Source organism: Triticum aestivum, chromosome 7B, assembly GCF_018294505.1.
Source record: "Triticum aestivum cultivar Chinese Spring chromosome 7B, IWGSC CS RefSeq v2.1, whole genome shotgun sequence".
Taxonomy (NCBI): domain Eukaryota; kingdom Viridiplantae; phylum Streptophyta; class Magnoliopsida; order Poales; family Poaceae; genus Triticum; species Triticum aestivum.
Window position 1 is genome coordinate 194,962,822 of NC_057813.1, and position 72,089 is coordinate 195,034,910.

Below are 72,089 nucleotides of genomic sequence, written 5' to 3' on the forward strand. Positions count from 1 at the left end.
TGATAAGTTCAGACCTTACATTGTTGATTCTAAAGTTACTATTCACACTGATCATGCTGCTATTAAATATCTTATGGAAAAGAAAGATCCTAAACCTAGACTTATTAGATGGTTCTCTTGCTCCAAGAATTTGATTTGCATATTATTGATAGAAAGGGAGCTGACAACCCCGTTGCAGACAACTTGTCTAGGCTAGAGAATGTTCTTGATGACCCACTACCTATTGATGATAGCTTTACTGATGAACAATTAGCAGTCATTAATGCTTCTCGTACTGCTCCATGGTATGCTGATTATGCTAATTACATTGTTGCTAAATTTATACCACCTAGTTTCACATACCAGCAAAAGAAAAAGTTATTTTATGATTTAAGACATTACTTCTGGGATGACCCACACCTTTATAAAGAAGGAGTAGATGGTGTTATTATACGTTGTGTACATGAGCATGAACAGGAACAGATCCTACGCAAGTGTCACTCCGAACCATATGGAGAACACCACGCTGGAGACAGAACTGCACATAAGGTATTACAATCCGGTTTTTATTGGCCTACGCTCTTCAAAGATGCTCGTAAGTTTGTCTTGTCTTATGATGAATGTCAAAGAATTGGTAATATTAGTAGACGTCAAGAAATGCCTATGAATTATTCTCTTGTTATTGAACCATTTGATGTTTGGGGCTTTGATTATATGGGACCTTTTCCTGCCTCTAATGTATATACACATATTTTAGTTGTTGTTGATTATGTTACTAAGTGGGTAGAAGCTATTCCAACTAGTAGTGCTGATCATAACACCTCTATTAAGATGCTTAAAGAAGTTGTTTTTCTGAGTTTTGGAGTCCCTAGATATCTCATGACTGATGGTGGTTCACATTTTATTCATGGTGCTTTCCGTAAAATGCTTGCTAAGTATGATGTTAATCATAGAATTGCATCTCCTTATCACCCACAGTCTAGTGGTCAAGTGGAGTTGAGCAATAGAGAGCTCAAATTAATTTTGCAAAATACTGTTAATAGGTCTAGAAAGAATTGGTCCAAGAAACTTGATGATGCATTATGGGCCTATAGAACTGCATATAAAAACCCTATGGGTATGTCTCCGTATAAGATGGTTTATGGAAAAGCATGTCACTTACCTCTTGAACTTGAACATAAAGAATATTGGGCTATTAAAGAGCTCAACTATGACTTCAAACTTGCCGGTGAGAAGAGATTATTTGATATTAGCTCACTCGATGAATGGAGAACCTAGTCCTACAAGAATGCCAAGCTTTTCAAGGAAAAAGTTAAAAGATGGCATGACAAAAGGATACAAAAGCGAGAATTTAACGTAGGTGATTATGTGTTGCTATTCAACTCTCGTTTAAGATTTTTTGCAGGAAAACTTCTCTCTAAATGGGAAGGTCCTTACGTTATCGAGGAAGTCTATCGTTCCGGTGCCATAAAAATCAACAACTTCGAAGGCACAAGTCCGAGGGTGGTGAACGGTCAAAGAATCAAACATTATATCTCAGGTAACCCTATTAATGTTGAAACCAATATTATTGAAACCGTAACCCCGGAGGAATACATAAGGGACACTTTCCAGAACGTCCGAGACTCTGAAAAGGAATAGGTATATTGTATGGTAAGTAAACTAACTCCAAAACAGTTCTAATGGCAATTTTTCTCCATTTTGGAATATTTAAGAATTTTTGAAAGCAAGAAGTAATCCGGGAAGGACACGAGGCCTCCACGAGGGTGGAGGGCGCCCCCCCCCTACTGGGCGCACCCCCTGTCTCATGGGCACCTTGTAGTCCTTTCGATAAGTAAGAGTGTCGAACCCAATGAGGAGCAGAAGGAAATGACAAGCAGTTTTCAGTAAGGTATTCTTTGCAAGCATTGAAATTATAGGTAACAGATAGTTTTGTGATAAGATAATTTGTAATGGGTAACAAGCAATAAAGGTAAATAAGGTGCAGCAAGATGGCCCAATCCTTTTTGTAGCAAAGGACAAGCCTGGACAAGTTCTTATATGAGAAAAGTGCTCCCGAGGACACATGGGAATTATCGTCAAGCTAGTTTTCATCATGTTCATATGATTCGCGTTCGTTACTTTGATAATTTGGTATGTGGGTGGACCGGTGCTTGGGTACTGCCCTTTCTTGGACAAGCATCCCACTTATGATTAACCCCTATTGCAAGCATCTGCAACTACAAAAGAAGTATTAAGGTAAACCTAACCATAGCATGAAACATATGGATCCAAATCAGCCCCTTACGAAGCAACGCATAAACTAGGGTTTAAGCTTCTGTCACTCTAGCAACCCATCATCTACTTATTACTTCCCAATGCCTTCCTCTAGGCCCAAACAATGGTGAAGTGTCATGTAGTCGACGTTCACATAACACCACTAGAGGAGAGACAACATACATCTCATCAAAATATCGAACAAATACCAAATTCACATGACTGCTTATAGCAAGACTTCTCCCATGTCCCCAGGAACAAATGTTACTACTCACAAAGCATATTCATGTTCATAATCAGAGGGGTATTAATATGCATTAAGGATCTGAACATATGATCTTCCACCAAATAAACCAACTAGCATCAACTACAAGGAGTAATCAACACTACTAGCAACCCACAGGTACCAATCTGAGCTTTTGTTACAAGGATTGGATACAAGAGATGAACTAGGGTTTGAGAGGAGATGGTGCTGGTGAAGATGTTGATGAGGATTGAACCTCTCCCAATGAGAGGATCGTTGGTGATGACGATGGTGATCATTTCTGATACGTCCATTTTGCATCATGCTTTTATATCAATATTTATTGCATTATGGGCTGTTATTACACATTATGTCACAATACTTATGGTTATTCTCTCTTATTTTACAAGGTTTATCATAAAGAGGGAGAATGCCGGCAGCAGGGATTCTGGCTGAAAGAGGAGCAAATATTGGAAACCTATTCTGCACAGCTCCAAAAGTCCGGAAACTCCATGAAAGTCATTTTTGGAATTAATAGGAATTAATGAGCAAATAAAGTACCAGAGGGGGGCCACACCCTGGCCAGGAGGGTGGGGGGTGCCCCCCCCCCTACTGGGCACGCCCCCTATCTTCTGGGCCCCCTGGTGGCCCTCCGGTGCCCATCTTCTGCTACATGAAGTCTCTTATCCTAGAAAAAATCATAGGCAAGCTTACGGGACGAAACTCCGCCGCCACGAGGCGGAACCTTGGCGGAACCAATCTAGGGCTCCGGCGGAGCTGTTGTGCCGGGGAAACTTCCCTCTGGGAGGGGGAAATCATCACCGACGATCCTCTCATCGGGAGGGGGTCAATCTCCATCAACATATTCAGCAGCACCATCCCCTCTCAAAACCCTAGTTCATCTCTTGTAACCAATCTTGTATCGAAACCACAAACTGGTACCTGTGGGTTGCTAGTAGTGTTGATTACTCCTTGTAGTTGATGCTAGTTGGTTTATTCGGTGGAAGATCATATGTTCAGATCCTTAATGCATATTAATACTCCTTTGTGACTAGTTACGTTCATTCCTGAGGACATGGATGAAGTCTTTCTATTAGTAGTTATGTGAATTTGGTATTCGTTCGATATTTTGATGAGATGTATGTTGTCTCTCCTCTAGTGGTATTAAGTGAACGTCGACTACATGACACTTCACCATTATTTGGGCCTAGAGGAAGGCATTGGGAAGTAATAAGTAGATGATGGGTTGCTAGAGTGATAGAAGCTTAAACCATAGTTTATGTGTTGCTTCGTAAGGGGCTGATTTGGATCCATATGTTTCATGCTATGGTTAGGTTTATCTTAATACTTCTTTTGTAGTTGTGGATGCTTGCAATAGGGGTTAATCATAAGTGGGATGCTTGTCCAAGTAAGGGCAGTACCCAAGCACCGGTCCACCCACATATCAAACTATCAAAGTACCGAACGTGAATCATATGAGCGTGATGAAAACTAGCTTGACGATAATTCCCATGTGTCCTCGGGAGCGCTTTTCTCATTATAAGAAATTGTCCAGGCTTGTCCTTTGCTACAAAAAGGATTGGGCCACCTTGCTACACTTTATTTACTTTCATTGCTTGTTACTCGTTACAAATTATCTTATCGCAAAACTATCTGTTACTTACAATTTCAGTGCTTGCAGAGAATACCTTACTGAAAACCGCTTGTCATTTCATTCTGCTACTCGTTGGGTTCGACACTCTTACTTATCGAAGGGACTATGATAGATCCCCTATACTTGTGGGTCATCAATTTCCCCCTCCCGGAGGGAAGTTTCCCCGGCAGAATAGCTCCGCCGGAGCCCTAGATTGGTTCCGCCAAGGTTTCGCCTCGTGGCAGCGAAGTTTCGTCCCGTAAGCTTGCTTATTATTTTTTCTAGGGTAAAAGACTTCATATAGCAGAAGATGGCCACCGGAGGGCTATTAGGGGGCCCACAGGGCAGGGGGGCGCGCCCTAGGGGACGCCCCAACCCTCGTGGACAGGGTGTGGGCCCCCTTACGCTGATTCTTTCGCCAATATTTTTTATTAATTCCAAAAATGACTTTCATGGAGTTTCAGGACTTTTGGAGCTGTGCAAAATAGGTCTCTAATATTTGCTCCTTTTCCAGCCCAGAATCACAGCTGTCGGCATTCTCCCTCTTCATGTAAACCTTGTAAAATAAGAGAGGATAGGCATAAGTATTGTGATGTATCATGTAGTAACAGCCCATAATGCAATGAATATCAATATAAAAGCATGATGCAAAATGGACGTATCAACTCCCCCAAGCTTAGACCTCGCTTGTCCTCAAGCGGAAGCCGATATCAAAAAATATGTCCACATGTTTAGAGATAAAGGTGTCGATAAAATAAAATACAAACATGAGGGCATCATGATCATTCTTATAATAACAACATATATATATTTCGTCGTATGATTTCTTATGCTCAATTAACAATCTATTCAACATGTCAAGTATGAATCATAAACTTCATTCAAAACTAACAAACTATAATCTTTGTCATTGAAGCAATTGCAATTTATCATAACATCAGAAAGAGTCAATAAGAGCTTTTCAGCAAGTCCACATACTCAACTATCATTTAGTCTTTCATAATTGCTAACACTCACGCAATACTTATGGATATGAAGTTTTAAATCGGACACAGAGAAAGATAGGGGCTTATAGTGTTGCCTCCCAACCTTTTATCTCAAGAGTAATGTCAACAATTATAGTTCATGCTAACTTACATCCAATTGGATATATATCAGGATCTCTCCAACACAAGGTGCTTGAAAAAGGATAAAATATAAAAGGGAAAGGTGAAGATCACCATGACTCCTGCATAATGTATAAGACAAAAATAGAAGATAGGCCCTTCGTAAAGGGAAGCAGAGGTTGTCATGTGCTTTTATGGTTGGGTGCACGAAATCTTAATGCAAAAGAACGTCACTTTATATTCCCACTTGTGATAAAGACCTTTATTATGCAGTCTGTCTCTTTTATTACTTCCATATCACAAGATCGTATAAAGCTTATTTTCTCCACACTAATAAGTCATACATATTTAGAGAGCAATTTTTATTGCATACAACATGACAACTTACTTGAAGGATCTTACTCAATCCATAGGTAGATATGGTGGACTCTCATGGCAAAACTGGTTTAAGGGTATTTCGGAAGCACAAGTAATTTCTACTTGGTGCAATGAATTTGGCTAGCATGAGAGGGAAAGGCAAGCTCAACATGTTGGATGATCCATGACAAATACTTTATTTCGGATATAAGAAAACATAAACCATTACGTTGTCTTCCTTGTCCAACGTCAACTCTTTAGCATGTCATATTTTAATGAGTGCTCACAATCATAAAAGATGTCCAAGATAGTATATTTGTATGTGAGAACCTCTCTTTCTTTATTACTTCCTATTAATTGCAACCATGAACAAAACTATGTTTGCCAACTCTCAACAACTTTTATTCATCATACTCTTTATGTGTGAAGCCATTACTCTCCATAAGATCAGTATGATCTCTTTATTTCTTTTTATTATTCCTTTTTCTTTTTATTCCCTCAAGATCATAACATAACAGCAAAGCCCTTTGACTCAACACTAATCTTTATTATATATAGCTCACGGACTCGATTACATAGAAGGATCATAAGGCAAAACTCAAAACTAAATCATACCAAAACTTTATTCTACTAGATCAAGATATTACTAAAAGGATTGAACTAAGTAAAACTGTAAAGATAGGAGTGTGATGGTGATATGATACCGGGGCACCTCCCCCAAGCTTGGCAGTTGCCAAGGGGAGTGCCCATACCCATGTGATTATGTCTCCCTTGCTAGTGAAGAGGGTGGTGATGGATAGTCGCACATCGAGCGTAGGAGCTCTTCCAACTTGCGGATAATGCCCTTGAGTGCGATGATATGATCCTTCAACAAAATATTTTTCACGTGTGAGATACTTGTTCTGTATGCGAGCTAACTCAATCATCTTGAAAGCTTCAATCTCAGTTGGGGTAAAGAGGTCAGGAAGAGGTTGGATGTCTTCTTCTCCCGCCGGAGCTTGATCCTCCGTAACCTTCTTGATCCTACCCTCCTTGTTGATCTCCCCGGGTTCTTCTCTCTTCAGCTCCATCTTCATCAGCCAAGCATCATTTCCTTCATTGTTGGAGGAGGGTGATGACATGATGCCTGGCCTTGACAAATCTGACAGAAAACAGCGCGAAACAAAGACAGAGGATATTTGCGTGACACGGTGGTCAAAACCTTCGGGAGGTTATATAATGAATTTTTACCGACCAAAAGAAGTATCGTGCAAGAAAACGGAGTCCGGAGAGCACACGAGGTGCCCACGAGGCAGGGGGCGTGCCCAGGGGGGTAGGGCGCGTCCTCCACCCTCGTGGATGCCTTGTGTCCTTCCCGGACTACTTCTTATTTTCATATTTTCTTAAATATTCCAAAACAGAGAAATACTGCTGTTAGAATTGATTTGGAGTCGGTTTACTTACCGTTCCACGTACCTATTCCTTTTCGGAGTCTGGAACGTTCTGGAAAGTGTCCCTTATGTATTCCTCCGGGGTTACGTTTCAATATCATTAGTTTTAACATTTATTGGGTTACCAGAGATATAACGTTTGATTCTTTGACCGTTCACCACCTTCTGATTTGTGCCTTCGAAGTTGTTGATTTTTATGGCACCGGAACGATAGACTTCCTCGATAACGTAAGGGCCTTCCCATTTAGAGAGAAGTTTTCCTGCAAAAAATCTTAAATGAGAGTTGAAGAGCAACACATAGTCACCTACATTAAACTCACGCTTTTGTATCATTTTGTCATGCCATCTTTTAACTTTTTCCTTAAACAGTTTGGCATTTTCATAAGCTTGGGTTCTCCATTCATCAAGTGAGCTAATGTCAAATAACTTCTTCTCACCGGCAAGTTTGAAATCATAATTGAGCTCCTTAATAGCCCAATATGCCTTATGTTCTAGTTCAAGAGGTAAATGACATGCTTTTCCGTAAACCATTTTATATGGAGATATACCCATAGGATTTTTATATGCAGTTCTGTAAGCCCATAATGCATCATCAAGTTTCTTGGACCAATTCTTTCTAGATCTGTTAACAGTCTTTTGCAAAATTAATTTAAGCTCTCTGTTACTCATCTCTACTTGGCCACTAGACTGTGGGTCATAAGGAGATGCAATTCTATGATTAACATCATACTTCGCAAGCATTTTACGAAAAGCACCATGAATAAAATGTGAACCACCATCAGTCATTAAGTATCTAGGGACTCCAAACCTCAGGAAAATAACTTCTTTAAGCATCTTAATAGAGGTGTTATGATCAGCACTACTAGTTGGAATAGCTTCTACCCACTTAGTAACGTAATCAACAGCAACTAAAATATGTGTATACCCATTAGAGGCAGGAAAAGGTCCCATATAATCAAAGCCCCAAACATCAAATGGCTCAATAACAAGAGAATAGTTCATAGGCATTTCTTGATGTCTACTAATGTTACCAATTCTTTGACATTCATCACAAGACAAGACAAACTTACGAGCATCCTTGAAGAGGGTAGGCCAATAAAAACCATATTACAATACCTTATGTGCAGTTCTATCTCCAGCGTGGTGTCCTCCATATGCCTTGGAGTGATACTTGCGTAGGATCTGTCCTTGTTCATGCTTAGGTACACAACGTCTAATAACACCATCTACTCCTTCTTTATAAAGGTGTGGGTCATCCCAGAAGTAATGTCTTAAATCATAGAAAACCTTTTTCTTTTGTTGGTATGTAAAACTAGGTGGTATGAATTTAGCAACAATGTAATTAGCATAATCAGCATACCATGGAGTAGTACGAGAAGCATTTATGACAGCTAATTGTTCATCAGGAAAGCTATCATCAATAGGTAGTGGGTCATCAAGAATATTCTCTAACCTAGACAAGTTGTCTGCAGTGGGGTTCTCAACTCCCTTTCTATCAATAATATGTAAATCAAATTCTTGTAGCAAAAGAACCCATTTAATAAGTCTAGGTTTAGCATCTTTCTTTTCCATAAGATATTTAATAGCAGCATTATCAGTGTGAATAGTTACTTTAGAATCAACAATATAAGGTCTGAACTTATCACAAGCAAATACAACTGCTAAAAATTCTTTTTCAGTAGTAGCATAATTTCTCTGGGCAATGTCTAGAGTTTTACTAGCATATTGAATAACATTTAGTTTCTTATCAACTCTTTGTCCTAGAATAGCACCTACAGTATAATCACTAGCATCACACATAATTTCAAAGGGTAAATTCCAATCAGGTGGTTGAACAATAGGTGCAGAAATCAAAGCTTTCTTAAATATTTCAGATGCTTCCACACAATCATCATCAAAGACAAAAGGAATATCTTTTTGTAATAGATTAGTCAGAGGCCTAGAAATTTTAGAAAAGTCCTTAATGAACCTCCTATAAAAACCGACATGACCAAGGAAACTTCTTATACCTTTGATGTCCTTGGGACACGGCATCTTTTCAATTGCATCAACTTTAGCTTTATCAACTTCAATACCTCTTTCAGAAATTTTATGTCCCAAGACAATGCCTTCATTAACCATAAAGTGGCACTTCTCCCAATTCAAAACAAGACTAGTATCTTCGCATCTCTGCAAAACTCGTTCAAGGTTGCTCAAGCAATCATCAAAAGAGGATCCATAAACGGAGAAATCATCCATGAATACCTCACAAATATTTTCACAAAAGTCAGAGAATAAATCCATCATGCATCTTTGAAAAGTAGCAGGTTCATTACATAAACTAAAAGGCATACGTCTATAAGCAAAAGTACCGAAAGGGCAAGTAAAAGTAGTCTTTTCTTGATCCTCCGCTGACACGGGTATTTGAGAGAAACCAGAGTAACCATCTGGAAAGCAAAAAATGTGTATGTTTGGATAGTCTTTCTAGCATTTGACCAATAAAAATTAAAGGGTAATGATATTTTTAGTAGCTTTATTTAATCTAAGGAAACTAATTACCATCCTATAACTTGTAATAATTCTTTGCGGGATCAATTCATCTTTATCATTAGGAACAACAGTAATACCTCCTTTCTTAATGACACAATGGACAGGACTTACACACTGACTATCAGCAACGGGATAAATTATACCTGCCTCAAGGAGTTTTAGTATGTCCTTTCTTACCAATTCCTTAATCTTAGGATTTAACCGTCGTTGGTGATCAATAACTGGTTTGGCGTCTTCTTCCAATTTTATTTTGTGTTGGCATAGAGTGGGACTAATGACCTTAAGATCATCAAGAGTACATCCAATAGCAGCACGGTGCTTCTTCGGATTTTTCAATAATCTTTCATCTTCCTGCTCTGAAAGGTTAGCACTAATAATAACAGGATATATCTTCTTTTCATCGAGATAAGCATATTTAAGAGTATCAGGTAATGGTTTAAGCTCAAACACGGGATCACCCTTGGGTGGTGGAGGATCCCCTAGGATGTCAACAGGTAAGTTGTGTTTCAAAATAGGACCCTGTTTAAAGAATACTTCATCTATCTCCCTTCTTTCATTCATAAACATATCATTTTCATGGTCTAGCAAATATTGTTCTAAAGGGTCAGTAGGAGGCACGGCAATAGAAGCAATACCAATAATTTCATCCTTACTAGGCAATTCTTTATCATGGGGTTGTCTATGAAATTTAGCAAAATTAAACTCATGAGTCATATCATCCAAACCAATTGTAACGATATCCTTTTCGCAATCAATCATATCATTAATAGTATTCAAGAAGGGTCTACCAAATATAATGGGACAAAAGTCATCTTGTGGGGAACCAAGAACAAGAAAATTAGCAGGATAATTAACTTTCCCACACAAGACTTCAACATCTCTAACAATCCCCATTGGTGAAATAGTATCTCTATTGGCAAGCTTAATTGTCACATCGATTCCTTATACTTCAGCAGGTGCAATATCATGCATAATTTCTTTATATAAGTAATAAGGTATTGCACTGGCACTAGCACCCATATCACATAAGCCATGATAACAATGATATCCTATTTTAACAGAAATAACAGGCATGCCTACAACGGGTCTATGTTTCTTAGCATCGGGTCTAGCAATTCTAGCAGCTGCATCACAGAAATAAATAACATGCCTATCAATAATATCAGCCAAGAGATCTTTAACCATAGCAATACTAGGTTCAACTTTAATTTTCTCAGGTGGTGTATATGTTCCAGTATTACTCTTACGAACCACAGTTGAAGTTTTAGCATGATCCTTTATCCTAACAGGGAAAGGTGGTTTTTCAATGTAAGTGGAAGGAACAATAGGATCATTATAAGTGATAGTCTTTTCTTCAACTGTAATAGGTGCAACTACTTTTACTTCAGTGGGAGGATTATATTTAAACCACTTCTCCTTAGGGAGATCAACATGAGTAGCAAATTATTCACAGAAAGAAGCTACTATCTCGGAGTCAAGTCCATATTTAGTGCTAATTCATGGAAAACATTGGTATCCATAAAAGATTTAACACAATCAAACTTAGGTGTCGTACCTGACTCCTTACCATCGTCGAAATCCCAATCTTCAGAGTTGCGTTTAATTCTTTCCAATAAATCCCACTTGAATTCAATAGTCTTCATCATAAAAGACCCAACATAAGAAGTATCGAGCATGGAGCGATTGTTGAGAGAAAGACGAGCATAATTTTTTTGAATAATCATTTCTCTTGAGAGCCCATGATTGGGGCATGAATATAACATTGACTTAAGCCTCCCCCAAGCTTGAGCAATGCTTTCTCCTTCGCGAGGCCAAAAATTATATATATAATTACGATCACAATGAACAAGATGCATAGGATAAAACTTTTGGTGAAATTCCAATTTCAATCATTTATAGTCCCAAGATCCCATATCATCACATAGCCTATACCCTGTCAACGCGTCTCCCTTCAAAGATAAAGGGAAAACCTTCTTCTTAATAACATCCTCAGGCATACCTGCAAGCTTAAATAATCCACAAACTTCATCCACATAGATTAGGTGCAAGTCGGGATGTAATGTTCCATCTCCTGTAAAAGGATTACCTAGTAGTTTCTCTACCATACCCGAAGGAATTTCAAAATAAACATTTTCAGTAGGTTCAGTAGGTTGAGGAGCAACTCTTTGCTCTACTGGTCGGGGTGAAGATAACCCGAACAAGCCCGTCAAAGGATTAGTTTCCATAGTAACAAGTGACAGTAAATTTCAGCAAACTATATAAATGTTTCCTTACCAAGTTCCACTTACCAAAGGCGCTTCACTCCCCAGCAACGGCGCGAGAAAAGAGTCTTGATGACCCACAAGTGTAGGGGATCTATCGTAGTTCTTTCGGTAAGTAAGAGTGTCGAACCCAACGAGGAGTAGAAGGAAATGACAAGCGGTTTTCAGTAAGGTATTCTTTGCAAGCACTCAAATTATAGGTAACAGATAGTTTTGTGATAAGATAATTTGTAACGGGTAACAAGCAATAAAGGTAAATAAGGTGCAGCAAGATGGCCCAATCCTTTTTTTAGCAAAGGACAAGCCTGGACAAGTTCTTATATGAGAAAAGCACTCCCGAGGACACATGGGAATTATCGTCAAGCTAGTTTTCATCACGTTCATATGATTCGCGTTCGTTACTTTAATAATTTGGTATGTGGGTGGACCGGTGCTTGGGTACTGCCCTTTCTTGGACAAGCATCCCACTTATGATTAACCCCTATTGCAAGAATCCGCACCTACAAAAGAAGTATTAAGGTAAACCTAACCATAGCATGAAACATATGGATCCAAATCAGCCCCTTATGAAGCAACGCATAAACTATGGTTTAAGCTTCTGTCACTCTAGCAACCCATCATCTACTTATTACTTCCCAATGCCTTCCTCTAGTCCCAAACAATGATGAAGTGTCATGTAGTCGACGTTCACATAACACCACTAGAGGAGAGACAAGATACATCTCATCAAAATATCGAACGAATACCAAATTCACATGACTACTTATAGCAGGACTTCTCCCATGTCCTCAGGAACAAACGTAACTACTCACAAAGCATATTGATGTTCAAAATCAGAGGGGTATTGATATGCATTAAGGATCTGAACACATGATCTTCCACCAAATAAACCAACTAGCATCAACTACAGGGAGTGATCAACACTACTAGCAACCCACAGGTACTAATCTGAGGTTTTAGTACCAAGATTGGATACAAGAGATGAACTAGGGTTTGAGAGGAGATGGTGCTGGTGAAGATGTTGATGGAGATTGCCCCCCTCCCGATGAGAGGATCGTTGGTGATGACGATGGTGATGATTTCCCCCTCCCAGAGGGAAGTTTCCCCGGCAGAATAGCTCCGCCGGAGCCCTAGATTGGTTCCGCCAAGGTTCCACCTCGTGGCGGCAGAGTTTCGTTCCATAAGCTTGCTTATGATTTTTTTTAGGGTAAAAGACTTCATATAGCAGAAGATGGGCACCGGAGGGCTGTCAGGGGGCCCACGAGGCAGGGGGCGCCCCCCACCCTCGTGGACAGGGTGTGGGCCCCGTGACGCTGATTCTTTCGCCAGTATTTTTTATTAATTCCAAAAATGACTTTCGTGGAGTTTCAGGACTTGGAGCTGTGCAGAATAGGTCTCTAATATTTGCTCCTTTTCCAGCCCAGAATCACAGTTGCCGGCATTCTCCCTCTTCATGTAAACCTTGTAAAATAAGAGAGAATAGGCATAAGTATTGTGATATATCATGTAGTAACAACCCATAATGCAATAAATATCAATATAAAAGCATGATGCAAAATGGACGTATCAGTATCTACACATATTAACTCTCGTCTTTCTTCTTTTTTCTAGCCCTCTGGATTGAGCACAACTTTGGTAAAGAGACGAGGCCCGAAGAAAAAGTTGTGCTCAGATGAAAGGTTCATGATCACAGCAACCGCGCGCCATGGCCAACCGATTGAACCCCTTCGGGCCAAGGAAGCATTTTCTGCTGAGTGCGGGGTTCTTGTTAGGGACATGATCCCGATCAGCATCGAGCTATGGAATCGGCCTAAGAAGGAAGAGCTTCAAGTTTCTTTTGTCGAAGATAGACAGAAAGAGGATCTTTGGAAAGCGCTGAAGGTAAATTTCACCCTACCGGAAGAGGAGGATCCGGAGAATCCAGATATAGAGCCATTGATCAAGTCTTGTGCTCTCAAGAAGATGGCAGATCTATTCAGGAGGTGGAAGAATGACCTGAAAGCAAAGTTTGTCGACAAAGAAAAGACACCAGAATTCATCGGCCGGTATGAAAAGCTCAGAGATCAATGGGACGCATTTGTGGCCAACAAGACATCAGAGAGGAGTAAGAAGATGTCAACGACAAACAGGATAAATGCTACGAAGAAGGAGCATCACCATCGCACGGGGTCAGGTGGCTACCTCAAAGCCCGGCCGCTGTGGGCCAAGGCTGAGAATGACCTGCTTGATAAAGGGGTCGAACCAGAGACATTGAACTGGCCAGACCGTTCAAGGACTTGGTTCTTCGGGGTTGGCGGAACCTTGGACCCTGTAACAGGGAAGTGCATTTGGACGAGCGAGCAACTGCGAATACCCGTCACGAAGCTTCAGGACTATATTGCCACAGCGCGGGAAGGGACGTTCGTTCCAGACAGAAAGAAAGACGAGCTCACAATGGCCCTAGGGAATCCTGAGCACCCTGGACGGACACGAGGCACGCCAAGCTCCATTTCGTGGAAGGCTGGGTTTCCGGATGCAGGCGGTTACAAATGCCAAGAGAGGACGAGGAAAGTAGAGCAGAGCGAACTGCAGGAGCTGCACGCAAGGTATGGAAGCTAGAGGAATGAGAAGTAGCTCGAAGCAAGCGACCTGCTGAAGCTACCCCGCCATCTCAGTGGAGAAGCAGCGTGGCTTCCACCGAGCTACTTCAGCTGGAGCCTGTCTTCACGGCTCCTGCTAGCTACCCCATGGATGCTATCATGGAGTCTCAACATTGCCACCTTATGACGCAACGGCAGAACTACAAAGTCAAGGCGGCTGTTGGCTCTGTTCGACCTCCTGAACCCGGTGTAACTTTTCAATGTCGTCCAATTCCAAAAGGATATGCTAGCGTGATGGTGGATGAAATAATGGAGGGATTTGAGGAGCTCGTGCTTGACCACCCTACCGGTGAAGGGGAAACTCGGCTGGGTTCTACTCTGAAAACTCCATACCTATGGAGGAAGGATCTCATAAACCTTCCGAACTGGACGCCTTCGCCTCCTCCTCCTCCTCCACCGAGTCAGGGCACTCCGCCTCCTCCTCCGCCTGCTCCTACGGCAAGTGATCAGGGCACTCCGCCTCCTTCTCCGGCGTGTGGCGGCACTCCGCCTCCTTCTCCGCCTGCGCTGGCGTGCTCGACCAGCCAGCCTCCTCCTTCCCCGCCTCGTCAGCAAGGGCGGAAGAGACCCGCCGCTGCTCCGGCTGATCCGGCATGTCGTAGTACTTCTCCTCCACCTTGTAAGCAACAAAAGAAGACAGCCGCAGCCGCTCGGCCTGCTCCGGCGTCTAGCAGTACAGCCAGAGGTGGGAGGTAATACAGATTCGGTCCATCTCTCAAGACTCCAGAGAAGTTACCATACGAGATGACCGAACAGGAAAACGCGGACATCTATCAAGCCCAAGTGAAGGACTACTTCGAAACGCAAAGAGCTAAGAAACATCCACCTCCGGAGGAGAAGATAGATCCGATGAAAGCGAAGCGCACTTTGGATGCCCTACAGCGACCACCATCGTCTCCGCCACAAACCAACTATGAGCGCATTATTGAAAGGGCATATAAGGAAGCGAAGCGGTCGGGAAGTACTTGCAGTGACAAAAGGTTACAAGAACGAAGAAGTGGGAAAAAATTCCCCAGCTCGGCGGACAAGCGAACCAATCATGGCCCCCACTCAAGGTGTCTAGTGATATCGTCGCTAATCATCCGGGGATCTTGCCCGGTACCAATCCTGCAGATTGCATGCACGACGACGGCGCACATTTTTATATAATGGAGGTGGACAAATTCAAATACGAGTACGGAAAGCCTCTCGTCAAAGATGGAACTACTCTAACAACGATGATGCAAAGATTCCATGATTGGTACATGGAAACCTGCAGAAAGTCTCGGAAGAAAATCGATACTTTGACGCTGAAAGTTAAAGAGGATCAGCACGACCTCATTGGAATTGAGCACTTGTGTGTTCCATTTAAGGAGTTCTTCCAGTTTTTCAATCAAAAGGCCCTCGATAAATTAACGGTCACTTGCTACTGTCTGTAAGTACTACTTCTGTCATTAAGTCTCTATATATAGCTCGGCTCTTTCATTGCATGTATATATAATTATCCTCACTGTATTATGCAGATTGAAAATCGTCGAATGTAGAAAAGCTGAAATGTATGATATTGGGTTCATTAACAAAAAACTCATAGATGAATATACGGTTACATTTCATGCCAAAGAAACCGAGGACAACTTGCTACGATCATTGGTAATAAATCAAAACAAAGATACAATACTCTTTCCTTACAACTTCAAGTGAGTGTTACTATCTTGTGCATATTCTGTTTTCCTTAATTATTACTCGAGGTTATAGTAATTAATGTAATTGATGAGTTATGCATGCATGCGCAGGTGCCACTATATTCTCCTGGAGATTAAGCTTGAGCAGGGACTAGTAAACGTCTTAGACTCGAGATGAAAAGATCTGGAGGACTATGCAGACATGTCTAAAATGCTCGACAAGTAAGTTGAATCGATCATTAGCGCACCATATCGGCAACTTTGTTCATTTCATGATATCAAGTGATTGTTTTTCTTTGTCTCGCAGGGTTTGGAAAGTATTTGCCGCACAAGTTCCGGACTGCCGCGGGATCTGCGATGTAAATACCCGAAAGTAAATACTACTAGCTAGCTAGTTTCGCGCATCTCCTGTTGATTATAGCTACTTTCATCAATGCCATTTATAATGCTTCATTATCAGTTTGATTGACCTCTATTTCTCGTAAAGTGCTTGTGGCAGGAAGCCGGGAATAATTACTGTGGATACTACGTCTGCGAGTTCATCTACAACGCGTCGGCCAAGAATAGGCGGGGCTACTCTAAAAGACAATATGAAGTGCGTAAGCAAAAATATTCACAAGTTTATTTTATTACCATCATTTATGTTGAGTTTCATTCATATATATGTATTGACCCCCTTATTCAAATTAGATGTGGGATGAACTCCTATCACAAGATCGCATGCGAGCAATTCAAGAGGAATTGGCTAGATTCTTTCTTGACCACGTCATCAATAAAGCTGGAGAATATCATGCATGTGGAAGTTGAGTTCATATGTTAGGGTATTGTAAGAGATCTTACACATTGTGTGTGTGTCTATATATATATATATATATATATATATATATATATATATATATATATATATATATATATATATATATATATATATATATATATATATTTGTGTGTGTGTGTGTGTGGTCAGTACCGTCGGTAAGATATACGAAATTTGATGTTCGACCAATCTCTTGGAGAAGGAGAGGTCGACCACTTCTCTCTGTATATGTCCATGACGATCTTCTGTACTTAATAGTTTCCTTCATTTGCTTACTAGCTAGCTAGCGTGTCGAGTCCTCTCTATACATATAGTAAGTAGCGTCGACCAAGTACGGAGATAAGAGATGACACATCTCTCTGTTAGCTAGCTAACTAGCTAACACAATATATTAAACTCCTATAAATTAACCCTACAAAAACCCCAACGCCCCCCCCCCCCCCCTCAGAAAAAAAATCAAGCCCGTGAACTGCTGACGCGTGGAAGTCTTTTGGTCTCGGTTGATGGCACCAACCGGGACAAAAGGCCCTCTTACCTGGGCAAGCGGCAGCGGCCACGTGGATCCCCATCTGTTCCGGTTCCTCGGCAAACCGGAACTAAAAGGTATTGGGGTTTAGTATCGACCCTTTAATCCCAGGTCCAGAACCAGGACAAATGAGCCTCACAAACCGGGACGAATGGCCATTTTTCTACTAGTGTGAACACTAACATGTCTAAGGATTGTACTGCAACATCAACTGAACTGAAGTGATGGTAGATGGATGGATGGACGGATGGATCAGCAACTGGCGATGGGCCCGTCATCGTAGACGACAACGGTGTAGTCGTCGGCGAGGGGGTTGTGCGAGCAGAAGTGCTCGAGAGGGGGTCATGGGCGCTCTCGGCGATGCGGCGGCGGAGGTCCCCTTGTACATCCTCCTCACTGCTTGCCAGTGCCGGCGCCGGCAGGAGGAGCCGGGGCGGAGAACATGAAGACGGTGGGTGGTGCACTGATGGTGCCATTGCCATGTCAATTGGCTACAAGACGTGCGGGCCTACGAAGAGTTTTCATCAATTACTAATCCAGCGTCTTCATCCAGTCATCCTCCGGAGCTTACGGAGAGGCCATAGTTGGCCGTTTGTCTTGCCCTTGCCAAGTCTAACAGTTCTCCACGCAACTCTTTCTTTCATGAGAAAGATCAAAAAATACCATTCGTCCAGCGATTCTGCCAGGGGAGATAGAACTTGGAAACAGATCAGACATAAAACAAGAACCATACAGTATTTCCTAGCTGTGCTGAATACAGACGCGCCATTCCATCAGAAACCAACAATGCTTGCGGCTACAGCCGCAGCCTGCAGCTGTGCCAGGGCCAGGACTTTGAGGACTTTGACTCCAGCTATCCTGCAAACATACATGTCTATCTTTGGCTGGGCCTGGTGTACTAAGTCAGCGACAAGTAATATGGATAGGATCCGAGGGAGTAGCATAATCCTATCAGCGACGCAAGCTAAAAGTCAAACCGAGAGATGAAGGTCCTCTGAACTGCCATGCTGGTTGTCTGCACTCAATATTTCCAGGAATTACTACATGACAGATGTTTTTTCCATGCTCATGTGAATACATATCACGCTACAAACCAACCAACCCACTGGTAATCTTGGCGGACGTGACAAAATATTAGTTAAGAAGTCTGAAACATTAGCACCAATCACAAAAGAACTAGTCGTTACCACTTCTCCGGTTCACGGTGACAGTTCACATGCTAAATACAAATACAATACATGTCGTGATCAACTGCTCGACATGCCAGTGTCCATGGCACCTAGATTTAACTCTTCATCAGAATCAATTACGTCTTCGAAATCATAGAAGGGATGCGCCTGCACACAGAAAAACAGTTTAGTTTGTTTATTTCCCATACCCCTACGGGTACCATACTAAAATGTGAACATTTTTCTATGAAGAATGGTTCATCTTACATAAAAATAATAGAATCAAAATATTATTTAAGGCATAGCTTTTCAGGACAAGGAACGAGCATATATCACATACCTTAGGCCGAGGCTTTACAGCTTGAAAAGTATGGAAATCAGGGGTGGCAAAATCAGGTGGACTGAGGACAATATATGCTCCAGAATTGTTGTAACGGTCCTCTGAAGCCTGTGCCGGAATCAGATATTGACTGTTAGACTCATAGCACACAATCTTTTCCAAGAATACAAGTCAAACACGATACGAAGTACAATTTTACACTAGTTGTAAAGTCAATCATTGCGCAAGGAACCACCTATGAAACAAGAACGAAAGTACAGCAAAACTGTCAGGCTGAACAATAAATCATGTCACAAAGTATAACCTGAAATTGTGGATAGTCTGGGGCACTGAAGAGAGTTATTAACTTTCCACATGCGACATGATGGTCGATTGTATATCCACTGTTCATTGCTAATAGATCATGCCGCTTATCTCTTGCATCTGGGCCTTCATGTGATCTGATGATTAACTTCGTTCAACGAAAAGTGGAAGTAAGTACTAATGAAAACTTCTGTAGTTTTGTGATAACACCCAGTTTCCGATGCTACGAAGGAAAATGCATGTGCTACAGCATATCAAATTCCATAAAATGCACACTGAACAGAATTTAAAGTGTATCCAATATTTATAGATATGCAGCCATCAATGTTGAACATAAACAATAAGCTAACTAGAACCATGAAGTATACAATTCAAGTTCACCAACGAGCATTCGCAGTTTTACATTCAGAAGGCTTAAAATATACTGCCTCTATCCATTAATATAAGGCCATTATAAGTCTAAATAACGTCTTATATTAATGAACAGAGGGAGTATATAATTTAAACAAACAACAATAAAGCATTTAGTCCCAAACAAGTTGGGGTAGGGTAGGGAGTATATGCTTTAGTACAAGAAAAAAACTATTGAATACAAATGCAGAGAATACACAGGAACTCCTGGGTGCTCCACACCCCTATACTAATATTAAACATAAAAAATACCAAAAAATTCAAAAAAAATATGAAATTTAGGGATATCAAGCCTGGGTTTTCAATCTAGTCCCGTGTGAAATTTCGTGAAAAAATACCAGGAAACGTATCTGTGGCGAATGAAATAATGTCCGAACAAAAATCCATCCAAACAGTTTTTTTCTATACATAGGAAACTTTTGTCTTTTTTGCCATGAATACGTTTCCTGGTATTTTTTCACAAAATTTCACACGGGAGTAGATTGGGAACCCAGGTTTGATATCCCAAAATCTCGGGGTTTTTTTCAAATTTCTCAGTATTTTTTTGAATTTAATGTTCGTATAGGGGTGTGGAGCACCCGGGTGCTACAAATCCGCTTCCATACAAATGCATGCTAACTTTAGTAATCTAGTTACAGAATTACAAGTTCTATCATATACAAGTAATCAACCATTGTAGTTAAACATCCAAATGTAAGCAAGAAATATGAGACAATACAATATTAGAAGGAACTAACTTGGCAGTGTGTTATGCATGATAAACAATAGTAGAAAAAGGGAAGCTTCATGATAATAGTTACTTGAGACAGATATGACAACATAAATCTAGCATTTTAATTTCCAAAAATGCATGTGACACTATTACTGCATATGGGATGACATCAATTAGGAATCCAGAACAGGCAAAATATTCATGCTTGATGTACCAATCGCACCTACACTGAAAAAGCAAGCGTCTACAACGTTGAAGAACGAACTTCCAAAAGGAAGAAGTACAAACAAAAAAGAAAAAGGTAAATATTGATAAAGCAAAAACAGGTAGAGGACTTAAAAGGATAATCACATGCTAGAAATTATAATTCCCTAAGCTTTAACATTCTTTAGATATATATTCAAGAATTTTATATTGCGATGTGAGGCAAACTTCTACTTTCAAGCATAAGCCTATCTAAATAACTTAATAAGAGATAATTCAGTTCATCACATAATTTAAATCGAGCATGCTACAACAATAGTAGATGAAAGAAAACAAACCTTCAGATTATTTGTATATAGAAACTGTTGAGTGATATCTGGACCCCAAAGCAAACCGATGCCCCTTTCCTTATTCAGGGAAAGACCCTTATCTAAGGAAGGATCAGACCAAAGCACATCTCCAGGAATCAAGTTTGAACCCTCATACGGGGTGTCAAGAACAGTTCTCCTCGCTTTTAACAATTCGTCCAGGGATCCAAGCTTCAAAGTAGTAGAGTCATCAGTAGGACTCGCCTTATATTTGTGACCTTTCTTTGCCCTTTTCGACCTTTTCGACGGTAGTACAACCGCCCCACGAAAAATCCCTCCATGAGCAGTATACACACATCCTGCTATTATTGATGCTAGAGGAAGATCTTCAAAACATCTTAAAAACTTCCGATAAACTTGAGCACCTTGACTTTTATATTTAACCATTACCTCCTGTTCAAAACCATATACTGACGTGCAGTACTTGGATTCATGATTTCCTCGGAGAAGAAACACACAATTTGGAAGGAATACCTGCAAGTAATGAAACAAGTTGATGACCATTAGCTGGTACTTTACATTGCTTGAAACCTTAAGGGGACCTATCATTTACCACTTTCTTTTACAAAGTGAAAAGGATAGTTAGATGTTTATGCCAAATCTTTGCTATCTCCTCAGTTGTCATGACTTCATGTAAGAGTGTTAGACTTTGTGGAAACACTACCAACCTGCAACGACAGAGTCCTTGATAGGCAATGGTGGATATTCTAATCTTAGGGACTGAGTCACAGAATTCTGTGCCAATTTCAATATGAATATACAGATCCATCACAGTGCCGAAACACACTTCTCAAGTTCAACTCAAACAAAAGGAATGAACATGTGAACAACACATTTCTATGAAGCTACTTTCTCCTCCCACAAAAATAGGTCCCTAAGTTTTCTCTTAAGTCAAACTATTTTTTTATAAAGTTTTTGTCTTAAGTCAAACATGTGAACACACTTCCCAATAGCTATTTCATGATGAATCTATTGATATTGATTTGGTATCAAGATGTTGACTTTTCTTTTTCTATAAACTAGGTCAAACTTAAAAGTTTGAGTTGAACAAAACTTAGGAGATCTATTTTTTGAGAAGGAGGGAGTAGAATTTTTATGCTGATATTCATTATGAAGCATCAATTAAAGCGAACAAACAAATAAACTAATACTCATAGAAATAAAAATGTGCAGAGTATTGGTGATGTATAACAAGCTTAAACCAGTAGGAATGTTGGCGGAAATTCACCTTCCAAGCCAGGAGGAGGAGCAAGGTCTCGAGGCCCCAAGCGCCGCGATCCACGTAATCCCCGTTAAAGACAAAGATTCGCTCCTCTGAGGGGAACCCGGCGTCCCGGAGCAGGAACATGACATCGTGGAGCTGGCCGTGGACGTCCCCCACGACGACGACGGACTGGTCGGGCCGCGGGTCGACGCGGACGATGTTGGGCTCGCGGTGGAGGATGACGGCCGCGGCGACGACGAGCCGCCGGACGAAATCCGCGGAGAGCACCGAGGGGAGCTGGTCCGGCGGCATGCTCCGCGAGCACCAGTCCAGCGCCGCGGTGAAGCTCGCCACCCAGTCCCGCGTCAGCACGCCGTCCTCGGGCCACTCGACCGGCGGGGGCTGCGCAACCGGAGAGGGGGAAGGAGGGGGGTCGAGCGCGCCGTCCTTGGGCCACTGCGCCGGCGGGGTCGGCGCAGCCGGAGAGGGGGGAGGGGGGGGGTCGAGCGCGCCGTCGGGCTCCGCCATGGCATGCATCGGATCCGTCGCGGCGAGCTCGATGATTTTCCGTTCTTCCTTTGCTGCGGTTTTTGGGGGGACGGGACGGGAGGCGCTCGTTCCAGTTGGCGGCCGCTTTTAATTTCTCTTCTTTTTCCCCGTGCCGCCTGTTCGCTTTCTTTGACTGACACGTTTGGCCAGGATGTTGCAGGCTTTGCGGTGGGGGTTTGGATTTCTTCCGCTTGTTTTCTCTGCTGGTCAGATTGCGTGGTGGCCTTGCTTTTGAAATCGACGATGGATGTTTCAAATGTACCAACTCATCTGTGTGCACGATATAGCTATAAAACCATGATTCTCGAACGCGAACACTCAAACCTCCCGTATCCGTCTCGAGCAAACGGTTTGGACGCCGCAAACCATCCAATGATGTCTTGTATTTATCCACAAACTACAGTTCAAGTTCCTGTTTTTCTGCAGATCAAAAGCAAATCAGGAGGTTTTGCACGAGTCCAGACACCCGCTATGTAGGATTCGGACACCCCCGGCCCACCAAAAACTAAGGCGAAGCCCGAGTATTTGGAGCTAACCGCATTGTTTCCGCGACAAAACCATCCTTCTCAACACTCTACTATCATCCCGCTGCTCTCCACCCCAAGTCTCGCCCTTTTGTGCCGTTGTCGCATGGACTCACACGAAAAGCTGCCGAAGACAGCGGAGGTGGAGGATATGGTGAAGGCGGCCGCCGGAGATATCAACTCAACGACACAGCAAGCCCACCACCTCAAACAAAAGGCAAAGATAGTGCCACTCAAAAAGAAGGGCAGCAGAGGCGGTGCAGGGGGCGTGGCCTGGGGCGCGAGGCGCCGCCCCATCATCGTCCATGCACACATCATCCTGGTAGAAAGAATACAAGTCTCCCTACTTTTGTGCCACCCAACAACTCAGGAGGCAGTCCCGGGCATCTGCCATATGGCATGTGTCATAGTACGTCAACGTCAACGTGGTCCCGCTCCTTTTCTCTGAGTCTACAACGCCGCAATTTGATTGGATACAAACGTCAGACATAGAGCAGCTCGGTGTCTGCTCTCTATACGCCGGTATGTCTCAACCAGGCGAGCCGGCGTACGACGACACGGACAGACATATGTTTTGAGATGATCCACGACGGGGCGGAGGCTGCTACGAGGACAGACAGGTTGATGACTCGGAGCTGGAGGTGCACGCCCAGTAGTCGGGCACGCATTCGGGCATGTACATGCAGTCCGACACGTACACCCAGTCAGACACGTACATGCAGTTTGACACGTACACCTAGCCGGGCACGTACACCCAGCAGCCAGATTCATACACTGACCAGCAACAACAGAAGGAGGACAATGACGACGACTGAGGGAGTCCTGGATAAGGGGGTATCCGGACAGCCGGACTATATTCATCGTCCGGACTATAGAAGCGTCAAGATACAAGACTCAAGACTTCGGCTCGTGTCCGGATGGGACTCTTCTTTGCGTGGAAGACAAGCTTGGCGATCCGGATATTATGTTTCCTTCCTTGTAACCGACTCCATGTAAACCCTAGCTCTCTGGTGTCTATATAAACCGGAGAGGATGGTCCTTAGAAGGCCGATCACAATTACAATCATACCATCATAGGCTAGCTCTTAGGGTTTAGCCTCTACGATCTCGTGGTAGATCTACTCTTGTACTACTCATATCTTCAATATTAATTAAGCAGGAAGTAGGGTTTTACCTCCATCGAGAGGGCCCGAACCTGGGTAAACATTGTGTCCCTTGCTTCCTGTTACCATCAGCCTAAGACGCACAGATCGAAACCCCCTGCCCGAGATCCGTCGGTTTTGACACCGACATTGGTGCTTTCATTGAGAGTTCCTCTGTGTCGTCGCTTCGAGGCTTGATGGCGTCTTCAATCGTCAACAACACGGTCCAGGGTAAGACTTTTATCCCCGAACAGATCTCTATGTTCGGCGGCTTCACACTGCGGGCCAATTCGCTCGGCCATCTGGAGCAGATCGACAGATATGCCCCTGGCCACCAGATCAGGTTCGGAAACTTGAACTACACGGCGGATGTTCGCGGAGATTTGATCTCCGACGGACTCGGCCCTTCGCCGGGAGCGCCGGACAGTCACGGCGAGCACGGCCTAGACCTGTTGTCGGACAATGCTCAGGACATCATCCCTGCAGCAGCCCCGGATCTAAATCCAGAGCAGATTGCATTGCCCAAGGACGGAGGGGTGGACCCCGCCCTGTAGGCCGCACACTCATCGGTGGTAGAGCCGAACACAGGTCTCATCTCTGTGGAGGCCTGTAACCCCGGACCCCCGGACTCGTATCCGGCTGTTGGTTCCGGTCCGCATACTCTCGAGCCAGCTAAACCAGGTTGGGCTCCAGTAATGGAGTTTACCGCTGCGGACATCTTTCAGCACTCGCCCTTTGGCGACATGCTGAACTCTTTGAAGTCTCTCTCTTTGTCAGGAGGCTCTGGGCCGAACTATGTTCGGCTTGAGTGGGAAGCAGGCGACGAAGAAATTCGCTGCCCACCCACCACCCACTTCATTGCTACGATCGATGCTTTAACCGACATTCTTAACTTCGACTCCGAAGACATCGACGGCATGGACGACGATGCAGGAGAAGCTTCAGAATCCCTGGGGCGCGGGACTACTACCTTGTCACAAGACGTATACATGGTAGATGCACCCAAGAAGGATGACAGCGATAATCCGGAAGATAAAACACCCAGACAAAAGCCAAAATGGCGGCGCAGGCGCCGCTCAAAGTCCAGCAACAGTAAAAACAGCGACAAAAGCGCAAGAAGGGCTGACATACCAGAAAGCAGTAATGACCACACGGACCCAGCGATGGAGCAGGACGAGGCAGGTCATGCCGAACCAAGTTCGGAACAAATACCCGATCACAATGATCCGGAGGGACGAGCTCATGAAGCCGCCCCAGAACAGGAAGACAGTCCGGACGACGACGCATTCATCATCCCGGACGAACAAGTGGAACGAGACAACCTCCACAGAAAGCTTATGGCCACCGCAAGAAGTCTAAAAAGGCAGAAGCAATGGCTCAAGGCCGCACAGGAAAAGCTAAGTCGCAGATTGAATAAGGTGCTAGACACTGAAGAAAGATATGGTGATGACCGCCATACGAAAAGCTATCCGAAGCGCAAGCTACTGCCAGAAATCGACGACGCGACCGTTCCACCAAAAGAAAATTCGACCAAGAAACCAGACGTACCGCTTCACAACCATAACAGAGCGGCTGCGGACACTGCGCACGATCTACGTGAGCATCTAGATAAGAAGGCCGGTGCAGCCAGGTCCATCTATGGATCTAAAAGACACACCCCAGCGACGGAATATGGTCAACCAAACGCTCATACAAGCCAGATACTAGTCCAGAATAAACTCCGGACACAACAACAACCGACTACATGCCACAGCGCGTCCAGATACAGAGGGGCTGCTCACCCCCTGTGCTTCACCGAAGAAGTACTGGACCATGAATTCCTACAAGGCTTCAAACCTGTGAACATAGAAGCATACGACGGCACCACAGACCCAGGGGTCTGGATCGAGGATTTTATCCTGCATATTCACATGGCTCGTGGGGATGACCTCCACGCCATCAAATACCTTCCCCTCAAGTTGAAGGGACCAGCTCGACACTGGTTGAAAAGCCTCCCCGAAAACTCAACTGGGAGTTGGGAGGAACTCGAAGACGCTTTCAGGGCCAATTTTCAAGGGACCTATGTCCGGCCTCCGGATGCAGATGATCTAAGTCACATAATCCAACAGCCCGGAGAGTCCGCCCGCAAGCTTTGGAACAGATTCCTCATTAAGAAGAATCAAATTGTTGATTGTCCGGACGCCGAAGCCTTAGCGGCATTCAAACACATCCGTGACGAGTGGCTTGCCAGACACCTCGGCCAAGAAAAGCCAAAGACAATGGCAGCCTTAACAAGCCTTATGACCCGCTTTTGCGCGAGTGAAGATAGCTGGCTGGCCTGTAAAGGCACCAGCGACCCCACCACATCCAAAATAAGGGATGACAACAGGAAGCCACGGCGTAATAAAAACAAACGCCAAAACAATGAAGAGAGCCCGGATAACACGACGGTCAACGCCGGATTTAGGGGCTCTCGACCTGATCAGCAAAAGAAGACACTCAAAGGTAGTAAAGAGGGACCGTCCGGTCTGAACAGAGTCCTGGACAAACTATGCCAAATTCATGGCACCCCGGAGAAACCTGCGAACCACACCCATAGAGAGTGTTGGGTCTTCAAGCATGCCGGCAAATTAAATGCCGAACACAAGGGGAGGGACACACCAAGCGAAGACGAGGATGAACCTCGGCAGCTGAACACTGAGGGACAGAAAAAATTCCCGCCAGAGGTTAAAACAGTAAACATGATCCACGCGACTCACACATCCACGAGAAGGCATGGACGTGCTCCCATAGACGCGCACGATGTAGAGCCCATCATACCTACATCTCATTACTGGATGTCTCGTCCGATCACTTTCGATCACACGGACGGCCAAACTAGTATTCGGCACGGAGGATCACATGCCTTGGTGCTTGACCCAATATACGGCCGAACTGTAAGCAACCTCCAGATATCATATACATGACTGGTCATTAAGACCACAGACACGGTTAGACGAGTCCGGTAGCCCAGATAAAATTCAACCAGGGCACCGTATATGTACCCCCATAGCGGAAAATAGGGGTTGTATATATTTAATACAGCCCCACACTTGGCTCGACCTTATTGGCAGGCCAACATCTTACACTTTTATTATTAATCGCATACTTACGTTGCACTTTCCTACGAGTTCTTTTTTTTTACAGACAACGTTCGCGTGATACCCTTCCAGGATACGGCACAACGGAGACAAAGGCGCAGACGTGCAGCAGCGACCCATGCAACAGGTTTCTTTTTAGATTAAGCCCCTGTGTAAACCTTTTCTACTGCTTCTTGTTGTTTAACCAAACCATGGGTTCTATACCCACAGAGGATACTGCCGTTTTTGGCATTTGGCCACGGCAGACTAAATTGCACGTACCTAGAAATTAAGGGCTTATAATAGGCTCTTGTCAGCCTATCTTCTTTAACAAAGACCAAATACCCTCGGGAGTGTTCGGCGTCACGAGTTTGGCCGTATATGCATCAGCTCCGAATCATGTCTTTGGTCAAATGTTGGGTTTGCCCGGCTCCTGGGTTTGGCGCCTTACGTTCCCTTATCACCGGCTAAGGCAGGCCAAAGGAGAACTACTGCAATTGTGCCCTGGTTATTCCGGATGAGCGCCTCAGTAGAGAAAGCCGAAAACTGACTGTCATGATACAGCGAGAGACTGTTCAACCACTCGAAGACTTACCGGAATCTTTAAGGATTCCTCCGCATTAACGAAGGGCCGTTTATCGGCCATGTACACACGCGCCCGTATTCGGATGCATGCGAAGGTACCAGGGGCTACATAGTAGCCCCACCATTATACTCCCATGGCTAAGCGAAAGTGTTACAGCTATATAGTTCGGTTGCCTAGTTCGACGTGCGATCACCTCCTTAATGGACCAAGACGTTGGATCAAGTGTGATTAAGCATATTTTTTGCGAACACCCCCGCATTGTATGCGTGGGGGCTGAAGCCAACGACTGCTATCTTTCGGACTATTTATACATATAAAAATGGCCGCAAAGGGGATACAATCATACTTCCAGGCAAAAGTATAAACATAGCCTCATAATTAAACTAAACATTGTTTTTTTACAATGATTCAAATAAAACATTCTTCGAGCACTGCGCCTCTATCAGGCGGGCACCTTCTGTGACTTGCGCCAAGTAGTGCTCGGCGGAATATTGGCCTCCCGCCGGATCCTGGCTCGCTATTACAGTGGCCTCCATTTCCGTCCAATAAGCTTTAACGCGGGCTAGAGCCATCCGCGCACCCTCTATGCACGTCGACCTCCTCATGGCGTCAATCCGAGACACGACTCCAAGGAATTGCTGCACCAAACCAAAGTAGTTGTCCGGCTTAGGCCCCTTCGGCCAAAGATGGTCTATTACAGACTGCATTGCAAGTCCGGACAGCCTGTGGAGCTCCGCCATAGCAGCCACCTTCTCATTCAGTGGCAGCGGGCGAGTGGGAGCATTGAACTGTGACCAGAAAAGCTTCTCCACTTCTTCATCGCCTTGGCCCTCGAAGAACTTGACAGCATCAGCCGTACTACTCGCCAAGTCCGCATATGCGTCTGCAGGACTCAAGCGCCCAGCCAGGGGAGCATACTTCGAATCCAAGAACTTCGTCCGCAGTAAGTACGAGCCCCCAGCCACGATTTTGTCAGCCTGTTGGAGCTCCTCCCGCATACTGCGGATCTCAGTCCACATCTCCTTGGCAGCATTCAGTGCCTTGTCCAGCTCGGCCGAACTAGCCTTATTCTCCTTATCGAGGAGTGTGTACCGGTCGGCGGCATTTTTTAACTCCCCAGCCATTTCGGCTATCTTTCCCTCGCTTAGGCGATGAGCAGCCTGTTCGGCTCTCAATTCTTCGGCCGCCTTTAGGGCAGCCGCATTGCTAGCCCGAGCTTGTTCCTTGGCTTGAGCAAGTTCCGCCCTCAGGGCCTCCACGGCAGCAGCACCATCTGTAGTGCAAATATATTGCATTAATATTATGCCCCTTTTGCATTTTCCTATACATAATAATAAGGAAAACCAAGCACATACCCTGTGACTCCTCAAGCCGTTTATTCACCAGCGTGATATCGGCATCGATGGATCCGATCTGCCTCCTTAGTTCGGCAACTTCAACAGACTGGTCGGCTGCCGGATCCTTGTATACCTGCGCACATGTACGGCACAACCATTAGTATATGATCCCCCATTTGCCGCCTATGGCGGGAAACCAGAGTCTCAGGGGCTACTATCTATAGGGAGCACACCTAGCGCGTGCTTCATAACCAAAAAGCTGTGCATTTTTCACTACATACCTCAAAGCCTTTGAGCAGGCTTGTAAATGCCTCATTCAAACCGCTGGTGGCGGAAGAAATCTTCGAGAGCACCGTGCTCATTAAAGAGCAGTGCTCCTCCGAGAGCGCGGCTCGCTCTAGAAGGCCCGTCAGTACGTCCGGCCAGACACTGAACTGTGTCGGACCCTTCTCATCGCCCCCCGTGGGAGCCAAACGCTCCGGGCTCAGGGTGACTGACGTGTTCGCCACCGGCTTTGGCAGATCCGGACTCCTCCATGAAGACACCTCCGTGTCGCCCGCTTCATTAGGCGGAGAGGTGGGTGGAGTCTCACTCTCCATCATCTCCGGACGAATGTCCCCCGAAGACGAACTCTGTTGAGAAGAACTGCTCGCCGGACTACAAAAGATGAAGTCCTGGTTATGGATCTCAGAGTAACATCACACCTTCAAATTAATGAATAACTTACGGCTCGGTGGAGGGATGGCCCATTGATGGGCACGACGTGGTGAGGGCGCCCGTCGCGGCAGAGCCCCTTGGTGATGCTTTCTTCCCTTGCTTGGGCGTCTCCGCCTCCAAATCTTCAGAGGCGGGCCTCTTATTCCCGCGTGGGGAGGAGGCTTTGACCTCCCCTTCCCGGCTATCCTCCATAGGAGGATTAGCGATTTCCCCGGTCTGGATGCGCAGCGCGTGAAGTTCGGCTTCGCTGCCCTTTCCTTTGCCTTTCCCTGAAGTGATTTTGCTGAGTGCCCGGTCCAGCATCTTTGCAATGGTTGGACCAGGCGATCCTTCAGGAAGTGGCGCCGGACACCTGATTCTCTTCGCCTTGTCGAGCCATTCATGGCCGCGGAGGGATTGTTAGAATAATAGTCATGATAAATATAAATGAAGTGTCCGGCTTTAAGGTTACTTATTTGGGCATCTAGGCGATTGCAGCTTAGGCTCGCATCCTCGGTGGTGTCCGGACACTTTACTTGTGGTTCGAAGAATAACTTACACATTATTCCTTGGAGCGGCCGAAGAAGTGCTTAATAGTCCGCGGACCCTCCGGATTGAACTCCCACATCCGGAGAGGTCGACGTTTGCACAGCAACATTCGTCGGACTAGCATCACTTGCATTATGCTGACAAGATTTATGTCCCTCTCGATAAGCTCCCGTATACGATTCTGCAATTCTGGTACATCGCCAGCGGGCCCATAATTCCGTCCTACGTCAGTCCAAGACACTAACTATGACGGAGGGCCAGAGTGGAACTCGGGGGCAGCTACCCACTTTGTGCCTCTGGGAGCTGTGACATAAAACCACCTCTGTTGCCACACATCGGATACTTCCGGAAAAGAACCCTCTGGCCATGGGGCATCAGCGTTCTTGCTTATTAAGGCACCTCCACACTCCGCATGTCGCCCCTCGATCATCTTCGGCTTCACATTGAAGGTCTTGAGCCATAAGCCGAAGTGTGGGTTGACGTGGAGAAAAGCCTCGCACACAATAATGAACGACGAGATATGGAGGACGGCGTTTGGAGCCAGATCATGGAAATCCAAGCCATAGTAGAACATGAGCCCCCTCACAAAGGGGTCGAGGGTGAGGCCTAGGATTCGGAGGAAGTGTGGGACAAACACGACGCTCTCGTTGGGCTCTGGCATGGGGATAACTTGCCCCGGAGCAGGAAGCCTGTGCTGGATATCGGTGGTCAGGTATCCGACCTCCCTAAGCTTCGCAATGTCCTCCTCTTGAATTGAGGAGGCCGCCCACCGGCCTGTTGCGTCGGATCCGGACATGCTGGGGATCTGGGGTGTTGGAGCTTAGGTCTTGAGTGCTGGAGCTCGAGGTGCGAGAAGGGGCAGGAGAGGTGGAGAAGAAGCGTAGGCCTTGACCCCTTTATAAAAGGGATGAATACCAAGAGTCCTCAGCGTGACCGCTTGAGACTTATCTAAAATACACAGAATCATACCAACGGTCGCCGTGGGGTCACATATGCCCATATTGATAAAAGAGCCCGTATTAAGGGGAACACGATCTCTGCTTTGGCAGGACATGCCAATAAAACCGCCTTGCAATGCGAGTCGAGGTGGAGCAGGAGACGCCGGTCCATGTTGGACCAGGCCACGATGCAAGGGCACGACGTGCAAAAATTGCCAGCAGAACGGATTTATGCTAGGGTATGTGAATATCATCTTGCAGATCCGAACACGGTCTACGTGTTCGATAACCATCTTGGAGTATTTGAGGAGGAACCCGCCTTGCAATGCCGAAGACAAGACTGCGCGCCGGACTCATCGTCATTGAAGCCTGGTTCAGGGGCTACTAAGGGAGTCCTGGATAAGAGGGTATCCGGACAGCCAGACTATATTCATCGTCCGGACTATAGAAGCGTCAAGATACAAGACTCAAGACTTCGGCTCGTGTCCGGATGGGACTCTCCTTTGCGTGGAAGACAAGCTTGGTGATCCAGATATTATGTTTCCTTCCTTGTAACCGACTCCATGTAAACCCTATCTCTCCGGTGTCTATATAAACCGAAGAGGATGGTCCTTAGAAGACCGATCACAATTACAATCATACCATCATAGGCTAGCTCTTAGGGTTTAGCCTCTACGATCTCGTGGTAGATCTACTCTTGTACTACTCATATCTTCAATATTAATCAAGCAGGAAGTAGGGTTTTACCTCCACCGAGAGGGACCGAACCTGGGTAAACATTGTGTCCCTTGCTTCCTGTTACCATCAGCCTAAGACGCACATATCGGGACCCCCTACCCGAGATCCGCCAGTTTTGACACCGACAACGACCTTGATCCAGATGAATTTGTTGCCAATACAAAGACGAGGGGTAGAGGAGAAAGGTTCAACATGAGGGAAGACAAGTTGTTGTGCAGTTCATGGTTGGCCACTAGCATCGATCTGATCCATGGCATGGAGCAAAAGGGCACAACATTTTTGGGCAACATTCATACTTGGTTTCATCAGCACAAGCATTTCGAGCCCTACACCGACGAACTCGTCCACAACCGTGGGGCAAAGTTGCTCAATCATCGATGGTACACCATCCAAGGGGCCCAGTTCATTTTCGTCCGATCATTGTTGTGCGGTTCATTTTTGCCCGATCTCTCTCCTTAGCGAATTAAACTTGTTGATTCTCTAAGGATTGGTTGAGAAGGCTCTGATCTACACTTCCACCAAGACAAATTTGATTTCCCCCACTAATCCCTTACAGATCTTATTACTCTTGGGTGTTTGAGCACCCTAGACGGTTGAGGTCACCTCGGAGCCACATTCCATTGTGGTGAAGCTCAGTGGTTCGTTGTGAGCCTCCAATTCAGTTGTGGAGAGAGCCCCAACCTTGTTTGTAAAGGTCCGATTGCCGCCTTCAAGGGCACAACTAGTGGAATCACGGCATCTCGCATTGTGTGAGGACGTGAGGATAATACGTTGGCCCTAGTGGCTTCTTGGGGAGCATTGTGCCTCCACACCGCTCCAACGGAGACGTACTTACCCTTAAATGGAAGGAACTTTGGTAACACATCCTCGTCTCCACCGGCTCCAGTTGTGGTTATCTCTTACCTTTACTTTGTGCTAGCTATTGTTGTGTTGTATCATTTTCTTTTACTTGTTGTTGTTGTTGTTAGCATCATATAGGTTTCTCACCTAGTTGCACATCTAGACAATCTTTTGTTGCTAAGCCTAATTTGTTAAGAAAAGCTAAAAATTGATAGTTGCCTATTCACCCACCCCCCTCTAGTCAACCATATTAATCCTTTCAAGTACGTTGTTATATGATATGTCTCCAATGTATCTATAATTTTTTTATTGTTCCATGCTATTATAGTATCAACCTGGGATGTTTCATATACATCTACAAGCAACTATATATTATTTTTTTGGGACTAACCTACTAACTTAGTGCCCAGTGTCAGTTATTGTTTTTTGCTTGTTTTTTACTTTGCAGAATATCAATGCCAAATGAAGTCAAACGCCACGAAACTTTTTTGAGATTTTTTTGGCAATAAGAGACCCTGGAAGCTTCGGGAGGGGACGAGAAGATGACTCTATAAATTCTTAAAATCAGGAAACAAATAGAGGAGTCCACGAAATACTTTTTCCACCATAGCAAGCATGTGTTCTCGAGAGATCTCATCTGGGGACCTTTTCTGGCATTCCGCCGGAGAGGGATTCAATCACGGAGGGGCTCTACATCAACCCTTCTACCCTTCTGATGATGCGTGAGTAGTTTACCACAGACCTAGGGTCCATAGTTAGTAGCTAGATGGCTTCTTCTCTCTCAATGTTTTTCAATACAATGTTCTCCCTGATGTTCTTGGAGTTATATCCGATGTAATTGTTTTGCGGTGTGTTTGTTGGGATCCGATGAATTGTGAGTTTATAATCAGATCTATCCATGAATATTATTTGGGTTTTCTCTGAACTCTTTTATGCATGATTGTTATAGCTTCATGTTTCTTCTCTGATCTATTGATTTGGTTTGGCCAACTAGATTGATTTATCTTGCAATGGGAAGATGTGCTTTGTAATGGGTTCGATCTTGCGGTGCTCAATCCCAGTGACATAAGGGGACATGACACATATGTATCATTGCTATTAAGGGTAAAAAGACGGGGTTTATTCATACGTGAGTTTATCTTGTCTACATCATGTCATCTTGCTTAAGGCGTTACTCCGTTCTTTATGAACGTAATACTCTAGATGCATGTTGGATAGCGGTCGATGGGTGGAGTAATAGTAGTAGATGCAGAATCGTTCCGGTCTACTTGTCTCAGACGTGATACCTATATACATGATCATTGCCTTGGATATCGTCATAATTTTTTGCTTTTCTATCAATTGCCCAACAGTAATTTGTCTACCCACCGTATGCTATTTTCTCGGGAGAAGCGTCTAGTGAAAACTATGGCCCCCGGATCTTCTTTTTCCCCATGCCGCCTATTCACTTTCTTTGGCTGACACATTTGGCCAAGATGTTGCAAGCTTTGCGGTGAGGGTTTGGATTTGTTACGCTTGTTTCCTCTGCTGGTCAGATTGCGTAGTGGCCTTGCTTTTGAAATCGACGATGGATGTTTCAAATGCACCAGCTCATCTGTGTGCATGATATATCAGCTATGAAACCATGATTCTTGAACGCGAACACTCAAACCATCCATCTCGAGCAAACGGTTCGGATGTTGCAAGCCATCCAATGATGTCTCATATTTATCCGCAAACTATAGTTCAAGCTCCTGTTTTTCTGCAAATCGAAAGGAAATCACGAGGTTTTGCAGGAGTCCAGACATCCACTACGTAGGACTCGGACCCCCCCCCCCCGCCCCACCCAAAACTGAGGTGGAGCACGCGTATTTGGAGCTAGCCGCATTGTTTTGTGACAAAACCACCCTTCTCAACACTCTCTACTATCATCCCACCGCTCTCTAATATGTCTTTGTCGTATCTACTTTTCCTAACACTTTTGCACTTGTTTTGGACTCTAATTTGCATGATTTGAATGAAACTAACCCGCACTGACGTTGTTTTCAGCAAACTACCATGGTGTTGTTTTTGTGCAGAAATAAAAGTTCTTAGAATGGAACAAAATGTTTTGGAGATTTTTTAGGGAATAAAAGAAAAAACTTGAGCCAGGAACCACCGGAAGGGGGCTGGGTGAGCACAACCCACCAGGGCGCGCCCCCCTCCTGGCGCACTCAGGTGGGTTGTGCCCACCTGGTGGCCCCGCTGACCCTATCTCCGACGCTATAAAATCCTATTTTCGGAGTAAAAATCACGGAGGAAGAATTATCGTGTTTCATGAGACGAAGCCGCCGCCGCCTCCTGTTCTTCATCGGAGGCCAGATCCGAAGTCCGTTTTGGGCTCCGGAGAGGGGAATCTTCGATCTTCGTCATCACCAACCCTCATTCATCGCCAATTCCATGATGTTCCCCACTGAGAGTGAGTACTTCCTTCATAGGCTCGCTGGTCGGTGAGGGAGTTGGATGAGATTCATCATGTAATGGAGTTAGTTTTGTTAGGGCTTGACCCCTAGTATCCATTATGTTCTGAGATTGATGTTGCTATGACTTTGTCATGCTTGATGCTTGTTACTTTGGGCTAGGGTGCCATGATTTCATACCTGAACCATTTACGTTATCACCATCATATCTATGTTCTAGATCTAATCTTGCAAGTTATAGTCACCTATTACGTGTTATGATCCGCAAACTCGGAGTGACAGTATTCGGGATACTTTCCGGTGATGACTGTAGTTTGAGGAGTTCATGTATTCACTAAGTGTTAATGCTTTGTTCCGGCTCTCTATTAAAAGGAGGCCTTAATATCCCTTAGTTTCCTTATCGACCCCGCTGCCACGGGAGGGTAGGACAAAATATGTCATGCAAGTTCTTTCCATAAGCACGTATGACTATGGAATACATGCCTACATTATATTTATGAACTGGAGCTAGTTTTGTATCGCCTTAGGTTATGATTGTTATATGGTGGATATCATCCAACAAATCCACCAATCCAATGCCTACTAGTTTTTCATATATTGCTCTTGCTAAGTTACTATTGTTACTGCTACACTTACAACTGCTACAAAATCATTGCTATCATTGTTACTGTTACTACTACTATTACCATTGCCATCAAAACTATCATATTACTATGCTACTAATCACTTTGTCGTAGATAATTAATCTCCATGTGTGGTTGAATTGACAACTCAACTGCTAATTGAAAATATTCTTTGGCTCCCCTTGTGTCGAATCTATAAATTTGGGTTGAATACTCTACCCCCCAAAACTATTGCGATCCCCTATACTTGTGGGTTATCAAGACCTTTTTCTGGCGCCGTTGTCGGGGAGCATAGCTATATTTTTTGAGTCACTTGGGAATATTATCAATTTATCATTATGAAGAATCTGAAGCATACAAAGACCAAGATCGTTCCCTCTAGGACGAGGGGAGGTAAGGAACTACCATCACACTCTGCACTTGATTCACCTTCTGTTTGAGTAGACTTGCAACACCACCATGTGTTTTTAATCCTTATATGTCGCAAGTTATTGATGATGCTACTTCTATAAATACTACTCATGATGATGCTAGTACCTTGCTTGATGATGGTGTGCCACTAGGTGATTTTCTTGATGAACAAATTGCTAGAGTTAGAGAGAAGGAAATTACTGAAATTGATGAGATCACTGAAACTGATGAAGTACTTGAAACTGAAAATCTTGAAACACCTATGAGGCCTAGTGCTCCTAGATATGAATTGCCTAAAGTACCTGAGGGTTATGTTATGGATGAGGAGACAACTAAAGACTTTTTTGCTTGCAATGATAGAGATGATCTAAAGAAATTATTATGCAAACTGAAAGAAAAATCTTTGAATGCTCGAATGAAATGTGATCCTCAGTTTTCCACCTCACCTACCTTTGTTGATGATAAGGATTATGAATTCTCTGTCGACCCAGAGTTAATTACTTTGGTTGAATCTGATCCTTTTCATGGTTATGAAAGTGAAATTGTTGTGGCACACCTTACTAAATTGAATGATATAGTCACCCTATTTGCTCATGATGAGAAGATTCTCTAATACTATATTCTCAAATCATAATCACTCTCATTAAAGGATGATGCTAAGATATGGTATAATACTCTTGATTCTGGTTGTGTGTGTAGTCCCCAGGATATGATTTACTACTTCTTTGAAAAATATTTTCCTGCTCATAAGAAGCAAGCTACCTTACAGGAAATATTTAACTTCGTGCAAATTGAAGAAGAGAGTCTCCCACAAGCTTGGGGGAGGATTCTCAAATTGCTTAATGCTTTGCCTGATCATCCTCTTAAGAAAAATGAAATACTTGATATCTTCTATAATGGACTAATCGATGCTTGTAGGGACTTCCTAGATAGTTGTGTTGGTTGTGTTTTCAGGGAACGAACTGTTGGACAAGCTGAGGAATTATTGAATAATATATTAAAAATTATGATGATTAGACTCTTCCTGAACCACTGCCTAAACCCACTCCGAAGAAGAGTGGTAGCTTATACCTCAGTCTGGAAGATATGCAAGAGGCAAAGAAAAGTATGAAGGAAAAATGTATTAAAGCAGAGGGTGTTCAAAATTTACCTCCTATTGAAGAAATACATGGACTTGACACACAACCACCAAATGTGATAGAGGTAAATTATTTAATGAAATTTGATGAAAGTGACATCCCTCACAATAAACATCCTTAGTCAATGCCTTTATGAGTTTGACAACTACATTAGAAAACAAGATCACTTCAATGTGAATGTTATGAAACAATTGAAATATAATTCTGATATGATTGCTTGCTTGAGTGACTTGTTATTTAGAATCTCCAATGATGTTAGAGGTGTAGGAAAACATGCCTCTATGGTTCAAACTCAGTTAGAACAAGTTGCTAAATCTCAAAGAGAATTGCTTGATGAAATGAATAATAATATAAATGACTTTCATGTTACACTGGTACGCATTGGTGCTATACAAAAGGTTTTTAACCCCTTTATGCAACGGCATTTGGAATCGTCGCCAAGTGAGTGTGGGCGATAGGGGGGTCCTTCCCACACGACCCAAAAGCCATCGGGGATAGGCCCTCCTGGCACACAGGCTGGGGAAAAATGAGCTCGTGTGCGATCGGGCGAGGCATCGAAACCCAAGCGTTTCTGTTCATACGTACATCCCACACGGTGAATCGCAGAAAAACATTTCCATTCGTATATATATCACAGACAGTCAATCCAAGGAGTACATTTCCGTTCTTATGTACATCCCACATAGTCAATCCAGGGAAAACGTTTCCGATCGTATGTACATCCCAAACAGTCAATCCAGGGAAAATGTTTCCGTTCGTATGTACATCCCACACAGGTTTATGTATAGGCTCGTGTGTGATAGGTGTAACTATCACACATGCTCTGCCTTGGATAACTGTTTGCTTTTATCAACTACATCACACATGATTTGATGAAGAAAACTGTGTGGCATTGGGCTATCCATCACAAGCGCTTTTACTTCTAGAACCGTTTGCAAAGTTCCATGACCCATTTAGCAGGTTTATTAGTTTACAGTTAATAATTCCAGTATTACTCAAATTCACATTTCATATCGAACAACTGTTTTCCAATTTCATATCAGGCACATAGATATATTTTAACATCACAGTACGATAGCTACCTGAAAATAGCACAGTACAACATATAGCTAGTTCAACTTCATAACAACAATATATTCATTTCCCTAATTGAGATCATCAAGGCTCGTCTTATTGAAGGAAATATGCCCTAGAGGCAATAATAAAGTTGTTATTTTATATTTCCTTATTCATGATAAATGTTATTATTCATGCTAGAATTGCATTAACCGGAAACTTGATACATGTGTGAATACATACAAAACACTGTGTCCCTAGTATGCCTCTACTTGACTAGCTTGTTAATCAAAGATGGTTAAGTTTCCTAGCCATAGACATGTGTTGTGATTTGATGAACATGATCACATCATGAAAGTGCAACTATCCCTGGGTGGTTTTGGTAATTCCTAACAACATATAGCTCATTAGTCTAATGCTATTTCAAGATAAATATTTCAGAAAAGCTCAATGTTTGGCATGGCATGGATGAGAAACGTGGACCCCTCAAAATGCTAAGGACAAAAGGATTGGCTCAAGCTCAAAGCACAAGACTCTACATTTTTCATTTAGTGATCCAAGATCACATTGAGTCCATAGGAAAAGCCAATACTATCAAGAGGGGGTGAGGTGTTGCTTAATGAGGTTCTTGCTCAAAGTGCTTAGTGATATGCTCCAAAAACCCTCAACTACTTTCTCACATCCTCATATGTCCCAAACCAAAAGTCAAACTCGGCCACACCGAATCTATCTATCCGGCGCCGCCGAGTTCAGTTGACATAGACACTGCCAGAAACCCTAGTCTTTTCAGTCTCACTGATAGGGATCTCGGTCTCACCGAGATGGGATTGTAATCTCTCTGTTTCCCTTCATAACGTTTCGATCAAACCGAGATGAGCGATCGGTCCCACCGAGATTGCAATGCAAACTCACTGTTTCCCTTTCGTAACGTTTCGTCCAACCGAGATGAGCGAATCGGTCCCACCGAGTTTGCCCGACCAACTCTCTGTTTGTCTATTACCAAAATCGGTCTCACCGAGTTTGTGTAATCGGTCTCACCGAGTTTGTGTAATCGGTCTCACCGGGATTATGTTATGCCCTAATCCTAACCATATCGGTCCTACCGAGTTGACGTATCGGTCCCACCGAAATGCCTAACGGTCACATTATGAACTTAATCGGTCTGACGGAGTTTCACGATTCGGTCCCACCGAGTTTGGTAAGTTGTGTGTAACGGTTAGATTTTGTGTGGAGGCTATATATACCCCTCCACCCACTCTTCATTCGTGAAGCGAGCCATCAGAACATGCCTACACTTCCAACATACATTTTCTGAGAGAGAACCACCCACTCTTGTGTTGAGGTCAAGATATTCCATTCCTACCACATAAATCTTGATCTCTAGCCTTCCCCAAGTTGCTTTCCACTCAAATCTTCTTCCCACCAAATCCAAATCCTGTGAGAGAGTGTTGAGTGTTGGGGAGACTATCATTTGAAGCACAAGAGCAAGGAGTTCATCATCAACACACCATTTGTTACTTCTTGGAGAGTGGTGTCTCCTAGATTGGCTAGGTGTCACTTGGGAGCCTCCGTCAAGATTGTGGAGTTGAACCAAGGAGTTTGTAAGGGCAAGGAGATCGCCTACTTCGTGAAGATCTACCCTAGTGAGGCAAGTCCTTCCTGGGCGACGATCATGGTGGGATAGACAAGGTTGCTTCTTCGTGGACGCTTCATGGGTGGAGCCCTCCGTGGACTCGCGCAACCGTTACCCTTCATGGGTTGAAGTCTCCATCAACGTGGATGTATGATAGCACCACCTATCGGAACCACGGCTAAAAACTCTCCGTGTCAACATTGCGTTTGCCTCACCAAACTCCTCCCTTTACCTTCATATGCAATTTTTTTACATTCCGCTGCTATACTCTTAGAATTGCATGTGTAGGTTGATTGCTTGACTTGTGCTAAGTTGCTAAAATCTGCCAAGAACTAAAACTGGGAAAAGGCTAGATTTTTATTTGGTCAAGTAGTCTAATCACTCCCCTCTAGACATACTTTCGATCCTACAAGTGGTATTAGAGCTTTGGTCTCCATTTGCTTTGATTTCCATAGCTTTTGGTGGTCATAGCCTTGGTTTCACAACCTAGGAGAGTATGGCATCTAGCGAGGGAAATTACCACCGTAGAGGTCTTACTTTGATGGTACAAATTTTGCTAGTTGGAAGCATAAGATGAAAATGCATATTCTTGGACATAACCCCGCCGTTTGGGCTATTGTGTGTATTGGCTTGCAAGGTGAATTCTTTGATGGGAGAGAACCGAACCGTGAAGCTACCGCGGAAAAGTTGAAGATGCTGTAATACAATGCTCAAGCTTGTGACATTCTCTTCAACGGATTGTGCCCCGAAGAATTCAACAAAATCAGCCGTCTTGAGAATGCAAAGGAAATTTGGGATACTTTGATTGATATGCACGAAGGTACCGACTCCGTCAAGGAATCCAAGTTGGATGTGCTTCAAAGTAAACTTGACAAGTTCAAAATGAAGGATGGTGAAGGCGTCGCTCAAATGTACTCTAGGCTTGCTCTCATCACAAATGAGATTGCCGGCTTAGGAAGTGAAGAGATGACCGACAAATTCATCATCAAGAAGATCCTAAGAGCCTTGGATGGAAAATATGATACCGTGTGCACATTGATCCAAATGATGCCCAATTACAAAGATCTCAAGCCAACGGAAGTCATTGGAAGAATTGTTGCTCATGAGATGTCACTCAAGGATAAGGAAGATCTCCACGACAAGTCAAGTGGTGCTTACAAAGCCTCATGTGAAGATCCCACGTCATCAAGTGAGAAACAAACCTTCAATGAAGAATTGAGCCTAATGGTGAAGAACTTCAACAAGTTCTACAAGAGTAGAAGCAAGGAAAGAAGTTCCAAGTCAAGGTCCTACAATGACAAAAGATCTTCTAGTCGTGAGCATAATTGCTACAATTGTAGAAGACCCAGACACTATTCCAATGAGTGTACGGCTCCCTACAAAAGAAGGGAAGATTCTCCAAAAAGAAGGAGTAGAAGAGAAGAATCACCATCAAGAGAAAGAAGGAGTAGAGATGATCGTTATGAACGAAGAACATCCCGGAGAAGCAAGGATTCGGAAAGGAAGGACAAATCATCAAAGAGCTACACAAAACAAAGACATCAAGATCATGTTGGTGAATGGGTATCCGGCTCTGACTCCGACAATCACTCCGAGAGAAGCTATCACTCCGACTCCGAATATACTCAAGATGAAGGTGTTGCCGGTCTAGCACTTGTGTGAACTAACTCCTACGACATATTTGACTCACCAAATGAAGGAATTGGAAGATGCTTCATGGCTAAAGGCCCAAAGGTATCACACCCCGAGTATGTTGATTTCAATAGTGATGAAGATGACTTGTTAGGTGATGCTTATTTACTTGTTGACAACTCTAGTGATGAATACTATGATGAAACGTCAATTAATCATGCTAATCAAGATAAAACGAATGACAATGATAAGGAGAAGATTGAGCGCCTAACTAAAGAACTAAACACTCTTAACTTAGCTCATTAAACCACCTTGGAAGATCATCGAGAACTTTTAAAGACTCATGAGAAGTTACGCTTTGAAAAGCTCAACCTTGAGCAAGAGCATGAGTTTTTAAAGTCAATCAATGATGATCTTCGCAAGAAAAGTTCTTATTACACTGCCAAGCGTTTACTCTTATCTACTTACATGCCACAAGTCAAGTCTAGTAACAAGAACAAGAAAGATTCTTCATCCAGTAGTAACAACAATCATGCTAAATCCAATGTTGTTGCTTCTAGTAGTTCTCTTGATTCCACTAATGATTCTCTTAGCCAAGTTACACTTGAGCAAGAAAATAGCTTATTGAAGGGAATTATAGAGAAAGGTGTTTACAAGAGCCTTGCCGGAAGTAAGCAATTCGAGGAAATTGTATGCAAGCAAGGAAGACACCGGAAGAATCAAGGTGTTGGTTTTGAACGAAAGTTCAATGCCAATGGAGTTGAGTGGGAAGAAGATCAATACCCCAAGACGAAGTTTGTTCCTCAACAAGAGAAGTACAATCCTACTTCTTTCAAAGGAACACAAGCTCAAGATGATCTTCCACCACAAGACCACAAGCAAAAAGGCAAGGATAAGCTTTAAGAGGAGATTGATGCATTTGAAGAAGCTCCTAAGGCCTTGGTCAAGTAGGTTCCCAAGACTAAATCAATTTCTACTTCATCAAGTACGACTACAAATCCAAGGATTCCCATCAAGATGATGTGGATTCCAAATAAGAAGAACTAGAGAGTTCTTGAGAGTGACTCCGCCAACATACTTCAATCATATCATTTTGGCAAGGACAAGTGCAATCAACTTCCACATCTTGCACTAGTTCAAGGAGTCACAAACCCTCTTGTTGGTAAGACAAGGGACAAGGTAACCTAATGCTTTCATGGACATCATCTTGTGTGTGCATCACTCTATGTCTATGGATATCCTTGCTTGTTCCTTATGGGACTAACCCGTGTAGGTATTGAAAGTGCAACTCACTCCAACGGACTGCTCCAAATGATCTATATCAACATTGAGCGTCCACATCTTCAACACCTACATGAAGTCATCATCGACAAAACCCAAGGTTAGTTCATCCCTCTAAGGGGGGATCTCACATCTAGGGGGAGCTTAACTCTAAGAATTGAGTCAAAGCAACTCTAATGGTGTGAACACATTAATGCATTATGTAAAAGTGGTAACCCCACTTGAGCTTAAACGATGAGTATGACCTATGATCAAATGTTCTCATTTGACTCCTAAGTCAATATACTCATATATAGATGACCTAGTCATCGCCAATTGTTTGATAGATGCTATAATTGGTTGTGCATGCTTTGCCACATATTTCATTTGCCATTTTATTGTGTGAGCATGTTGGTGCATATTTTACTCATTCAAGGACATCCACTTGTTGTTTTGATTGTTTGGTTCTTTCTTCTTTTAGCCAAGTGGATGGACAAGAATGCCTAAGAACCTTCTTTAGCTATCTATGATTTTCTCATCTCAAACTCTATTCATGCTACATCACAAAATTTGATCAAGTCAGATTCGAACCACTCTGTGTGAGGAGCACTCGGAGTCCCCGATTCGTCATAGACTTAAACTTCCAAAACCTCTTTGTGATTCTCGGTCTGACTGATTCTTCCATTTCGGTCCTACCGAGATCATCAAGTTGATCTGAGTTTTCAATCTCGGTGCAACCGATTTGAACTTTTCGGTCTCACCGATTTGCTGTAACTGAAACAGTTATGCATCTCGGTGCCACCGAGTTGTTCCACTCGGTCACACCGACAGGGTTGGGCTATATATAGACACGGGCAAAATTTTGGAAATTTCTCTGAAACCCTTCGCCCGCGCAACAGCTCGCTCTGCCATCGTGGTCTCCGGATCGTCTCCTCGTCGCCAGCAGCCTCCTGTCGATGGTCTCCGCCACCGTCAATAGATTTCGTCCCCGCCGTTGCCGCCGTAGCAAGTCCACCGCCAAGTTAGGGTATGGACTTAATCTTTGTGCTATACACGTCTGATTCCTGGCACATTGTTTTCATATTGATTCTTGCCATGATTGAAACTCTTCTATCCAGCCAAAGTAGTTCATAGATTAGATGTGATTCAAATTTTTAGGGTTAGGTTTTCGCCGAAACCATCTCGGACCCACCGAGTTGAAAAACTCGGTCTCACCGATTTGGCTTATGCCATTGCACTAGTGACTCTCGGTCTGACCGAGAATTACTAATCGGTGCAACCGATTTGAGGATTCAGTGAAACCCTAGCCGTCTCGGTACCACCGAACTGAAACTCGGTCCAACCGAGATCATCAGTTTAGGTTCCAAAACTGCTTCGGTATCACTGAGTTTGAAAATCGGTGGATCCGAAATGCTTTCATGGACATCATCTTGTGTGTGCATCACTCTATGTCTATGGATATCCTTGCTTGTTCCTTATGGGACTAACCCGTGTAGGTATTGAAAGTGCAACTCACTCCAACGGACTGCTCCAAATGATCTATATCAACATTGAGCGTCCACATCTTCAACACCTACATGAAGTCATCATCGACAAAACCCAAGGTTAGTTCATCCCTCTAAGGGGGGATCTCACATCTAGGGGGAGCTTAACTCTAAGAATTGAGTCAAAGCAACTCTAATGGTGTGAACACATTAATGCATTATGTAAAAGTGGTAACCCCACTTGAGCTTAAACGATGAGTATGACCTATGATCAAATGTTCTCATTTGACTCCTAAGTCAATATACTCATATATAGATGACCTAGTCATCGCCAATTGTTTGATAGATGCTAGAATTGGTTGTGCATGATTTGCCACATATTTCATTTGCCATTTTATCGTGTGAGCATGTTGATTGCATATTTTACTCATTCAAGGACATCCACTTGTTGTTTTGATTGTTTGGTTTATTTCCTTTTGCCAAGTGGATGGACAAGAATGCCTAAGAACCTTCTCTAGCTATCTATGCTTTTCTTGTCTCAAACTCTATTCATGCTACATAACAAAGTTTGATCAAGTTAGATTCGAACCACTCTGTGTGAGGAGCACTCGGAGTTCCCGATTCGTCATAGACTTAAACTTCCAAAACCTCTTTGTGCATTTCGGTCTGACCGATTCACCCTTTTCGGTCATACCGAGATCACTAAGTTGATCTAGGTTTTCAACCTCAGTGCAACCGATTAGAACCTTTCGGTCACACCGAGTTGCAGTAACTGCTCACAGTTTTGCATCTCGGTGCCACCGAGTTGTTCCACTCGGTCACACCGACAGGGACAGGTTATATATACTGACGGGTGAAATTTTGGAAATTCTTCCGAAACTCTTCACCCGCGCGTAACCTGCTCTGCCTCTTCGGGTCTCCGGATCATCTTCTCGCTGCCAAAGACCTCCCGCCGCTGGTCTCCGCTGCCGTCAACGGCAATCTGCCCCGTCGTTGCCGCCATAGCAAGTTCACCGTCGAGTTAGGGTATGAACTTGATACTTTGTGCTATTCATTAACTCCGATTCGTAGCACATTGCTTTGCCATGATTCTTGCCACGTATGAAATCATCCTGTCCAGCGAAAACATCTCGTAGATTAGATTAGATTTGAAAATTTAGGGTTAGGTTTCCGCCAAACTCATCTCGGACCGACCGAGTTGTTGAAATCGGTCTCACCGATTTGGCTTAGGCCATTGCACATGTGATTTTCGGTCTGACCAAGAATTGCAAATCGGTGTGACCGAGTTTGATTCTCTGTGAAACCCTAGAGGTCTCGGTGCCACCGAACTGTGACTCGGTCTGACCGAGTTCAGTAGTTTAGGTTGCAAAAGCTGCTTCAGTATCACCGAGTTTACAAATCGGTAGCTCCGAAACGCTTTCTGTGCAGAACTAAAACTAAGTTTTTGACTCAATTGTTTTGCAAAGCCTCTGTACTTTGTGATGCTCATCCACTCTATCTCATCTATATCTATTCACTGGGTCTGCTGTCAGTGAGTTTGCAGAAATGTCTGATCAAAGTGATAGCCAGAACAAGTCTGAAGAGCAAGCTCAATTGAGTGAGGGCACTAGTCCCTCAAGCAGCTATGATGAGGGCATCAGGAGCACACCCAGTAACTTGCCAAAGGCATCCACCAGGACAAGGAAGAAGAAAACCTCAGATTCTGAAGATGAGGATTATGTGGCTGTTGAGGATGAGGCCACCTCAAAGAAGAAAGTGATGAAGAAGGAGTATGGCAGTGCTGCTACCACAAAGCCAGGTATGAACAAGAAGGCACCTGCCAGGAGAGTGCCTACATCCAAACCCAGGAAGGTTGCCACAGGTGAAACTATGAAGTTCTCCATTGAATCTGAAGAATAAGCTGTTGGTGAAGACAAGAAAAAGAAGAGGGCAAGAACAGCTACTGCCAAAGTCATTGGCAAGCCCTCCATGAGGAGAGATTCTGATGAGGAAGATGAAGAGGAAGAGGATGCTGCTCCAGCACCAAAAGCTCAGAAGCTCATGGGAGATGCAATCAAGTCAGGGGCTGCTTCTAAGCCCAAAGCTGCTCCCAAGGCTACTGCTCCAGCTCAAAGCCTAAACCCAAGAGGAACACCAGAAGTATTCTAGCTGAGGAGAAGAACAAGGCCCCAGTGCCTGAAGCTACAAAAGAAGATGATTCACTTGTTTTGAGAAAACTGAAGCCCAAGATCCCTGACCACAATGATGCACATCCTGTTGCAGAGAACATGAAAATTAGGAAGGATTCTGGACTGGGATTATGGAGACAGTCTGATCCATATGCTGTCAGGAGAAGAACTGTTGTTGACTACATGTTTCACACAAAGGAACAACAAGACTTTTATGAGACGATCTTGCTTGACAAGAAGCCTATTGTCTATGACATGAGATGGGTTAACTGGGAGTACATCAAGGAGAATATAGATCACTATCCAGGTGTACATGACAGCTTCAAAGCATGTGGAGTTGATGCATTTGTTGCCCAGAAGCTCACCTAGTGGAATGATGAGCTGATCATGCAGTTTTACTCCATTGCCCATTTCTACCCAGATAGGAAGATCATATGGATGTCAGAAGGTACTAGGTACCAATCCTCTGTGGAAGAATGGGCTCAGTTGATCAATGCTCCAGAAGAAAGTGAAGATGACTTGGATGTGTATGCTGAAAAGAAGAAAGTGTTGGAAATATGCTCTAGAGGCAATAATAAAATGGTTATTATTATATTTCCTTGTTCATGATAATTGTCTAGTGTTCATGCTATAATTGTATTAACTGGAAACCGTAATACATGTGTGAATACATAGACCACAACATGTCCCTAGTGAGCTTCTAGTTGACTAGCTCGTTGATCAATAGATGGTTATGGTTTCCTGACCATGGACATTGGATGTCATTGATAACGGGATCACATCACTAGGAGAATGATGTGATGGACAAGACCCAATCCTAAGCATAGCACAAGATCGTGTAGTTCGTTTGCTAAGAGCTTTTCTAATGTCAAGTATCATTTCCTTAGACCATGATATTGTGCAACTCCCAGATACCATAGGAATGCTTTGGGTGTACCAAACGTCACAACGTAACTGGGTGGCTATAAAGGTGCACTACAAGTATCTCCAAAAGTGTCTGTTGGGTTGGCATGAATTGAGACTAAGATTTGTCACTCCGTATGACGGAGAGGTATCTCTGGGCCCACTCGGTGATGCATCATCATAATGAGCTCAATGTGACTAAGTAGTTAGTCACGGGATCATGCATTACGAAATGAGTAAAGTGACTTGCCGGTAACGAGATTGAACGAGGTATTGGGATACCGATGATCGAATCTCGGGCAAGTAACGTACCGATTGACAAAGGGAATTGTATACAGGATTGATTGAATCCCCGACATCATGGTTCATCCGATGAGATCATCGTGGAACATGTGGGAGCCAACATGGGTATCCAGATCCCGCTGTTGGTTATTGGACGGAGAACGTCTCGGTCATGTCTGCATGGTTCCCGAACCCGTAGGGTCTACACACTTAAGGTTCGGTGACGCTAGAGTTTTTATGGGAAATAGTATGTGGTTACCGAAGGTTGTTCGGAGTCTCGGATGAGATCCCGGACATGACGAGGAACTCTAGAATGGTCCGGAGGTGAAGATTGATATATTGGACGAAGGGTATTGGAGTCCGAAATTGTTCTGGGAGTACCGGGTGACGACCAGCGTGACCGAAAGGTGTTTCGGAGGCCCCGACAAGCATTGGGGGGCCTTATGGGCCAAGGGGAGGGGGCACACCAGCCCACTAAGGGCTGTGCGCCCCTCCCAACGTCTCTCACGTAACCAGGAGAGGTGGGGGCGCCTCCCCATGGCAGCCGCCCCTCCCGGCTTGGGGGCAAGTTTCCTTGGGGTGGGGGCGCCCAAACCCATCTAGGGTTTCCCCTATGGCCACCACCCCTCCCCTAGGGAACCCTAGGGTGCCTCCTCCACCCCTCCCCCTATATATAGTGAGGGAGAGAGAGGGCAGCCGCACCCCTTCCCCTGGCGCAGCCCCTCCCTCCTCCAACACTTCCTCCTCCTCCGTAGTGCTTAGCGAAGCCCTGCCGGAGAACCACGAGCTCCATCGCTACCATGCCATCGTGCTGCTGGAGTTCTCCCTCAACTTATCCTCTCCCCTTGCTGGATCAAGAAGGAGGAGACGTCCCCTGGCTCTACGTGTGTTGAACATGGAGGCGCCATCCGTTCGGCGCTAAGATCGGAATCGACCGCGATCTGAATCGCTACATGTACGACTCCACCAACCGCGTTCTTGTAACGCTTCCGCATCGCGATCTTCAAGGGTATGAAGATACACTCATCCTCTCCCTCTCTTGTTGCTAGAATCTCCATAGATTGATCTTGGTGATGCGTAGAAAATTTTGAATTATTGCTACGTTAGCCAATAGAAAGACCATAACACTATGGCACACATGTACAAAGAGATCCGAGATGATGCTTTGGAGACTCATAAGTTTGGATCTGTCCATTTCTTGTTGTCTGGTTTGCCTACCATCAACTGGATCCTAAGGCACACATTGCTACCCAAGTCAGGTGATCACAAGATGATCAGAGGACATGCTATCAATTTTCTACATTTGTTTGATGTGCCTCAAAAGTTTAAAGTCATGAGTCTGATTGTGGAGACAATCAAAAGAACAACAGCTGATCAGAAGAGATCTTGTGGGTATGCCCCACAAATTCAGGAGCTCATCAACTCCAAGATGGGCACATGCAAATATCTGTTGAATAAGGAGCACCTGCCCATCTACCCTGACTTTGAGGACAACACTGTTGTTATGAATGAGAATGAACCATCATCAGCTCAAGCACATGAGAAGAGAGAGAAGGCAAGGGCACAGAAAGCTACAAAAATGCCAACTGCTGAAGAGGCATCTCAAGTATTCCTGAAGAGCAAGCAAGATCAGCTTGGCTATCTGATTGCCTCCACCTTGAGGATTGAGAAGGGCTTGGCCACCCTGACTCAAAACCAGGAGAGCTTAGAGAGGATCATTGATCAGAAATTCTATGCTCTTGATGTCAAGGTAACTGAGATCCAAACTGCAGTTGAGCAACTTCAGGAGGAAGTGGAGGAGAAGAAGGGCAAGTCTACTATAGATACTTTTGTTAGAGTGCCCATAGGACAGAGATCTGCTGAAGTGCCTGTTCCAGATACTAGAGCTACTACATCTGCACCACCAGCCATAGCTTCAGTACCACCAGCTCCAGCAGCCACTCCACCAGCTCCAGCTACATCTACATACGCTTTCGTCCTTGGATTCATCTCTACACCACCTCATGAAGACCAAGCCTGAGAGTCGTTTAGCACTATGCATTTTTTGAACTTTTTGGTAACTTGTTGCCAAAGGGGGAGAAAATGTATAGGTCATAGGCTTCGAGAGAGAGAGTGTTGCCTTTTATCTCTCTTGTTTTTGGTTGAACTTCTTGATTGTGTGCTTGTGAGCTACTTGTTTACTTGTTTGGTCATGTGTTTGATCATATGCTACCCTTAATGCTTGTTGGATGACATTATCTCTTATATCCTTATATGATCATTCACTTTGCTTGGTGATGAGTGCATCTGTTCAATTATTATCATTTTGAGCGCTCCACCAAGATGTATGTGACATGAAAAAGTAACCCATGATCCTAACACATTGTGCATTTGCTGTCCGAAGCAAATTTTAAATAATGCACAAATTTAGGGGGAGCTCTTGCTTATCACATACTTCTCAAAGCGATGATGCTTTTCAATCTTATTATCATTTGTCGAAGCTTTGATCTATATGTTGTCATCAATTACCAAAAAGGGGGAGATTCAAAGTGCAACTATCCCTGGGTGGTTTTGGTAATTCCTAACAACATATAGCTCATTGAGCTAATGCTATTTCAAGATAAATATTTCAGAAAAGCTCAATGTTTGGCATGGCATGGATGAGGAACGTGGACCCCTCAAAATGCTAAGGACAAAAGGATTGGCTCAAGCTCAAAGCACAAGACTCTACATTTTTCATTTTAGTGATCCAAGATCACATTGAGTCCATAGGAGAAGCCAATACTATCAAGAGGGGGTGAGGTGTTTCTTAATGAGGTTCTTGCTCAAAGTGCTTAGTGATATGCTCCAAAAACCCTCAACTACTTTCTCACATCCTCATATGTCCCAAACCAAAAGTCAAACTTGGCCCCACCGAATCTTTCTATCCGGCGCCACCGAGTTCAGTTAACATAGCCACTGCCAGAAACCCTAGTCTTTTCGGTCTCACCGATAGGGATCTCGGTCTCACCAAGATGGGATTGTAATCTCTCTGTTTCCCTTCATAACGTTTCGGTCAAACCGAGATGAGCGATCGGTCCCACCGAGATTGCAATGCAAACTCACTGTTTCACTTTCGTAATGTTTTGGTCCAATCGAGATGAGCGAATCGGTTCCACCGAGTTTGCCCGACCAACTCTCTATTTATATATAACCAAAATCGGTCTCACCGAGTTTGTGTAATCGGTCTCACCGAGATTACGTTATGCCGTAACCCTAACCATATCGGTCCTACCGAGTTGACGTATCAGTCCCACCGAAATGCCTAACAGTCACATTATGAACTAAATCGATCTAACGGAGTTTCACGATTCGGTCCCACCGAGTTTGGTAAGTTGTGTGTAACGGTTAGATTTTGTGTGGAGGCTATATATACCCCTCCACCCACTCTTCATTCATGGAGAGAGCCATCAAAACATGCCTACACTTCCAACATACATTTTCTGAGAGAGAACCACCCACACTTGTGTTGAGGTCAAGATATTCCATTCCTACCACATAAATCTTGATCTCTAGCCTTCCCCAAGTTGCTTTCCACTCAAATCTTCTTTCCACCAAATCCAAATCCTGTGAGAGAGAGTTGAGTGTTGGGGAGACTATCATTTGAAGCACAGGAGCAAGGAGTTCATCATGAACACAACATTTGTTACTTCTTGGAGAGTGGTGTCTCCTAGATTGGCTAGGTGTCACTTGGTAGCCTCCGTCAAGATTGTGGAGTTGAACCAAGGAGTTTGTAAGGGCAAGGAGATTGCCTACTTCGTGAAGATCTGCCCTAGTGAGGCAAGTCCTTCCTGGGCGACGACCATGGTGGGATAGACAAGGTTGCTTCTTCGTGGACGCTTCATGGGTGGAGCCCTCCGTGGACTTGCTCAACCGTTACCCTTCGTGGGTTGAAGTCTCCATCAACGTGGGTGTACGACACCACCTATCGGTACCACGGATAAAAAATCTTTGTGTCAACATTGCATTTGCCTCCTCAAACTCCTCCCTTTACCTTCATATGCAATTTTTTTACATTCCGCTGCTATACTCTTAGAATTGCATATGTAGGTTGATTGCTTGACTTGTGCTAAGTTGCTAAAATCTGCCAAGAACTAAAATTGGGAAAATGCTAGATTTTTATTTGGTCAAGTAGTCTAATCACCCCCCTCCAGACATACTTTCGATCCTACACATCATTAGAAGAATGATGTGATGGACAATACCCATCCATTAGCTTAGCATAATGATCGTTCAGTTTTATTGCCACTTCTTTCTTCATGTCAAATACATATTCCTTCGACTATGAGATTGTGCAACTCCCGGATACCGGTAGACTGCCTTGTGTGCTATCAAAGATCACAACGCAATTGGGTGATTATAAAGATGCTCTACAGGTATCTCTGAAGGTGTTTGTTTGGTTGGCATAGATCGAGATTAGGATTTGTCACTCTGAGTATCGGAGAGGTATCTCTGGGCCCTCTTGGTAATGCACATCATAAGAAGCCTTAAAAGCAATGTAACTAATGAGTTAGTTGCAGAATGATGCATTACGGAACGAGTAAAGAGATTTGCCAGTAACGAGATTGAACTAGGTATGAAGATATCGACGATCGAATCTCGGGCAAGTAACATACCGATGACAAAGGGAATAATGTTGTCATAACGGTTCGACCTATAAAGATCTTCATAGAATATGTGGGAGCCAACATGAGCATCTAGGTTCCGCTATTGATTATTGACCGTAGAGGTGTCTCGGTCATGTCTACATAGTTCTCGAACCCGTAGGGTCTGCACGCTTAACGTTTGATGACGATTTGTATAATATGAATTATGTGCTTTGGTGACCGAATCTTGTTCGGAGTCCCGGATGAGATCACGGACATGACAAGGAGTCTTGAAATGGCCGAGAGGTAAAGATTTATATATTGCATGATAGTATTCGGACACCGGAAGTGTTCCGGAATGTATCGGGTACATATCGGAGTACCGTGGGGGGTTACCGGACCCCTCGGGGGAAGATATGGGCCATAGGAGGGAGGCACACCAGCCCACAAGGGGTGGTGCGCCCCCCACCAGGGAAGGAGGCTGAATTGGACTAGGGGAGGGGGCGGCGCCCCCCTCTTTCCTTCTCCCCCTCTCTCTCTTCCCCTTTTTCCTCCTCCGGTAAAAGGAAAGGGGGGAGCGAATCCTACTAGGAGCCCAAGTAGGATTCCTCCTACTTGGACGCGCCTAGGGCTAGCTCCCTCCCCCTCCCTCCTTTATATACGTGGGGTGGGGCGCCTAGAACACACATCAATTGTTCCAAGCCGTGTGCGGCGCCCCCTCCACAGTTTACGCCTCCGGTCATATTCTCGCAGTGCTTAGGCGAAGCCCTGTGTAGATCACTTCACCATCATTGTCACCACGTCGTCATGCTGACGGAACTCATCTACTTCCTCGACACTCTGCTGGATCAAGAGCTCGAGGGACGTCATCACAGTGAACATGTGCAGAACTCGGAGGTGACGTACGTTTGGTACTTGATCGGTTGAACGAGAAGAAGTTCGACCACATCAACCGCGTTAGCAAACGCTTCTGCTTTCGATCTATGAGGGTACGTGGACATACTCTCCCCCTCTCGTTGCTATGCATCTCCTAGATAGATCTTGAATGAGCGTAGGATTTTTTTGACATTGCATGTTACGTTCGCCAACAGTGCCATCAGAGCCAGGTCTATGCATAGATGATATGCACGAGTAGAACACAAAGAGTTATGGGCAGTGATTGTCATACTGCTTACCATCAATGTCTTATTTTGATTCAGCAGTATTGCTGGATGAAGCGGCCCAGACCAACCTTACATGACCACGTTCATGAGATCGACAGACATGCAACTAATTTTGCATAAAGGTGGCTGGCAGGTGTCTGTTTCTCCAACTTTAGTTGAATCAAATTTCACTGTGACCAGTCATTGTTGAAGGTTAAAAGAACAAAATAGATAAATCATCGTTGTGGTTTTGTGCCGTAGGTAAGAACGGTTCTTGCTAGAAGCCCTTAGCAGCCACGTAAAACTTGCAACAATAAAGTAGAGGATGTTTAACTTGTTTTTGCAGGGCATGTTGTGATGTGATATGGTCAAGACATGATGTGATATACTTTGTTGTATGAGATGATCATGTTTTGTAGAAGTTACAGGCAACTAGAAGGAGCCTTATGGTTATCACTTATTGTATGAAATACAAACTCCATGTAATTGCTTTAATTTATCACTAAGCGGTAGCGATAGTCATAGAACCAATAGTTGGCGAGATGACCACAATGCTGCAATGGAGATCAAGGTGTCAAGCCGGTGACGATGGAGATCATGACGTTGCTTTGGCAATGGAGATCAAAAGCACAAGATGATGATGGCCATATCATGTCACATATTTTGATTGCATGTGATGTTTATCTTTATGCATATTATTTTGCTTAGTACAGCGGTAGCATTATAAGATGATCCCTTAACTAAATTTCAAGGTATAAGTGTTCTCCCCGAGTATGCACCGTTGCAAAAGCTCTTCATGCTGAGACACCACATGATGGTCGGGTGTGATAGGCTCTACGTTCAAATACAACAGGTGCAAGCCAGTTTTGCACATGCGGAATACTCGGGTTAAACTTGACGTGCCTAGCATGTACAGATATGGCCTCGGAACACTATAGACCGAAAGGTCGAACGTGAATCATATAGTAGATATGATCAACATAGAGATGTTCACGATTGATGACTACTCCATCTCGCGTGATGATCAGACATGGTTTAGTTGATTTGGATCACGTATCATTTAGATGACTTGAGGGATGTCTATATAAGTGGGAGTCTTAAGTAATATGAATTGAACTTAATTTATCATGAACTTAGTCCTGATAGTTTTTGCATATCTATGTTGTAGATCAATGGCCCATGCTACTGTTCCCTTGAAGTTTAATGTGTTCCTAGCAAAAGCTAAGTTGAAAGATGATGGTAGCAACTACACAGGCTGGGTCCGTAACTTGAGGATTATCCTCATTGCTGCACAGAAGAATTATGTCCTTGATGCACCACTAGGTGAAAGGCCTGCTGTAGAAGCAGAAGCTAACATTATGAACGTCTGGTAAGCTCGATCTGATGACTACTCGTTAGTTCAGTGTGCCATGCTTTATGGCTTAGAACCAGGCCTTCAAATACGTTTGAACGTCATGGACCATATGAGATGTTCCAGGAGTTGAAGTTAATATTTCAAGCAAATGCCCGAGTTGAGAGATATGAAGTCTCCAACAAGTTCTATAGCTGCAAGATGGAGGAGAACAGTTGTGTCAGTGAACACATACTCAGAATGTCTGGATATCATAATCATTTGACTCAGCTGGGAGTTAATCTTCCAGATAATTGTGTCATTGTCAGAGTTCTTCAATCACTGCCACCAAGCTATAAAGGCTTCATGATGAACTATAATATGCAAGGGATGGAGAAGACTATTCCCGAGCTCTTTGCAACGCTCAAGGCTGCGGAGGTAGAAATCAAGAAGGATCATCAAGTGTTGATGGTTAACAAGACCACTAGTTTCAAGAAAAAGGGCAAGGGAAAGAAAGGGAACTTCAAGAAGAATGGAAAGCAAGTTGTCACTCCCGGGAAGAAACCCAAAGCTGGAACCAAGCTTGAAACTGAGTGCTCCTACTGCAATGGGACTGGTCACGCGAAGCGGAACTACCCCAAGTATTTGGCGGATAAGAAGGATGGCAAAGTGAACAAAGGTATATTCGATATACATGTTATTCATGTGTACCTTACTAATTCTCGTAGTAGTGTCTGGGTATTTGATACCAGTTCGGTTGCTCATATTTGTAACTCAAAATAGGGACTATGGATTAAACGAAGATTGGCTAAGGACGAGGTGACGATGCATGTCGGAAATGGTTCCAAGGTCGATGTGATCGCCGTCGGCACACTACCTCTACGTCTACCTTCTGGATTAGTTTTAGACCTGAATAATTGTTATTTGGTGCCAGCGTTGAGCATGAACATTACATCTGGATCTTGTTTAGTGCAAGACGGTTATTCATTTAAATCGGATAATAATTGTTGTTCTATTTATATGAGTAATATTTTTATGGTTATGCACCCTTGAAGAGTAGTCTATTTCTGTTGAATCTCGATCATGGTGATACACATATTAATAATATTGATGCCAAAAGATGCAAAGTTGATAATGATAGTGCACCATATTTGTGGCACTATCGTGTAGGTCATATCGGTGTAAAGCGCATGAAGAAACTCCATGCAGATGGACTTTTGGAATCACTTGATTATGAATCATTTGATACTTGCGAACTATTCCTTATGGGCAAGATGACTAAAATTCCGTTCTCCGGAACAATGGAACAAGCCAATGACTTATTGGAAATAATACATATCGATGTATGCGATCCGATGAGTGTTGAGGCTTGTGGCGGGTATCGTTAGTATCGTTATTTTCTGACCTTCATATATGATTTGAGCACATATGGGTATATCTACTTAATGAAACACAAGTCTGAAACATTTGAAAAGTTCAAAGAATTTCAGAGTGAAGTGGAGAATCATCGTGACAAGAAAATAAAGTTTCTACGATCTGATCGTGGAGGTGAATATTTGAGTTAAGAGTTTGGCGTTCATTTAAAACAATGTGGAATAGTTTCACAACTCACGCCACCTGGAACACCACAGCTTAATGGTGTGTCTGAACGTCGTAACTGTACTTTATTAGATATGGTGCGATCTATGATGTCTCTTACTGATTTACCACTATCGTTTTGGGGTTATGCATTAGAGACAGCTGCATTCACGTTAAATAGGGCACCGTCAAAATCCATTGATACGACATCGTATGAACTGTGGTTTGGCAATAAACCTAAGCAGTCATTTCTTAAAGTTTGGGGATGTGATGCTTATGTCAAAAGGCTTCAACTTGATAAGCTCGAACCCAAATCGGAGAAGTGTGTCTTCATAGGATACCCTAAAGAAACAATTGGGTACACCTTCTACCATAGATCCGACGGCAAGATCTTTGTTGCCAAGAATGGGACCTTTCTATGGAAGGAGTTTCTCTCAAAAGAAGTGAGTGGGAGGAAAGTAGAACTTGATGAGGTAATTGTACCTTCTCTCAATTTGGAAAGTAGCTCATCCGAGAAATCCGTTCCTGTGATGCCTATACCAACTGGAGAGGAAGCTAATGATAATGATCATGAAACTTCAGATCAAGTTACTACAAAACCTCGTAGGTCAACCAGAGCACGATCCGCACCAGAGTGGTATGGTAATCCTATTCTGGAAGTCATGTTACTTGACCATGATGAACCTATGATCTATGGATAAGCTATGATGAGCCCAGATTCCGATAAATGGCTTGAGGCCATGAAATCAGAGATAGGATCCATGTATGAGAACAAAGTATGGACTTTGGTGGATTTGCTCGATGATCGGCGACCCATAGACAATAAATGGATCTTCAAGAAAAAGACCGACCCTGATCATAATGTTACTGTCTATAAAGCTCGACTTGTTGCAAAAGGTTTTCGACAAGTTCAAGGAGTTGACTACGATGAGACTTTCTCACCCGTAGACATACTTAAGTCTGTCTGAATCATGTTAACAATTTCCGCATTTTATGATTATGAAATCTGGCAAATGGACGTCAAAACTGCATTCCTTAATGGATTTCTTAAAGTAGAGTTGTATATGATGCAACCAGAAGGTTTTTTCAATCCTAAAGGTGCTAACAAAGTGTGCAAGCTCCAACGATCCATTTATGGATTGGTGCAAGCATCTCGGAGTTGGAATATATGCTTTGATGAGGTGATCAAAGCATATGGATTTATACAGACTTTCGGAGAAGCCTGTTTTTACAAGAAAGTGAGTGGGAGCTGAAAGGATCGATTTGGTTGACTAGAGGGGGGGGGGGTGAATAGGCAACTAACAATTTTTAGGTTTTCTAGACCCAATTAAACTTAGCATCAAAGTAGGTTGTCTAGATGTGCAACTAGGTGAACAACCTATATGATGCAACAACAACAAGCACACAAGCATGCTAAGGAAACAACACAATATAAGCTTGCACAAGTAAATGTAAGAAATAACCAATAGTGGAGCCGGTGGAGGCGAGGATGTGTTACCGAAGTTCCTTCCCTTTGAGAGGAAGTACGTCTCTGTTGAAGCGGTGTGGAGGCACAATGCTCCCCAAGAAGCCATTAGGGCCACCGTATTCTCCTCATGCCCTCACACAATGCGAGATGCCGTGATTCCACCATTGGTGCCTTTGAAGGCGGCGACCGAACCTTTACAAACAAGTTTAAGGCTATCTCCACAACTTAATTGGAGGCTCCCAACAATACCACGGAGCTTCACCATAATGGAATGTGGCTCCGAGGTGACCTCAACCATCTAGGGTGCTCAAACACCCAAGAGTAACAAGATCCGCAAGGGATTAGTGGGGGGGGGGAATCAAATTTCTCTTGGTGGAAGTGTAGATCCGCGCCTTCTGAACCAATCCCTAAAGAATCAACAAGTTTGATTGGCTAGGGAGAGAGATCGGGCGAAAAAGAGCTTTGGAGCAACAATGTAGCTTGGGGAAAAAGAGGTAGGTCAACTTGGGGAAGAAGACCTCCTTTTATAGTGGGGGAAACAATCCAACCGTTACCCCCTTTTCAGCCTGCACAGAGCTGTACTACTGCTTAGTGGGGCGGTACTACCTCTGGTGCCAGCGGTACTACCGTGACCCCCCCAGCGGTACTATCGCGGTGGCTGAGAGTAGAGACCTCAGAGGGGGAACGAGAGGGGGAGAGAGGGTTTGGGCAGCACCAGTAGTGGTGGTACCCGTGGTACTACCGCTCACGGGCGGTACTACCACTGCTACTACTGCTACTACTACCGCACAACCCGACACGAGGAGAGCACCCTCGAATCAAGGCGGTAGCAGTGCCAACCAAGGACGGTACTACTGCCGATGCACCCAAGCGGTACTACCGCCGTAGAATAGCGGTACTGCCGCTTGAGGTCCATGGGCGGTACTACTGCTTTGGCGGCGGTACTACTGCTAGCACCTCACAACCTCCACTTCAATGAAATCATAAACTCCAAGGAGAAGAAATGAACTGGGGGTGCAAAGATGAAGTGTACGTGCTGATTCCACCCTAGCCTATCCATAGTGGACCCCCTCTTGATAGTACGGTGTCTCCTACGACTCAAGTCCACCAAAACCGAAACGAAAGAGACTACACCATCTTCACTTGAAACTCCGAGGGGCAACAAATCATCTTGTGCCTAGACATGAGATATCTGAAATGCTCAATGCACACGATTAGTCCGCAAAAGCATTGTCATCACTCACCAAAACCATATAGGGAGAAATATGCCAATCTCCCCTTTTTAGTGGATTGATGACAACACGGGATTTGCACATAAGGATATAAAATGAACATAAGCAAACCCAACATCTATAAAATATAGACAGGCTCCCCCTAGATGTGTGCACTCTATAGATATGCTTTGGACTACATGGCACACATACTAGGATCAACACTCCCCCTAATTTTATAGACGAGGCAAAACTTGCAACAAAATAAGTGATAATAAGTCAGGAGGCAAGGTAAAGTAAGTGAGCATGAAGTAAGGGGCACAAGATAGCATAAGCTCACAATATACTAAACATACTAGACAATAAGATAAGCTCGAGGGCATATGTCTCACACCATATGATAGTCTCCAAGTCCCACACAAACACAACCACAAACTAACAAACCAAAGCAACGAAGGTTCAAAGGAATGAAAGCAAAGCGACACAAGACTTGACAAGACTCGACACAAGACTCGCAAATCCTACCCTCTCTCCCCCTTTGGCATCGAGACACCAAAAAGGCAGAGAGGACACCTATGACACAGGTGGTGGTAGACCTCCAAAGCATCACCAGTCATGTTCCTCCTCCCCAGACTCCTCTGCAGCACGGGATGAAGAGCGAACTCCAGTATCCTCCTCAGACTCACTCCACTGGCAATTCTGTCGGATCCATGGTTCCTCATATGCGATTCACTCCTCGGAGCCACTCGCCACCTCAAGACCAACCTGCCTCATAATTTCCTTGTCGCAATGACGATCCATCTTGGCGTTCACATGAGCCTTGTACTGAACCTTGGCCTGCATGCAGAACAGAGCCTTCATCTTGGCCTTGAGCTTCTTAGCCCATGAGGGCTCTGCTCCAGAGGGCACATAATCCTCATCATCGTCAGCATCAGCCTCTGCCTCAACCTCGTCAGTACCTGACGGAATCCCAGACTTTGGAATCAAAGTGCCCCGATTTTCCTTCTTCCTCAAACGCTTGATATCATGAGAGATCAACTCGCGAGTCTCCAGCACGACACCAGGATAAGTGTGCTCCCAAGCCTTCTCAATAATCAACATGAGAAACAGACCATAGATAGGGCACTTGCGCTCGGAGATAGCTGAGAGAAGCTCAGACCACATGACATGAGAGATACCCAGGGAATCTCCAGTGTTTTCTTCCTTCTCATGCTGACAGAAAAGTGACATGTCCATGAGGAATGAGTGAACCATATCCAAGTTCCCAATGCATGGGAAAAGAGTCTCCCTGAAGATGCGATGAAGAATGTCCAGGAAGGCAGGCAGCTCATACATCTCCTTTTGCGTCTCGGGGTTAATCTTCACAGTGCGGAATGGCCATAGAGCTTGCTTGTGAGTAGAGGTTGTCTTCCGGTGAGGATGAAAGCCAACCGGGTTCTCAAGCCCTTGATCTTCAATCTCACACAATTCCATGAACACCTTCCATTTGACAGACAGAAGCTTGTCATTAGTCATCCAAGTCAAGGTTCTTTCCGCATTAGTGCCCAGATGAACCGTGGCATAGAACTGAGCCACCAAATCCGCATCAAAGTCCTTGTTGAACTCCATGATCTTGAGAATATTCAGCTGAGAACACATTTGCAGAGCTTCGCCAAAGTAGGCAGGATCCTTCTCCATATAGGCAATGTCGATGGAGCGGACATTGACAAAATAATTCTTCTTTGACTTGATCACATCAAAATAGATTGCCCACTGAAAACGGTTCCAGAACGGGCGGTTGACCAAACTGGGTTCTTGATCTTCCACATATGGGTTGCACCGGTGCCTTTCCAAGAACTCCTTCGCAGACATCTCTGTCACAGACTTGGCCCTAGACTTGGGCTTGTTCACAACAGTCTTCTTGGGCCGAGAAGGAGGCGACACTCGAGGAAGCAGCCCCAGACTCAGAAGTGTGATAGCGCTTTGAGCTAGAACGCCCGGGGTTGATACGACGAACCGGTTGCTTTGAAGGGCCATCACTTGGAACCAAACACACAAACATGAGACACAAGACAAGGGAACAAGCATAAGCCAGCAGAAAGAGCAACAAAGATCAAGGTTCGGTAAGAAAAGGATGAAGTTGGCATCCAGCGGTAGTACCGCAACAGGGCAGTGGTAGTACCGCCTAAAGCGCTCAAGCGGTAGTTCCGCTCCATGAGAGTGGTAGTACCACTCTAGGTGGAGGGGGCGGCGGCTCCTTACTACCGCGGCCAAATCCGGCACTGCTGGGATGCCAAATTCAAAAAATATCCCACCAAACATCAATCTACCTAGTCTAGAAGCCTTCCCCAACCTATTCAAGCCTTGATTTAGCCAAAAATCAAGAAATGCAACAACTATTGCCCCTAAAAGCTAGATTGGAACCTAGGCACAAAGAGAAGAGGAACGGGGGCAATACCGACATCCATGGCAAGAGGACAAGGTGGGGATCAATTCCACCAGAGGAAATGGAGAGGGACGACATGGAGACAGCGGCCAGCCAGAGCCCTCCCGCGGCGAGTGCGTCGCTGGACCGCGAGGAAGACTGAGAGGGGTGAGCGAATGGGTATGGGGGAGAAGAAACTCCCCTGCCCCAACATAACCCCCCAGTCCCGCCCCATAGCAGTAGTACCGCTCGGGTGGTGGTAGTGCCACTTGATGCAAGTCAGCGGTAGTACCGCACGCCCCAGCGGTAGTACCACCCAGCGAAACACATAACAACTAGACAGAAAAAAGCTTAGCTCAAGCAACAACAAGGAGAGGGAGTAGGAAACAAAAACATAGAGGCAGAAAAACACTCATGAGAGGACAAGAAACAAAACACACAACTCTCAAAGAGAGGGCGGTGGCCGAGGCCACCTATGTTTGAGTCAAGTGGTATGGCACCGCGAAGATTTTAACCTTGGGCCCATGACCAAAACTCATCTTTGAAGCACAAGTACCATAAAAATGGCTAATGTGAAAGCCGTGATCAATTTATGCATAATGGGGGGAAGGAGAGTTCATTGAGAGAACAAAACTCCCCCTATATCCATGCCTACACCTAAATAAGACAACAAGTAGAGTATGGTGGGGTGTGCAAAGGTTCAAGCCACATTGCTCAAATCAATGATATTTAGCTCATGCCTTAACTCGCGGAATCTTGCTTCATCCAAGGGCTTCATGAAAATATCTGCAAGATTATCATGAGTGTTGACATATTTGAGCTTGATCTCCTCTCACCTAATGTGATCCCGGATGAAGTGATACCGAATCTCAATATGCTTCGTCTTGAAGTGTTGCACCGGGTTGAGAGAAATCTTGATGACACTTTCATTGTCACACCAAAGAGGCACTTTGACACAAATGACACCGTAATCCTTTAAAGTTTGCCTCATCCATAGAAGTTGAGCACAACAACTACCGGTTGCCACATACTCTACTTCGGTGGACGAGAGAGACACATAACTTTGCTTCTTAGAAGACCAACTCACCAACGAGCAACCAAGAAATTGGCACCCTCCGGAAGTTGACTTCCTATCCACTTTGTCTCCCGCCCAATCCGAGTTCAAATATCCCAAAAGGTTGAAGTTAGCTCCTCTTGGGTACCATAAGCCAAAGTTTGGGGTATGAGCCAAATATCGAAAGATTTGCTTGACCGCCACATAGTGGCTTTCCTTAGGTGCGGCTTGAAACCGTGCACAAATTCCCACACTCAACATGATATCCGGTCTAGATGCACAAAGGTAAAGCAAGGAGCCAATCATGGAACGATATACCTTTTGTTCCACCGCTTTACCATTGGGATCAAGCTCAAGTTGCCATTTGACGGGCATTGGAGTGGAAGCCGACTTGACATCACTTAGCTTGAATCTCTTAAGCATGTCTTGAGTGTATTTGACTTGGTTGATGAAGGTTCCTTCTCTTCTTTGTTTGATTTCGAACCCGAGAAAGAATTTCAACTCTCCCATCATGGACATCTTGAACTTCAAGGTCATGAGAGCCGCAAACTCATTGAAATCTTTGTTAGGAGAACCGAAGATAATATAATCAACATATAGTTGGCATACAAACAACTCCCCTTTGACCTTCTTATAAAAAAGAGTGGGGTCGATTTTCCCAATTTCAAACCCATGATCTTGCAACAACTCGGTGTAACGCCCCGGATTCGATGCGCCAGGTGTCTGCCAGTTATTCGCCTTCGTTGCCATGTCATTTGCTTGCGTGTTGCATTTTGCCATGTCATCATCTGCATTTCATCTGCATGTTTTTCAAAACTTGCATCCGTTTGGGTTCTCCCGGTTCTCTCCGTTGTCCGTTTAGAGTTCGGACCATTCACGCGCGCCCGTCGCCCCCTCTCAGACCTTGTTTCATGTGCGGGTGTTAAACTTTCTCGGAATGGCCCGAGGTTTGCCAAGCGGCCTTGGTATAGCACCGGTAGACCGCCTGTCAAGTTTCGTGCCATTTGGAGGTCGTTTGATACTCCAACGGTTAACCGTGCAGCCCGAAAACCCCCTTTTGTCTTGCAGCCCAGCAACCCTTCAAATCAGCCCACAAACCCAACAAACCCCCTCCATGCTCTCCGCCGTTCGATCACGATCGCGTGGCCGAAAACCGCTCCTCATTTGGACTCTCCTAGCTCCCTCTACCTACAAATAGGTGCACCTCCCCCGAAAATCCCGCAGTCCAACCCTAGCCCTCTCTCCTCCCACCACGCCGGACATGTCCGACCGCGCCGGACGAAATCGCGCCGCCGCCCGCAGCCAACCACTTCGCGCCACCTATCCTCCCCGCGCCCCACTTCACCGCGGCCCGCGGAACCCATCGCGGGCCCGCACGGGCCCGGATCTCGCCGCCGCTCGGCCCGCCGCCCGCAACCGACGAGCGCTCGCTCCCCGTATCTGAGCTCGTCGCCGCGACTCCTCCCGCCGGCGACCTCCCGCAGCCGCGCCGGCGAGCTCGTCGCTGGAGCTGCGTCCCGCCAGGTCGCGTCCCCGATGCCTCCTCTTCTCCTCCTCCCTTGGCCCGTTCTTCCTCTCATCCCCGAGCTCTCTCTCTCCCCGCAGAAGCTTGTCGCCGCCGCCGGAACCTCCTCGCCGGAGCTGTCACTCCGGTCACCGCGAGCCACATCTGACGCCGGATCCGGGGCCCCCACGCCCGGATCTACCCATTCCCGGCCTTCCCGACGCCCACCGGAGTCCCACGCCCCCTCGCCACCGGCGTTGACTTCCGCCATGGCTGCTGTGTACGAGGAATGGAGTTTCCCCCGACCTGGATCTCGTTTTCACGTGGGTAATTTTCCACTAAGTCTCTGAGTTTTCTACTTTCTGATGCTATGTTTGACCGGCCATATCTCCTAGAATGCTGCTCCGTTTCGTGCGTGTAATATGTCAAATTGTTCGCCTCAACGAGTACTTCATTTCATTCCATTGCATCATGTTCATTTGAGCTCATCTTGATGCCTGCATCATCGTTGCAAGAGTGCTATATGATGTTGTCTGCTGTCTGTTAACAGAACATGCTCTTTTGTCATTTTTGCCATGATTGATGTGTGCATCCTATGAGGTTGATGTCTACATGTGTTTTGATCTATGCCATGCCATCTTTACAGTGGTGTATTCCATGTATTTTTGTGATCAATGTGGTGACTAGCACAAGCATGCAAACTAGGCTTCGTGATGTTGCTGATTTTAGTCCCTGTTCTGCTGTTATTTTGATGCCATGTAAACTTGATGCTACAGAGAGATCCAAGCATATTTTGAGATACTTCAGTAAGGATGTTTTGAAAATATGGTTATTCTCTATCCATTCATGCCCATGTTTGCAATTATGGAGTAGTCTAGCATGTCATTTTCGTGCTCTACTTTTGCTACAAAATGTTTCCTCGCAGATTGTTTACATGTTATTCAATTTTGCCAAGGTTGTTGTAGTTGATCCTTGCATGCTATGAACTTGTTCTTACCTTGGTTTGTTTCATAAACATGTCTTCTTACTGATGCTATGCTTATCTTGTCATGCAATGACTTATGGTGAGTGAATCAAGCTTGTTAAGTAGGGTACTTGCTGTTACTGTTTTGCTAGGCTGAATCTGTTATTTCGTGATGCTATGTAAACCTGCTGCTACAAGTCATTCTATGCATAATCTGGAGATGCTCACTAAGGGTGTTTTGTTCTACATGTTATGCTCTATCCATACGTGCCCCTGGTTGCAATTATAGCCTGCTGTAGCTTATTTTAATATTGCTCCAAATTTGCTAAATAATGTTGCTGTCAGCCTGTTAACATTAAGTTCAGTTGTTGCCATGATTGTTGCTAGTGATCCATGCACCCTATGGACTTGCTCTTGCCATGCTTAGCTTAACAAACATGTCATCTTGCTGTTGGTTGCCTTGCCATGCCATGTTTTGCTCTGTAGTGAGTTGCACAAGCTCACCAACATGCCTACTTATCGTTGTTCCTGCCATGTTTGAATCTGTATTGTAACTTGCTATGTTTACATGGGTGCCATCATATCTTCTGATCCTTTTTGGCTTATGAGGGACTTTTGTTCTATGAATCTAGTAGTACCATGCCATGCCTTTGTTTGCCATGATAAGTTCCTATAACATGTTGTTTGATAGCTCTAAACATTGCAACCTGATGTTATTTCTGCAAAGTCTGAAACTGTTATTATTTGCAATCTTGCCATGTGTGTTTGAGCATGTTCTAGTGATTTCTGGAGATAGCTCAGTGTTCATGTTTTGTTATGCTTTACCTGTACATCATGTCCATGTCTTTTGTTTTCATATTGTGGTACTGTAGCATGTTGTTTTGATGCTTGCAATATGCCTAGTTGTTGTTTTGGACAGATTGTTGTTATGACCTGTATAGTGTGTGTGTGTTGAACCGTTGCTCCGTTTTGGGTGTGCTCTATATGAAACTTGCTTGATTTTGCATGTAGCTTCATATTATCATGTTGCATCCTTGTTTTGGGGTGTTTGCTTGATGTTTGTATGCATTTTGCATCAATGCCATGTTTAACTTGTTTTGCTCATATCTTCTAGGCCGTAGCTCCAAATCTAATGAACTTCATATGTAACTTGACTAGAATTGCGTGTAGATCATCTTGATGCATCTTAACTTGCTGTTTAACAACTTGAACATAAGGTTTATTCAGATCTGGACCAATTTCGAAATATGGATATGAGGACTTACCGGAATTGTTATATGTTGTTCCCGGCCTCATTTAAACTTGCCTTGATGTGTTGTTCTTGTTTGCATCATCTCTTGCCATGAGTAGCTTCGTGTAGCCTTGTCATGCATCATGCTTGGTTGCGCATCATGTCTTGTATATGTGTGGTGTGTTTACTATGTTGTGTGCTTCTTCTCGATAGTTCCCGTTTCGTTGCGATCGTGAGGATTCGTTCGTCTACGCTTGGTTCGTCTTTGTGGCTTCATCTTCTTCATGGACTCATTCTTCTTCCTAGCGGGAATTCAGGCAAGATGACCGCTACCCTGGATCTCATTACTATCATTGCTATGCTAGTTGCTTCGTTCTATCGATATGCTACGATACCTATCACCTGTTTATCAAGCCTCCCCAAATTGCCATGAACCTCTAACCTTTGACACCCTTCCTAGCAAACTGTTGCTTGGCTATGTTACCGCTTTGCTCAGGCCCTCTTATAGCATTGCTAGTTGCAGGTGAAGTTGAAGATTGCTCCATGGTGGACAGGTTTATGTTGGGATATCACAATATCTCTTATTTAATTAATGCATCTATATACTTGGTAAAGGGTGGAAGGCTCGGCCTTATGCCTGGTGTTTTGTTCCACTCTTGCCGCCCTAGTTTCCGTCATACCAGTGTTATGTTCCCGTATTTTGCGTTCCTTACGCGGTCGGGTGATTTATGGGACCCCCTTGACAGTTCGCTTTGAATAAAACTCCTCGAGCAAGGCCCAACATTGGTTTTACCATTTGCCTCACCACCACCTACATTTCCATTGGGAGTAATGAACCCAAGGGTCATCTTTATTTTAGCCCCCCCCCCCCCCGGGCCAATGCTTGTCTAAGTGTTGGTCCGAACTGAGCTGCCTGCGGGGCCACCTCGGGGAAACTCGAAGTCTGGTTTTACTCTTAGCTAGTCTCATCCGGTGTTGCCCTGAGAACGAGATATGTGCAGCTCCTATCGGGATTGCCGGCGCATCGGGCGGCTTTGCTGGTCTTGTTTACCATTGTCGAAATGTCTTGTAAACCGGGATTCCGAGTCTGATCGGGTCTTCCTGGGAGAAGGTATATCCTTCGTTGATCGCGAGAGCTTGTCATGGGCTAAGTTGGGACACCCCTGCAGGGTATAATCTTTCGAAAGCCGTGCCTGCGGTTATAGGTAGATGGGAATTTGTTAATGTCTGGTTGTAGATAACTTGACACCAGATCCGAATTAAAACGCATCAACCGCGTGTGTAGCCGTGATGGTCTGTTTTCGGCGGAGTCCGGGAAGTGAACACAGTTTTGGGTTATGTTTGACGTAAGTAGGAGTTTCAGGATCACTTCTTAATCATTGGTAGCTTCACGACCGTTCCTTTGCCTCTCTTCTCGCTCTTATTTGCGTATGTTAGCCAGCATATATGCTTAGTCGCTGCTGCAGCCTCACCACTTTACCCCTTCCTTTCCCTTTAAGCTTTGCTAGTCTTGATACCCATGGTAATGGGATTGCTGAGTCCTCGTGGCTCACAGATTACTACAACAACAGTTGCAGGTACAGGTTTTGCGATGATCATGACGCGAGAGCGATGTTTGCTTGTTTTGGAGTTCTTCTTCTGCTTCTTCTTCGATCAGGGGATAGGTTCCAGGTCGGCAGCCTGGGCTAGCAGGGTGGATGTCGTTTGAGTTTCTGTTTGTGTTTCATCTGTAGTCGGATGATGCACTTTTGTATTGTGATGTTGTATTTGTGTGGCATTGTATGCCTTATGTATGTATCCCCATCTATTATGTAAATGTTGATGTAATGATATCCACCTTGCAAAAGCGTTTCAATATGCGGGTCTATCCTTGGTGGGACCTTTGAGTTCCTTTCGGATAGGGTCGCATATTGGGCGTGACAAGTTGGTATTAGAGCCTCGACCGACCCTAGGAGCCCCCTTGATTGATCGTGTAGTTTGGCCGTTGCCGAGTCTAGAAGAAAACCGTTTTTGGAGTCTAGTTATATCGGAGAGTAGGAATTCTTTTTACTCCTCAGCCCCTTCGTCGCTCTGGTCAGGAATCTTGACGTAGGTGTTTTGAACTACTCCTCTTCCCCTTCAAATTTTTCTTTAGGATCACGCAGTTGGTTTTCCGATCGTTGTTCCTCAACTCTTTTCATCCGATGCATTTCTCGTCAAGTCGACTCGAGCCTCTTCATCTTTGAGTTCAATCCTCAGTTGTTTTCCCAATTTCAAACCCATGATCTTGCAACAACTCGGTAAGGTGCTCATACCACACACATGGGGCTTGTTTAGGGCCATAGAGTGCCTTATCGAGTTGGTACACATGATTGGGGAACTTGGATCCTCAAACCCCGGGGGTTGTTTGACATACACCAACTCACTAATAGGATCATTAAGAAAAGCACTCTTCACATCCATTTGTTGCAACTTGAAGTTATGATGTGAAGCATAAGCAATCAACAAACGAACACCGTAGTCAATACCCTCGACTTGAGAGTAGCCTTGTGCTACCAAACATGCCTTGTTGTGTATGATAATCCCATGAGCATCTTGCTTGTTCTTGAATATCCACTTGGTTCCAATGACATTATGGTTCCCCGTTAGCCTTGGAACCAATATCCACACCTTGTTGTGCTCGAAGTTGTTGAGTTCTTCATGCACGGCATTGAGCCAATTCGGATCCTCGAGCGCCTCATAGACCTTTTGGGGTTCAACACAAGAAACAAACGCGTGATGTTCATAATAGTTTGCTAATTGTCCATGAGTGCTTACCCCCTTTCTTAAACTTCCAAGCACATTCTTCATGAGTTGATCTTTGGTTGTGAGCTTGTGTGCAATCTTTGCGGCACGACGCTCCAATTCCTCCTTAAGAGTGAGTTGAGGAGCGGTAACTTGATCATCTTGAGCGTCGACTTGAGCTTGTTCTTGATCTTGAGCTTGCTCTTGATCTTGAACTTGCTCGGAAGGGAGAACTTGAACTTTGGCATCACTTAGTGGTTCTCCACCATCTTGAGATTGATCTTGCCCTTGATCTTGTTCACTTGGTTGAGGGCCTTCACTTTGTTCTTCAGAAGCGTGTGGGTCTTGGGTTGGTGATGGTTCCACTTGAGTGGAACATTGTCCTTCTCCTTCGGCCACAAGGGGTTCCTCAATGGGTAGGATATTACCAACACCCATTCTTCTTATGGCTTGGGGAGGAATTTCATCACCTATATCACAAGTACCACTTTGCTCCACCTGGGAGCCATTATTCTCGTCAAACTCCATGTTACACGTCTCCTCAATGAGTCCCGCGGACTTGTTGAGGACACGGTAAGCATGATAGTTTGTAGCATAACCAACAAATATGCCCGCATGAGCTCTAGCCTCAAATTTAGACAAAGTAGCACCTTTCTTGAGAATTAAACACTTACAACCGAACACCCGAAAGTACTTGAGGTTGGGCTTGTTACCGGTGAGTATCTCATATGGAGTCTTGTTCAAGCCTTTGCGAAGATAGAGCCGATTGGATGCATGACAAGCGCTGTTGATGGCTTTGGCCCAAAAGTTGTAGGGAGACTTGAACTCCGCCATCATGGTCCTTGTCGCGTCCATCAACGTCCAGTTCTTCCTCTCCGCTACACCATTTTGTTGAGGGGTGTAAGGTGCAGAATATTGATTCTTGATCCCCTCATCACTAAGGAACTCATCCAAGGTGTAGTTCTTGAACTCAGTGCCATTATCACTTCTTATTGTCAAGATCTTTGCATTGTGTTGACGTTGAGCTTCATTTGCAAAGTCAATGACGGTTTGTTGAGTTTCACTCTTCCTCTTGAAGAAATATACCCAAGTGTATCTTGAATAATCATCCACAATCACCAAGCAATACTTTCTGCCCCCAATACTATCAAAGGATGGAGGCCCAAAGAGATCCAAGTGAAGGAGCTCCAAGGGCCTCTTCAAGTAGATAATAGTCGTGGGAGGGTGAGCCTTCTCATGTAGCTTTCCTTCGATACAAGCACTGCAAGCATGATCTTTGGCAAAACTAACATTTTTTAGTCCACGAACATGGTCCCCCTTGAGAAGACTCTGCAAAGATCTCATATTGACATGGGCTAAACGGCGATGCCAAAGCCATCCCACGTCAAATTTTGCCATTAGGCATGTCACGTTCTTAGTGGGTCACTCTGAAAAGTTAATCACATAAAGACCGTTCTCGACATGCCCAACAAAGGCTACTTTAAGAGTCTTTCTCCACAAGAGGGCCACGTTATCAATATCAAAGAAAGTAGCAAAGCCCATGAGTGCAAGTTGACGAACGGAAAGTAAGTTGTATGCAAGGGACTCAACAAGCACGACTTTCTCGATCGTGATATCATGAGAAATGACCACCTTGCCAAGCCCCAATCCTTAGAAGATGAAGCATCACCCCATTTGACATTGGTTGGCGTAGATGAAACTTTATGCACGTCCACCACCAAGTCCTTGCTTCCGATCATATGATTTGTGGCTCCACTATTGAGCAACCATGATCCCCCATTGGAAGAAAACACCTACAAGAGATCCATGCTTGGTTTTAGGTACCCATTTTGTAATGGGTCCTTTGATGTTAGCAACAAGGGTCTTAGGAAATAAAATATATCATCGGCATGGTCACGACTATGCTCTTCCATCTTAGTGATGGTTTCTTCATGAGACTCGATCATGTCATTGGCTTCACCAAGTTGTTCCAAGAGAGCAACGAAGTGCTTCTTGGATTTACCCTTGAGCTTACTCATATAAGGCTCAAATTTATTTTCTTCCTCCTTAGACCCCTCATTTTCATCAATGCAATCCATCAAGGAAGGATTAGTAGTGATGGTGGTTTTGATGTTGGGGGTTACCTTGTTGGTGGCTTTAGCCATGAGGAACTTGGCGGTGATGTTCTCGTTGGGTGAGTCGAGGAGGACACCCGTGGAGTTGTTGCAATGGCAACGGAGGCCATAACAACCGTCTCACTGTCTTCATCATCATCACCATCCCCATTGTACTCTTCTTGTGCCACCAACCCCTTTGGAGGAGTCTTCTTGGTGAAGTTGTTCTTGTTGGAGAAGGACTTGGCCTTGTCTTTTCGGATAAGCTTGCCTCCATTGTCTTCCCTTTTCTCATACGGGCATTCTGCAACAAAGTGACTCACATTGCCACAATTATAGCATGTCCTCACACGTTGCTTGCCCTTGGTTCCACTTTAGTTGTTCTTGTTGAAGTTGGGCCTTGTGTTCTTCTTGCTCCAAAATTGCCGTGACGCGAGAGCCATGTGCTCATGATAAGCATACTTTGTATCTTTGGGGCAACATTACTATTCTTCCTCTTCACTCTCTTCTTCCACACTAGCCTTGGCCTTCAAAGCAAGGTTGGGCTTCTTTGATTGTTGAGAATGCA

The 72,089-nt window shown here is 44.4% G+C and overlaps 1 protein-coding gene across 1 annotated transcript; it reads right to left on the bottom strand.

Annotated features, from left to right (window-relative positions):
- Nucleotides 1-18,422: 18,422 nt before the first annotated feature.
- LOC123158389 (serine/threonine-protein phosphatase 7) lies at nt 18,423-22,771 on the bottom strand. Its single transcript, XM_044576402.1, has 5 exons — nt 22,174-22,771; nt 20,916-21,419; nt 19,252-19,398; nt 18,948-19,055; nt 18,423-18,775 (listed from the first exon to the last, which is right to left on the bottom strand). Exons 1-5 carry the CDS (start codon nt 22,684-22,686, stop codon nt 18,686-18,688), a joined length of 1,362 nt encoding a protein of 453 aa, XP_044432337.1. The 5' UTR covers nt 22,687-22,771; the 3' UTR covers nt 18,423-18,685.
- Between the last annotated feature and the right edge of the window lie 49,318 nt (nt 22,772-72,089).

Coding starts and splice junctions, on each gene's coding strand:
- LOC123158389 (XM_044576402.1), bottom strand. CDS start 22,686: ATGCATGCCATGGCGGAGCCCGACGGCGCGCTCGACCCCCCCCCTCCC. Junction 19,056..19,251: donor CAGACTATCCACAATTTCAG/GTTATACTTTGT, acceptor ATTCCGGCACAG/GCTTCAGAGGACCGTTACAA. Junction 18,776..18,947: donor CTGTAAAGCCTCGGCCTAAG/GTATGTGATATA, acceptor TTCTGTGTGCAG/GCGCATCCCTTCTATGATTT.